The sequence below is a fragment of the Panthera onca genome, chromosome A2 (assembly GCF_046562875.1).
Source record: "Panthera onca isolate mPanOnc1 chromosome A2, mPanOnc1 haplotype 2, whole genome shotgun sequence".
Classification (NCBI taxonomy): domain Eukaryota; kingdom Metazoa; phylum Chordata; class Mammalia; order Carnivora; family Felidae; genus Panthera; species Panthera onca.
Window position 1 is genome coordinate 144,662,444 of NC_138340.1, and position 68,912 is coordinate 144,731,355.

The 68,912-nt window shown below is 54.0% G+C and overlaps 2 protein-coding genes across 6 annotated transcripts; both read right to left on the reverse strand.

Annotated features, from left to right (window-relative positions):
• Positions 1-3,853: 3,853 nt before the first annotated feature.
• On the reverse strand, positions 3,854-14,054 carry PRRT4 (proline rich transmembrane protein 4). 2 transcript variants are annotated; one of them, XM_060633041.3, is made up of 5 exons: positions 13,725-14,051; positions 11,738-12,459; positions 11,548-11,652; positions 11,081-11,200; positions 3,854-6,226 (listed from the first exon to the last, which is right to left on the reverse strand). In XM_060633041.3, exons 2-5 carry the CDS (start codon positions 12,381-12,383, stop codon positions 4,401-4,403), a joined length of 2,697 nt encoding a protein of 898 aa, XP_060489024.3. In that variant the 5' UTR covers positions 12,384-12,459; positions 13,725-14,051; the 3' UTR covers positions 3,854-4,400. The 2 variants fall into 2 exon arrangements, with proteins under 2 accessions (XP_060489024.3, XP_081651195.1); XM_081795069.1 differs by lacking the exons at positions 11,081-11,200; positions 11,548-11,652 and having other exon boundaries at positions 13,725-14,054.
• A 15,901-nt stretch (positions 14,055-29,955) lies between these two features.
• On the reverse strand, positions 29,956-46,237 carry IMPDH1 (inosine monophosphate dehydrogenase 1). Of its 4 annotated transcripts, none has more exons than XM_060633044.3 (16): positions 45,978-46,237; positions 41,751-41,852; positions 39,593-39,641; positions 37,262-37,363; positions 37,059-37,133; positions 36,577-36,783; positions 36,342-36,429; positions 35,343-35,542; positions 34,605-34,695; positions 34,261-34,356; positions 32,861-33,004; positions 32,608-32,752; positions 32,117-32,260; positions 31,903-31,986; positions 31,318-31,334; positions 29,956-30,702 (listed from the first exon to the last, which is right to left on the reverse strand). In XM_060633044.3, the coding sequence occupies exons 1-16, from the start codon at positions 46,145-46,147 to the stop codon at positions 30,602-30,604; spliced, it is 1,815 nt and encodes a 604-aa protein (XP_060489027.1). In that variant the 5' UTR covers positions 46,148-46,237; the 3' UTR covers positions 29,956-30,601. The 4 variants fall into 4 exon arrangements, with proteins under 4 accessions (XP_060489027.1, XP_060489029.1, XP_060489031.1 ...); XM_060633046.3 differs by having other exon boundaries at positions 41,751-41,849; positions 45,978-46,236; XM_060633048.3 differs by lacking the exon at positions 31,318-31,334 and having other exon boundaries at positions 41,751-41,849; positions 45,978-46,236.
• Between the last annotated feature and the right edge of the window lie 22,675 nt (positions 46,238-68,912).

Below are 68,912 nucleotides of genomic sequence, written 5' to 3' on the forward strand. Positions count from 1 at the left end.
GAAAGCCTGATGCGGGGCTGGAACCCATGAACTGGGAGATCATGACCTGAGCCAAATTCGAACGCTTAGCCTAACCCACAGAGCCACCCAGGCACCCCTCGGTAATTACTTTTAAGTGGTATAATCTGAACACACGGTAGGTAGAAAATTCAAAAAGTACAGTGAAAAGTAAGTTTCCCTTTCTCTTCAAACCCCGTTTGCTTTCAATACATTTTGGATAGATGGGATGACTGATTGATGGTAATGGCAGGGTGGGGGGAGGGGAGAACACTTAACTTTAGATTTATGAAGCTATGGGGCGCCTGGGTGGCTCAGTCGGTTGGGCGTCCGACTTCAGCTCAGGTCATGATCTCACAGTTCCTGAGTTCAAGCCCCACACTGGGCTCTGTGCTGACAGCTCAGAGCCTGGAGCCCGCTTTGGATTCTGTGTCTCTCTCTGTCTCTCTACCCCTCTCCCGCTCATGCTCTGTCTCTGTCTCAAAAATAAATAAACATTAAAAAAATTAAAAAAAAAAAAGGTTTATGAAGCCCCAGCTCCAAGTAAATAGTGTATGCTCAAAAGAAAATACCAGTTATTTTTAAACACGTAACTCAAGAGACGAAGTACTCAAATACAAAACAGATTTTTAAGGCTGTGGGGTTAATCCTATCCAGGATGAACAGAAACAAATAGACAAAAGAAGTAAGGTGGGTCATTGAAATAAAGTTGGTTTGGGATTCCACATTCCTCCCTCTTCTTTTCTCCTCCTCTTCTGCCCACTCACCACTTTAGAAATCAAAATTCTATCCCCAAAAACTAAACTGCAAGCTTCAGGGCTCTAGCTATAGGAAAGCCTTCCCAGTGCTGGCTACAGTATACACAGGGTAAAGAACCCTTAGAGGGCTGTTCCATCATCCCTTTGGGCTACCCCTACAGTGCTGTTTTATTATTTTATTATTTTTTTTAAGTTTATTTATTTTTGAGAGACAGAGAAGAGAGAAACACAGAATCCAAAGCAGGCTCCAAGCTGTCAGCACAGAGCTCAACGCGGGGCTCGAACCCACAAACCACCGCAGGATCATGACTCAAGCCGAAGCGGGCACCCAACCGACTGAGCCACCCAGAGCACCCAACCGACTGAGCCACCCAGGCGCCCCCCCTACAGTGCTGTTTTAAATGAGTGTTGTCTCACTCAGACCATCCTTAGAGAACAAAACAAAACTGTGTGCCTGTGCCCAACAGGGGGCAGCAGCCACTCACAATGCGGAGGACTTCTCTGTCCCCAAAGGAGGACATCGATTTCAGATACCCAGTTTCCGACCTGGCCCCCCACCCCCATCTCGGGCTTCCAGCCTCAACCTCAGCCCCTCCCCTCCTACCCATTCACATCTGGGAGGCCACGTGGTGCTTCAGTCAGGAATATTTGCTCATCCATCTACCCAGGACACATGCAGGGTTCTTTATTAAATAGCAGGAATTGTGGTGCCCTGCACCACATCAGCAATGTGGCTTCCAGGGGAAATAAATTGTTGGCTTCTCTCTCATCCATCACTGTGCAGGAGCCCGGAAAGGAAGGAAGAAAGGCCTGGGCTGTGCTCTCTCCCAGCCAGCCTCTCCCAGGCCCCATCCCTCTGGTTCCCTTCCCCCTTGCAAGCCAAACCTTCATATAATACCACTTACTTCTTGTTCTTAGCACCTCTCACAGCTGTAGTTAGTGCTATTGTAATTATTTGTATGGTTGGCTCTTTTATTTAATATTTTATTTTTAAGTAATCTCTACACCCAACGTGGGGCTTGAACTTAAAATCTCAAGATCAAGAGTCACATGCCCTACCGACTGAGCCACCCAGGTGCCCTTACGATTAGTTCTTCAACGTCTGCCTTCCCCCAAAGGCCTTCAGGTTCGTAAGTTCAGGGCTGGTGTCCACCTCGTTCACCTCTGTCTCTTCAGCACCTAGCACGTTGTAAGCATTCAATAAAATGTTTTAAAGACATTGAGTAAACAAGGGTGAGTCTGTCTCTCAGTCCCCTGCACTGCTAAGAACTGAAGCTGAGGGGTGTACGCATTAGGATCTACCTGGGCTCCTCTGGGAAACCTGCTTTGGGTAAGGGCTGAGGCATGGGACAAAAGGGAAGGGTTGTCTCACCAAAGTATTGGCCTCTATACAAAGTCGAAGGGCTGAGGTCATTCTTGTTGAGGAAAAGCAAAGAAGTTGGAGCTCGTGAACACTGAGCTATATCCCTCCTCCTTGTCTCACCAGCCCCATTCAGAGCCTCCAGACAGAAAAGGAGTGGGTGTATGGAGGGGGGAGAGACAGATAGACAGGCCAACAGACTGACTGGGGGTATGTGGGCTAGGACTGCTCTATCAGAGCGCGTGTGCATGAACTCCGGGGTCCCCTGGTGGGTAGAGTGAATGAGCAGGCTGGCAAGCGTTAGGGTGAGGAAGAGGTGGCCGAGAGTTGAGTGTGAGCAGAGGCAGATGGGAGCATAAGTGGGGAAGAAAGGCAGCAATTTATCCGAGCAGCAAGCACTCCTTGCATGAGACAAAGCAGCTCCGATGCTGGGTCCGCTACGGCGGCTACGGCTACGACAGCAGTGAGAAATGCCTGTAATTAGGAGGCTGGCAGTTCTCTGGGCCTCAGCCCAGAGTGACTATGCAGCAAGAATTTCTGAGCCAAGTTGAGCCAGGTGATGGAGGAGACACGGTCAACACCACTCTAGTTCCATCCCCCACGGTGCCTGCCCCACCCTCTTCTCATTGTCTTCCCTACTATGACCCTCACTCTCCCCAAACATCACTGACTCTTCCTTCCTCTGAGGTTCCAGACCCTGGACACGCCCCTCAGGCAAGACAGATCTTCATGCGCAAGGAGAGCAGTGCATTAATTCTTCCACTAGTGCGTGGACCTGGTCTGGTGAGGGCCCACCCCTCCGGACCTCCCTGTTTTCCTTCTGGGTCCCCCCCCCCCCCCCCCCGCCTTCCTTCTCGGATTCCCAAGAGTTGATGGGCAGACTTGGAAGAAAAAACACTCCCATTCCTGTTTTTCCACTTCAAGCCTGATATGTTGTGCCCCTCTAGGTTTCCGTGTGATGTGCGAGACGTCTGCCAGAGCACTGGCAGATTTTCACTTTCAAACTTAATCTTGCGACCCTGTTTTGGCGCCACTCCGAACTTCCTGCATTTTAGCCAAATGACAAATGCACTCTGCAGAGCGCAGAGCCAAATGCTCTGAACAAGGGAGGGGTTACAGAGTGCCTGGTGGCCAGGGCCTCTGCACGGTGAGTTCTGCTTTGGTGAGTAAGACGGGGCAGGGGTTTGGGAAAGGCAGGCTTTCTTCAGGGAGGATCTGCGCCTGTGGGAGATGAGTGCCAGGGAAGAGGGTTTGTGAGTCCGGCCTTGAAGAGGCCCTATTGGTAGGTGGAGCAGGTAGTTTCCTCTGTGAATCCAGCAATCGTCTGTAACATGGCAGGGGGATGGCTGGGGATCCCAGATCAAAGTGATCCAGCCCTTGACGTGTCATTTCCGTGAAGGACTTTACCACCAACTGGTCCCTAGCCAGCTGTCCACCACAACCTGCAGCCAGGCTCCTAGGAATGCAGACATTTCCACCAATGACCGTGGAGTTCCCGCCTCACCTCTCAAGGCCGGTTTCATCTCTGACAAGCCACTTCCCAGAGAGTCAGAGGGCCTTCCAGGGGTCACTCCCAGGACCCTCACTCATTCCAGCTACAGGACAATACTTGCAGTCAGGAAGGAGGGTCACTGGGGTCTGAGATGAACTCACCCCACCCCAACACCGCTTCTCTTCCCGAACTGATGGAACTGCTGCTGCTGTTGCCTCATCTAAGCTTTTCCAAGAAGATCAGACCTTTCTCTGAAAATATTTTATTGATAAATTAACTCTGAAAGCGTTCACCTCCCACCCAACTGCTGTAGAGTCTCCTAGATGAGCTATGGACCCTTCTATGGGGAAGGATCACATGGAGGACAGGGAGGCTCGCTCATACAGGAATGGGATTCCTGGGTATGGCAGAGGTGGGTTTGGGGACTGAAGCCGGTCTCGAGGTCCTCTGAGGACAGCCCCTCTCACTCAGCACCAGAGTGGGGAGTGGTGGTCAGGAGTGGAGCACCTTGGGGCTTTATTGCTGGTGAATGCCAAGGAAAGTGGGACCCCTGCCAGCCTAGAATTGCAGCAGAGGGCATCAGAGCCCAGGGCTCCAGAGGAGGTGGCACTAATTCCCAATCAACAGAGCCTGGCTGCTGACCCACCCACCCAGGGACCCCTGGATGGAGAAGGAAGCGGGGAGAGGTATCTGAGCCAGGCAGGATTGAGGAAGGGTTACAGTGTGCAGGTCTCGGGCAGAGCAGGCGCCAGGAGGGGGCGAAGGCTGGTGCACCTGGGGGGGGGGCGCCTCTTCACAGGTCTATGGTGTCGCTGCCCATGCTCAGCTCGTCGATCTGTCGGCAGGCGTCCAGGAATTGCTCCTGCAGCAAAGCTTCTGCGGCCTGCAGCTCAAGAGTAGGCTCTGGGGAGTCGCGGGAGGGTGGGGACAGGGCCTGGTAAGAGCCTGAGCCCGGGAGGCTAGGGCTGCTTCCCGAGGGCCGCGGGGGACTGAGGACGCAGACCAGCGGACAGCGTGGAGGCCTGTCGGGGCTGGAGCATAGCAGCATGGACGAGCTGTCCCTAGAAAGTCCGCACAGTGAGCCGGAAGAGGCGCTGCTGCCCGCGGGCCAGGCCCCGGGAGAGGGGAGCTCCTGCGGTGCGGGAGAGCCAAGGGCCTCCTCAGACCTCTCATTGGGTCCGGCCCCGGTCTTCGCCCCCAACGAGGCGGTGCGGTAGAGGCCCAGCCCAGGCAAGGCTTCCCCGTAGGCAGGGCCCTGGAAAAGGCCGGGAGTGAGCAGGGCCTCGCTGCAGAGGGCCTCCTCAATGCTGCGCCGCAGGTCGATTGGGGAGGGCGGGCGGAAATCCACGGTGTAATCGCTGCAGGGGGAGGAGGCCGGAGAAGGGGCTGGGTTGGCCGCCGCGCCTTCGAAGGCCCGGCAGCCGCCTCCCTGGAGTAGGAGGTCGGGGCCCGGCCCGGCCAGGGCGCACAGCTGCAGCAGCTCCGCGTCGCCACGCGCGATGGCGCCACCCAGGGGCTCCTTGTCGGGGGGCCCGGTGACCCAGCCCCCGGGCAGCAGCGGGGCCGCGTGGCCCGGGGACAGGCGGAAGAGCTTGGCCCAGCAGCGCGGCGGCACACGGGGGCTGCAGAGCGCCGGGTAGAGGCCCAGCAGCGCCAACGGGAGCGCGACGCCCACCTCGCCCAAGCGCAGGCCTAGCTGGAAGGCCCACCAGGGCCAGGGTCCCTCCAGGCCAGGTTGGCCGCCATAGCCCAGGGCGTGCAGCACTTCGTAGCCCTGCAGGGCTCCGCTCAGCAGCCCGAAGGTGCCCGCCACCGGGGCTGTGCGGGCCGCGCGCCGCCAAGACTCGCGCGGGGCGAAGGGGCTGCGAGCCTGCGGCAGAGGGGTGGCGCCCTTGAAACCAGACCCTCCCAGGGGCGCTCCGGCCCGCCGCCGCCTTCCCCCCCAGCAGGAGAGCGCCAGCAGGAGCCCAGAAAGGAGGGCGGCGAGGAAGGCGTGCAGTCCGCGGGAGGCGAGCCGCAGGGGCCGCAGCGGGCGGTGGGCCGCGCTCCCGAGGGCGGCGGCGGCCGCCAGCCCCAGCCCCAGGAGCAGGAGCACGGCCAGCCCGGCGGGACACCGCGGCGGGCGCGGCCGGGCCAGCAGCAGGCAGGCCAGGCCCAGGCCGGCGGCCAGGCAGGGCAGTGGAAGGTCCTGCAGCAGCAGCCAGGCGAGCGGGGGCAGCCGGTCGCGGTGCCCATAGGCGTCGTAGAAGAGCGGGAAGGCCCGCGTGGTCCCGGCCGACAGCAGGAGCAGGTCCAGCAGCGCCAGGCAGGGGGCGCCTGGCGGGCAGCGCCAGGGCAAAAGGGCTAGGGCCAGCAGCGCCAGCAGGGCCACTAGGCCGAAGAGCGTGCCTACCCCGTACACGTGGGCCTCCCAGGCCAGCCCCCAGCGAGCTCTGGCCTCTGCCCAGTCGGCCTCCAGGGTCAGGAAGAAGAGGGCCCTCGGGGCCACAGGAGGCTGCCCCTCGCGTTCAGGCAATTCTCCCACGATGCAGGACCCTGGCCCACACTCTGGCTGCACGGAAGGCTTCCCAAGGCTGGCAGGAGAGGGGTCATCCGGGCCAGAGGTGGGCCTGGTGGGGTCTGTGGGCAAAGAACGTTTGTCTGAAACAATTATGCAGCCCTCCTCCTCCCCTCCCCACAGCCGGTGACCTGTATACCAGTCAGAGTCTCATAGCATCTAGGACACCCTTGTCTTAAATACAATGCTCACCCTCTCAGCTGCTCGAGCCTTCCCCTCCCCATCAAACTCCTCACACAACACTTTCAGCTCTCATCCCTTCCCCCCATCCCTAACCCCCCCCCACCCCCACCCCCCCCCGCTTTGTTCGTTTCCCTTCATCACTCTGTGATTCTACTGAAAAGAGTTTTTAAGAAGCCACAGAACTTTACAACTGGAAGGACCTGGAGAAGCCCCCTCTAGTTCAATCCTCTGACGAGGAAGAAAGCTTGATGAGAACAAAGATTTTTGTTTGCTTTGCTCACATCTGAATCTCCATGCCTAAAATGGTACCTGGCCCAGAGTTGGCACTGAGCAGATATTCCCTGAATAAATGAATCCTCTTTTTGCCCCATGAAAACACCGAGGCTCTACAGAGAAGCAAAGTGACTTGTCCAAGGTCACAAATCGGCAGAGCTACCACTAGAATCCAGATTGAAGCACCAGTCTGAGCCTCTTCTCGTGATTCCAGAGCTTTTTCATGACACTGATTTGCTTATCTCTTATTCTGTGCCCCTGACTCCCAACTCCCACCTTGGTGCTAAGAGAAGCTTCCCTTGCCCCTTTCCAACTGCCCCCCCCCCTTTCTGTCTCTTCAGGAATAGCCCCTACACACATATGCATGCAGGCAGCAGGGGGAGAGGTAAGACATTCCCGTCCCCAGCACCTGAGGAAAACACAACCTTTCCCATCCACTGGCCTTCCTGTCTGCCACACCCCCATCTCTTGGCTTACTCATGGCCATGGTCCCCATCCTGACTCGATCACAAAGCCATTGGTCTAAGACTCTTAATATATAAGCCACTTCAGTTCTCCATTTTATAGGTGACATTGAGATGGACTCCCCGGGGGGTCTCAAGGCTACCCTTGAACTCCCAGGAAGGAACCACTGGGAAGATCATAGTGGCATAAGGTGCCATCTTCGTGAGTGAGCCCCTCAGGTGCCCTAGGGTTTGCTAACTTAGGCCCCTAGCCCCACTCTGTGCACCAACACCTTCCCTACCCTCCCTGGGGAAAGGGAAGTCAAGAAAAAGAGGGTGAGGAGTAAGATCCCTAATTTACTTTCCTGGAGCAAGAGAAGAGTTGGAAAGAGATCCAAGGATTCTTCCCACGGCCAAGCAGCAAAAGAAGATGCTTCAGGCTGAACCTCTCCCTACTCCACCTAGCAAGCTCAGCAGAACGGCAGCTGCAAACACTATGGAGGGAGAAACATGGTGGTGAAGGATGGAGACACCCTGGTGAGGAGGGGAAGGTGCACAGGAGGCAGATGCAGAATGAGGGAGGGCGGGTCTTCTGACAGCCAGACCCCTGCCCCAGCAGCCTGGCCGTGCTCCAGCCTTGCCCCAGCTGTACAATATAGGAAGACCCCAGGTGCACTCCCACCCCCAGGCACTGCCAGCTCAGGCTGGGAACATGCAAAACACAGCAATCCTGAGGACAAGGAAAAGGAGTGAGGGGGGCAGAAAGCAGCTCTGGAGAGAGAGGAGGGGAAGATAGAATCAGACAACTGGGGAGGGCAGAGAGGGAGCAGCCAAAAATTAAATATACACAGCTTGCTGCCTACTGCAAATGGCGGTATGTGCCCTGGTTCCTGTTCCATCACATTCCTCAAGTCTGAATTGGGGAAGAGCACCTATTGCATAAGGCTGTTAGGAGGATAAATGGACGACGTGTCCAAAGCTCCTCTGAGTGCCTGGTGCATAATAAGCATTCGAGATGTGATCGTTGTTGGTATCATCATTATCAGCTAATGTTTATCACCGATCAGTCATCGGTTTGTGTCCACGGGAGTATGACTATTTCTGGCCTCAAACTAGTTCTTGGTTTAACTAACGAAAGGCTGCTGTCTCTCAGCACGTCCTAAACTTGCTTAGGAAGACCACCGTTAGTCAAATGAGCAAACATCAACACATTGTTTCACTGTGCGAACCCTATCTAAAGAACACCATTTGGATGGACTGACCACCCCTGAGTGCCTAATGAAGACACAGACAGGAATTAAAAGGGGAACCATTCAGCTGGGATGGCTTGCTCATCAGGGGTAGGCATCAGTCCCACATGAACAGGATCAAATACTTGCACCTCCTCCTTCAACCCCCTTCCTTCGTCCTCTCGGATGCTCTTGCCCAACCACTTCTGGAAAGTGGATGAGTTCGCTTGGCGTTTCCTCGGCTTTAGCAGGCTCTGCAGAAAGGCAGTGAGACTGTGCCCGGGAGCCCCACAGCCTGAGCCAGCCTGGCACCCCTCACGGCCTCCTCTTCGCTCACTGTGCAGACAAGTACAGCTCTCAGAGGTCTGTCCTACCTCACCTTTCTCTAGGCTCCACTTCTTACCCAAGGGCCAGAAGAAACCCTATCTCTCACCTCTGTCCCCAAGCACTGTGGCAAGGAGAGCAAGTATTGAACATTACTGAGAAGCCAGGAAAAAATCAAAAGCAGAAAACAGGCAAAGTGTAGGCGTAGCTCAGGTGTCAGAGGAGGGAGTTCTGAACTAGGAGCATTGCTTCCTTGGGAGACTGGGCATACCCTGTGTACCCGGGGTTGGGCCATGTTGTAGGCAGGGACAGGCAGAGAATACCCAGCTTCTGTCTTTGGAGAGTCCATTTGAGCTCATCCCCTGTTTTCCCACTTGAGGCTTGCCCAGAAAGAGCCCTCAGTCTCCCCCAGAGGAGTCCAGAAGATAGTGACTTCCTAGATCCCTCTCTGGAGGAGCCCTCTCTTACAAGGTAGTCCCACTCTGGCCCTGTGGCCCCTCTTGACCTCAGGGGCAAGAAAGGAGATAGGATGTCAATGTGAGTAATTGGTAAGGTCACAGCTGGCTGGGATGGAGTCAGGGAGAGGGGCCTGCTCGATTTATGGAAAAGTCAGGCCTGATTATCTACCAGCTGTCCAGATCAAAGGGCTGGGGAATCTCTCTCTCCCAATAGAAGCTGTGGTCCATTCAGCGGCCTGGCCCCATTCCTCTCCCCACCCCCACCTCTCGGATCATAGAAGATTGATCCTCTTTGTAAGGGTCACTGGCATTTGAAATACTGGACAACTGTAAAGGGTACAGATGGCAGCCAATCAGAATAGATGTCGGCCAGGGTGTCCGGGGAGTGGAGGGGAGCGAGTGCTCAGGGGGCTAAGGCCAGTGGGTACTTATCAACTGGTAGGAAAGTCTTGCGATATGTTAATGACCTGCACAACTTCTTCCAGCTGCCTGCTGGTTCTGTCCAAGGTGAAGGGGACCCAATTCAAAAGAGAGGTCCTAGAGTCAAAGGTTAACCACACCTAGGTTAGAAAGATCCCAGAGGAGACAGGGACTCCCCTTGTCCCCTAATACACTGCTGGCAGGAGCAAGGCCCCTTGGCCTTCTCTTCAAGAGGCCTGTCGCCCTCCTGGGTTTATCTGAGAGAACTAGCCAGGAAGAGGCTGAGTTCCTGCAGCCGTCAGTAAGGAGGGGGGAGGGGGTGGGGCAGCGAGCTGCGCTTCCTCTGATACTGTCCAGACTCATTAAACCTGCCTGGCCAGCACTGTCACCGAGGCTGACAGACCGCCAGCCAGCATCCTTCCCCCGGGGCCACAGAGCCTGCCCCCCACCCCACAGCAGATCTCTGGATGGGGAGGGGACAGCAGCCTCCTCGCCCACATGCAGTGACTGCTCCGGAGTGAGCTACAGTCAGGTGCTGTGTTAAGTCCGGAACTGGAAGGAGCTGGGGGACCAGTGCTTTCCACTGCGGAGCTGGTTCCTACTGTGAAGGGCTGAGCGGATTCACAGCTATAGTAAACGCTTTGCAGAACAAGGCTGGGCCTAGGAGTCCCTCTTCGTGGCTCCCTTGGCCTCACCTACCAGAGCCCGAGAGTGCTCTCTGCCCTGTGGGTCATGGTGGCCATCACATCTTGGCGCCAAGGTTGCGGGGTCAGAGAGGTAGGCTCTGGAAGTGCATCTGGGATGCAGTAAAGGCAGAACCAAGGTTAACAGCTACTATTTAAGAAACTTCAACTTCATGCCCAGCCTCATGCCAGGAGCTTACATGCTCTGGAAGCTTCACAATAACAAGATAGGTACTATTATTAAGCCCTAGATACTCGAGCAAATTTAGGCTCAGGAAGAGTAAATAACTTTCCCGAGGTCACCCAGCCAGTTGGTCAGTGAACTGGGATTCTGAGCCAAGTCTCAAGATTCCAGAGCCCCTAGTCTTTCCTCTGCACCACCAGCTTGTCTGGGTGCATGTTCTGAAAGACTCCTTTAAATAAGGGTGGCGTCCGTCTGCTGAAGGTCTTCTCTTCACTGTCTTCCCAATGAGGGGCCCAGTTCTGCCCATATCTGACAACATGTCATGTCAGATCAGACGGCAAAGGAGAGAGCCCCAAGGTTGGGGGGGGGGTGGGGGGAGAGGCAGGCCAGGCAGACTGGAGTGAAGGGTGGAGTTGGTACTGAGGCTGTGGGAAATCATGAAGGAGTCCCTGTGTCTGTCTGCCTCTGATACATTTGTCTACATCCTGCGCTGCCTGTGGTTGCAAAACTCCCGGGGGACCATTACTTAACTCTGTGTGGGACCGTCCCCAGCAACACTTGTTCTCAGACCATTAATACGTATCGCCATGGTGACGATGAAGAGAATGCTGATTATGATTATGATGACAACAAAATAAAAGAGCCCCAGAACGCCAACGAGTGGCTAGCATGTAGTAACTGCTAAATAAATGTCACGTGCAAGTGAACTGGACACTTACCTAGTGATGCTGTTGCAACCGTGACAGACCTTAGGGAAGCAGCTGGGTCCAAAGGGCCTGAGCTTGGGAGCTTTCTCTCCAGGGGGGTTGGGGGTGGGGACACAGTGGTGCCAAAGAACCCTGCAAAAGGAGCACGTGGGGTTCAAGCACTATCCTGCCAGCCAGTCTTGGCAGTTGGGGCTTTGGAGAAAATCCTGTCCTTCCCCAGATCTTGCCCTAAGGGAGCCAATGTATACCGAACAGGAATTGTAGCCACACGTACGCTGGGAGCTAAGCTACAAGGACCAAATCAGACTCAGTATGGCAAAGAGGGCATTTCCCCATAGGAGCAGTGGCCCGTGTCCCAGGCCCGGGGGAAAAGCAACACAGAGTCAAAGAAGACAGGGAGGTCTGATTAGGCCCCTAGCACAATGCCTGGCACGTAGAAGTGTTCCCTAAGTGTTTGTTGCAACAAAATAAACACTCACCTGGAGAATCTGAAACTCTAGAGGCAGAGCTTGGGGATCGAGTGGGGCCTAGAGGGCTTGGGCTTGAGAAGTTCCGCAGTGGGGACAGAGTAGTGCCGAAGAACCCTGCAAAAGGAGCCCGGGCTGAAGCTTCCTCCTACCTGCCTGGCTGCCCAGCAGGGGCTCTTCTCCAGATGGGGTAGGTACTCACCAAAGGGTCCCAGGCGCCCAGCAATCTCTGCCAGGCTGGCCCGCAGGCTGGGCAGCAGGGGCAGCGTTCGATGCCCGAGCGTGGGGGCTGCGCCTGCTCTCAGTGCCATGTCAAACTTCAGCTCCAGCTCGCTCTGGCGGAGCCTGGGAGGGCTGGATGGAGGTGCCGTAGCTGTCAGAGCGGTGTCCCAGGTGACAGTGCCCATCCCGGGCTGATAGGGAGCAGTGGGCCGGTCAGTGGGCCCAGAGAGGGGGAATGTGGACTCTGGAGACTGGGAGGAGGCCCAGGGCGTAGAGCTGCCTTCAGCAGAGCCCCACTCCGGGGGGGAGTTCCCAAGGGAGCCCACCAGCAGTTCCCAAATGGGGTCGGTCCTCAGCCCCCTGGCCACCTCTTCCTCTGGCTCCCGGCTGGGCCCAGGAGAGAGCGGCTGGGTCTCTGTGACAGAGATCCCCCAGGCAGCAGCAGGTCCCCGAAGGTGGAATTTGAAGTTAAGTCCCAGGTTGAGAGACAGCATAGAGGCCTCACTCTGAGGTGGTGGGGTCAAAGTGGTGAGAGGGACACCCGAGACGGAGGAGACAGGCTGGGGCCCCACAGGAACAGCAAGCAGGACCCAGCAGAACAGCCCCAGACAGCCATGCCCTGCCATGGCCCCACCTGGCCTTGGGTGGTGGCCTCAGTGGGCAGGGGGCTCAGTTCTTCAGCACCTTTTGAGCTTGAAGATCCTGGAGAGAGGAGAGGCGCTATGAGCGCTCGCTGCCTGGGATCAGATGCCCCAGAGAGAGGTTGCTGATCACAGAGAAGCCGGTGGTGGGGACAGGACGCAAAGGGCTCTGCCCAAGGAGAGTTGCCAGCTCCTCCCTCCATTCAGGCCCAGAACAGATCTCTTCCCTGCGGTTCCCCTTCTCTTCTAGCTAAAGCCCCTCTCCCAAAACCCCTGCTCCCCAACCTGCTCAATCTGGGGGCTGGGGCCTAAAGGCAATCAGCTGCCCTCATCCTCCCTGATAGCTGAGGGGGGGGCACTCAGACTTCCCGACTCAGATCCTTTCCCTCCCTCTCTTCTGTCTCGCTTCCTGTCCTCCCTCAGATATTTATTGAGGCCTACTACGTGCCAAGCACCCTTCTGCTAGTACAACTGTGAACAAGCAACACTCATGGAGAAGCCTCACGCTGCTCCCACCCCCCACCCTGGGCTCCAACCTGAGATGTTGGCACTCTCTCTCACTCAGACCCCAAGGAACACAGGGCCCTGGGAGGGGCAAAGCGCAGAGCCCAGCGATCAGGCTGAGGTGGAGAAGGCAGCCAGGCTCCCGCCAGAGAGGCAGGGTGCCCTGGTCTGGCAGAAGCTGTCCCTTCAGCCTTTCTCCTCTTTCTTGGGGCTTGGCCTGCTCCCTTCCCCTTAACCCTAGAAGTATTTGGGGGGAGGGGCAGCTTGGCCAGCTCCGGCTTCCCGGGGAAGATGGCCAGGCAGGCAAGCCCCGCAAGGGGCTGCTGCAGCCACGTCCTACCTCCTCCCTGAATACCCCCTCCATGAACACACATCTGGTGGGGGAAGGGGAGGGTGAGCCAGGGATACACGTGCACCCGGCCCCCTTACATCACACACAGCCACACCTAGCACCCGTGACACACTCACCCTTCACACACCCCTGCACACACACGTGTGCACACACCCACATCCGAGTCTGCCAAGCCCCCTCCCTCTTACACGGGTTCAGACCCAAGCTCTGTGAGCTCCCAGCCTCCTCTCTCTCTCTCTCCCTCTCTCTCTCACACACACACACACGCACACACACGTCTCTCACAGACACGCACAGTGTATACAGTCACACAGAGAGGCACACACACCCCTACACACACATTCACACACTCCGTGCAGACACATCGCACACCTTCGTCCCCCTACACACCCACCACCCCTCGAAGGCTCGCTCGCTCTCTCGCTCACGCTGCTCTCGCCCTCTCTCTCCCCCTGCCCGGACCCGCCGACCTGTTCCTCTCGCTCCCTCCCGCAGGCGGGTCTCCTCTGCCAAGTCCCCCGAGAACCGGAGGTCGCGGCGGCCCAGGCGCCCAGCTGGACAACGCTCCGCCGAGTCTCGCCCCTTCTCTCGGTCGCGCCCGACGCCCCCTCGGCGAGTCCCGGCGACCGCGGCTACGCCGCCACACTGCCCCCGGGCCGGCTTGGCCCTGCCAGCGACCCGCAGCGCGGTCCCCCGCGGCCGGCCCGGTCCGGCCCTGCGCCCCGCGCTCCCTCCCCGCGGCGCCGCCTCCTGGCTGCGAGCCCCCCGCTCCCCGGCAGAGCCGCCCGCGCCGGGCTCCGCGGCAGCCGCGCTCTGACCGCCCTCCCTCCCTCCGCCAGCTTCCCTCGATCCCGCCCCTCCCTCCCTCTCCCCTCCCCCTCCCCCTCCCCCTCCCACCCGCGGCCCGCCCCCTACCCCGGCCGGCAGGCGGGCGCGCACCGCAGCGCCCAGCGCCGCCGCCTCTGTGCCCGACGCCCCGACGCGCGCTCATTCACCCGGCGCCGCCAATCGGCCGCGGCGAGCGCGGGAGCCTCGCTCTGGGCCCGGCGCCGGCCGCCGCACACTCCCTGGGCGGCCCAGCACACACGTCCGCACGCCCTCCTTCCCCGGGAAACACAGCCTTGGGCCGAAGCCCCGCGCGCGCACACGCGTGCACACACACACACACACACACACACGCGCGCGCGCGCGCGTACGCGGCAGCCTGCCCCAGGACGGCACCCCGGGCCGGAAGAACCACGGCGTTTGTTAAGCCGTGAGTAGAAGTGTAATATCTCATTAGTCCTCACCACAATCCTCTGGGTGTCCCCATTTCACAGATCGGTAAATGAAGGCCCAGAAAAGTACCGAATTTGCCCAAGATTACACAGCTTGTCAGGGACCTCGTACCCAGTCTCTCTGCTGCCCTCTCTACAACCTGGTGGCTTTCGACAGTTGTACCGCTACACGGGAGTGCCGGCAACACTTCACAGGTGAACTGCAGGATGTCAATCAGTGTGTACCCCTTTTTTTTTTTTTTTAAACTGATCTCCCCCCAATACTCAAGAGTTTCAGAAATGTATGCCAGCAAGAATGCTGAGCCTAAACTGCATGTGAGCCGTGGATTATAACTTTTTTCCAGTAAGAGATGAAAGGAGAACAGTGAAGTCAGAGTGTGCAGCTTCAGGAATGTGAAAGCCCAGGCCAAGGCTAACCCAGTGTTGAAGATGACAAATGAGCAGAGTGGTCACTGTGGATACTTTATGGACCCTATTATACTGTCCCAGCGACTGATTTAAGTAGTTCCAGCTCTTCTGTTTGTATTATCTTGGGTCTCTAAATCCCTCCAAGTGTTCCTCCAAAAATGCTAGTATTTAGGGGCGCCCGCTGGCTCTGCCCGTAGAGCATGCGGCTCTTGCTCTCGGGGTTGTGAGTTTGAGCCCCACGTTGGGTGTAGAGATGACTTAAAAATAAAATATTTTAAAAATGCTGAAACAAAATAAAAATAAATACTAGTATTTAAAAGTATCAAGAGAACATGAAACAGGAGGCTCCTTGCAACCCATAAAGCTGTCCTTCAAAATCCAGACACCCCGTTGTGTTCCAAGCATTTGTGCTGGATGCTTTAAGAATATCCTCACTTAGGGGCGCCTGGGTGGCTCAGTCGGTTAAGTGTCGGACTTCAGCTCAGGTCATGATCTCACAGTTCGTGAGTTCGAGCCCTGCGTCGGGCTCTGTGCTGACAGCTCAGAGCCTGGAGCCTGCTTCGGATTCTGTGTCTCCCTCTCTCTCTGCCCCTCCCCTGCTTATGCTCTGTCTCTCTCTGTCTCAAAAATAAATAAAAACATTAAAAAATTAAAAAAAAAAAGAATATCCTCACTTATTCCTTATCACAAGCCAGAGAGAGAGAAATTATTGTCACTGTGCTATGGCCTTGGATGTGACCCTGACCCCTTTTCCATCTCCCCCTCCCCTGCTGCACTGTAAGGTTGGGGAGGGGCTGCTGAAAGAGTTACCTAGGGCAGGTTCTGTCTCAGTCACAGAGATCTCACATAGAGAGCTCACATAGTCATAAAGAGCTCACATAGAGAGATGCCCGGGTTAGGTGCTCAATGAATGTTAGATGAGTAAATAACAAACAAATGAATAATTCTGGGGTCCTTTGGACCATGGGTTGTGTTTCAGAAAGGCATCTACGGCTCACCTTCTCATCACAGAATCCCTTCAATTGGTGTAAGAGAAAATCAGACAACCCACTGATCCCTTTTCCAGGGGATGCCTACGATGAAGGCTGGTATTTCTTCTGGCTCGCTAAACATAACATTGCGAAGGGCATTCCCTGGATGCATCCTCTGGGATCCCTATGGGATCCCTGTTTTAGTAGGGATCCTCCCCCCAAGCCCTTTAGGGGCTGCCTGAAGGCTGCATACTGGGATCCAGCCTCTAGTTTTCTCTCATATACTTAATAAAAGTTATCCTGCTAGAGACACTTCCCTTGAATCCTCCTCATAGAAGGGCTCATTTCCTGCTAATCGTGTTCACTTAAAGACTTCTAAATGGAAAGACAGAAATAAACACACCCCAGAACATTAAAACAGCAATCTTCCATGACCAAGTAGGGTTATTCCCAGGAATTATATTTAAAAAAATATATTGAAAAGGGAAGTTAGGGTTTTGGGTTAAGATGGTGATTAAATGCATACATCTAATTTCACTCCCTCCCAAAACCCCACTAAAATTTCAATAAAGAAATTTTTAACTCAAGAGATAAACCCTGAAGGATGGAGAGAACAGGAAAACAGACAACAGCCACAGAATTTTTGAAGCAGAATGGCAGACAGCCATGTGGTTACTGACTTATCAGCCCTGAGGAAAAAGACATCTCAACTGGCAGTGGGGAAAATGGAGCCAACTTGATTTACATTGCAAGGTTCTCAGAAGGCACGCAAACTGCCAACCAAGGTCCCTCTGGAACTGTGGATGAGGTTGCTAAAATAAAGGCCATGATGAAAAGCAGTTAAATCCCTAGATTTCTTCCCTAACTCCAGGCCAGGGGACTACAAGTCCCTCCCCATCCCAGCCATGGTCTGGAAGATTTTCCTCTGAGGACGGTAAGATAGAGAGGGTAATTGGGGGCGCCTAAGTGGCTCAGTCAGTTAAGCGTCGCCTTCAGTTCATGTCACGACCTCACAGTTCATGAGTTCGAGCCCCGCATTGGGCGCTCTGCTGTCAGCACAGAGCCTGCTTCAGATCCTCTGTCTCCCTCTCACTCTGCCCCTCTGCCGCTCTCTCTCTCTCTCCCAAAAATAAACATTAAAAAAAAAAGAGCGTATCTGGATTGGAGAAGCTTCAAATGCAGTTGTGAACAGAGATACCATACTGAAAATACTAAAAACAAGGGGATTAAGTGACCATGTCATATGGCACAGAACCCTAGCCTTCTACTGTTGGGGTCCCAAAGTGCTCAGAGTAGGACCTTTGCTGTTTAGGCAGGAAACTGGAAGATTCTACTCTGAGGTATTTCACCAGCCCTAGAGGAAAGACCTAAAGATACTAACATAGAGGTTTCCCCCAAAACAACCCAGCTGTGTCACCCTACAGTGGCAAATCCAGCCTGTGAGTTGGCTCAGAGTTTTTGACTAGCCCTCTAGCCCTCCACAACCTTAATCATGGCCAAACATTCCCAGACATGCAGGATATTTTCTAATGCAAAGAGAGAGATAAAACAAACAATAGAGAAGTAACTTGCAGGAAACAGGTTATACAGAGAGAAGAAAGGGTCCAAAAAGCCCATTTTTAATATCCCTAGAGAGATAAGACAAGGTAGTACATCTATGAAACAAGAACAATATGCTATACAAAGGAACACCCAGAATATAGCAAGAGCAACAATTGTGTCTCGAAAAATAAAATCATGACAGCAGAAACAAAACGTCAGTAGAAAGATAGGAACATAAAGTTGACTAAATCTCCCTAGAAACCAAGCAAGCATACTAAGAAAATAAAGAAGACAAGGGGCGCCTGAGTGGCTCAGTCGGTTGAGCGTCCAACTTCAGCTCAGGTCACGATCTCACAGTCTGTGAGTTCAAGCCCCTCGCCGGGCTCTGGGCTGATGGCTCAGAGCCTGGAGCCTGCTTCCGATTCTGTGTCTCCCTCTCTCTCTGACCCTCCCCCGTTCATGCTCTGTCTCTGTCTCAAAAATAAATAAACTTTAAAAAAAAAATTAAAAAAAAAATAAAATAAAGAAGACAAAAGAGTAAAACATTACAGGACAATTGCAGGAGTTCAACATCAAAATAACAGAAGCTCCAATAAGAAAAAAGAAAGGTGAGGGGGTGGTGCCTGGATGGCTCAGTCATTTAAACATCTGACTCTTGATTTTGGCTGGGGTCATGATCTCGCAGTTCTTGAGTTCAAGCCCTGCGGAGGGCTCTGCTCTGTGAAGCCTGCTTGGGATTCTCTCTCCCTCTCTCTGCCCCTCCCCCCCACTTGCACTGTCTCTGTCTCTGTCAAAAATAAATAAACTTTTTTTTTAAAAAAAGGGAAAAACAAGGGGCGCCTGGGTGGCTCGGTTGGTTAAGCGTCTGACTTCGGCTCAGGTCATGATCTCGTGGTCTGTGAGTTTGAGCCCTGCGTCAGGCTCTGTGCTGACAGCTCAGAGCCTGGAGCCTGTTTCAGATTCTGTGTCTCCCTCTCTCTCTGCCCCTCCCCTGTTCATGCTCTGTCTCTCTCTGTCTCAAAAATAAATAAACGTTAAAAAAATTTTTTTAAAAAAAAGGAAAAAACAACCCAGGAAAATGGAAGAGAAGATATTCCTCAATGAACTAATTTGAGGAAATTTTCCAGAACAGAAGGGCCTGAGTTGCCAGGTCATTAAAGGTGTGTCCACGAAGACCCAACACTTTAGATGGAAATAAACTCCCACCAAGGCAAATTAAAGAGAAGGATCTAGAAACTTCCAAAACAAAGTAACATACAAAGGATTAGATACCAGAAAGGCTTTGGATTTCTCAACAGCAATGCTAGAACTTAGGGTGACCCTGCCCACTGACATTTCCAGAAAAGGTTCTGGTAAACTCTCAGAGAAGCCAAAGCCACACCAAGAACCAGAGGCTCTGCTCGGCATCCCTCTTCCTGGAAGTCTCCACCTAGTACAAAACCATCCTTTCCTTTACCAGCTAGATCATTCTTGCTTCTCGGCATTTTTTTAGGAATACGCACAAATGTGGTGAAGGCATAAACGAAAGCTGTGTGGGGCAGCCCTCCCCTAGGAGGTCAGAGCTTCTTCCCGGGCGTCCAGAAGGCCAGTGCCTGCAGGTGACTGCCGGCTCTCTCCAGGAGACACGAAGAATGTAGAAGTGAATGGAAGGAACAGCGGTGAAGGGAAGGAGGCCTGAGGAACAGAGATGGGGATAAAGGGGTCCTACCCTGCTCTGGTCCCCATCCTTCTTTCCTCCTGCCGCCAGCTCCTAGGCTAGGGGAGCTGAGGCAGGCTGGCAGAGGGTCCCTCCAGTGAGTTCCTGCATTTCATCTCTTTGTGTCTTTAGCTCTTGGGGATTAGGGTGGATAGGGCAGGGGTCAGGGAGGTCTGCTGCACACATTATGTTGTAATTTAAAAAAAAAAAAAAAAAGAAAGAAAGAAAGAGAGGACCGGTGCTTTAATCTTTTGACAAGGACAGCTGCTCCCAGGAGTCTGCTTGGTGGGTCTCTTTCTCCTTGTTTCTGCAGCCCTTAGACTTAACTCAACCTTACTGTGCTCCAGTGTATCCGATCCCTCATTTGTAAAATGGGGATAATAGTAGTCCTTCCCTCACAGGGTCACTGAGACCACTAAGTGAGTTAGTATCTATGAAGTGCTTTGAACACAGATGTACCGTAGAAGCGTTTGCTACCGTGTTACTATGGTGTTAGGGTTCCAGGAGTGACAAATAAAGCTGCTGGGCGCGGGCTGGGGGGGGGGGGGATGGAGGCGGAGAAGTTTGGGGGCAGGGGACCGAAGAGATCGTGGGGTGATGGGGAAACAGGGGCAGCGGGGACAAGGGGGAGATGAAGGTGTCTGGGGGAGGAGGATTCCTACCAGGGGATGGGCCACAAGGGCCGCACTAGCCAGCAGGTAGAGGTAAAGAGGCTGAAGCTTGATCTGTTTAAGTTTTATAGGGCAGAGTAGGCCCCAGGGAAAAGTGTCCTGATTCTCACATCCCTGTGAAAAAGCACACGCCCTGCTTAGAGCAGAGGTCCCCTACTCTGGACCACCCAGGCGCAGGATGGGGGGTGGTGCTGAGCCGACAGGTCCATGGCCGAGCTGGGGGCTCAGCGGCAAGCCCCTCCTCCCACACAAATGTGGGGGGGGGGGCAGACTCAGCCGGGCTTTGGTGTTGGGCTTCCCACAACTGCCAGGGGGACTCAGCTGTTTCCCCGCAGCAGGGGGAGCGGCCACCCTGAGCCCCTGCTGCCCGTGACCCTCCCCCTTCCCTGGTTGTGTCCCCATCCTTCACTGGCTCGGAGGACAGAGAGGGACAGCCGGAGGACAGAGAGGGACAGCCGAGGGGCCTGTGGGGTGGGGGTGGAGGGCGCTGGAGGCCACACCAGAGCCGCTACGTTGGCACCCACGTGAGGCCTGGTGAGGGTGCCGCGGGAGGGGGGCACCCCCTTCCAGCAGAAGAGAAGCCAGCAGCCCCAGCACAGGCCCCATGCGCTAGCTCTCCTCAGCGGGCTTCCCTCACCCCTGCCGCCGAGGGCTGGGAAGGAACCTTAAAGCAATCTCTGTTCCTCATCTCAGCCCTCCTCCCTGCTTCCTGAGACGTGATGCCTTGGTTATGTAAATGGCAGGATGACCAAATGGCAAAGTTGATGCTGGGGACACTCAAAAATCTACCTCGCCTCCCAGAGGGCCTGGGCTGGGCAGGGAATGAGGGAGGGGACGTTCTCTGTGTCTAGGCTGCTGGGAGAGAAGAGAGGAACCCTTCTGGACACCTTCCGGTCCTTTCGCTCCCTCACCTGCCCCTCCTATCCTCTCTTCTGGGCAGGGAGTGGGGAGTTCACTACCAGGGTGCAGGCTGTGGGTACAGAGGCTTGTGTTCTACCTGTGTCTGCCCTCTGCGCCCTGCCCCCCCCCCCCACGGGCATAGCCCCCGATCAGCTGCCTGCGGGAACTCCTTGGTAGAACCTTTCCAGGAAGAAGGGCACAGGTGAAGGGGACAAACCAGAAACACTATTGGACTTCGGGCTATTGGAGCAGATTGCTTAAAACACACTTCTCGTTTTACAAGGTGAAAGCAGCCATTCCTCGAACTCTGTCCTCGATTCTGACATCCTAACGATGTGTCTGAATCAGTCTCACTCGGGAACCAGAAGACCCGTGTTCCAGTCCTGTCTTGGGCAGAGCTGTGAAGAATGTTCCATGGCTTCTCTCAGGACTGGGCCACTGCTGATAGGAGGGTGAGGTCATGTGTGCAAAGGGCGATGACAGGAAGGGCTTGGAGGACGGGGCCACTGGGAGGCCTGGAAGGTGATAAGGGGACCCAGAGGTGAGGAGAGCCTGCTTCATTCATCCTGGTCCCCCTGAGGAAGGTTGCACTCCTCCCCGAAGGACCAGACTGCTAAGAGTAAGGAAGCGTCCTCACAGCCATTGTGTGCGTAGGAGGCAGGGTGGGGGGTGACATGGGAGGGACAATGATATATTCTAAGGACTCAGAAGCATTGAATCATTGAAAGGATGCAGGGGAGAAGGGGATAAAGGTGGCTCCTCTAGAGCCATGCTATTCAGGGTGCTCCATTGACCAGCCCCTCTTCCCAGCACGTCCTCACAGCCTACCCACCCCCCACCCCCACCCCTCTGGCACCATGGCCCCTGGTGCTGAGTGAACTCTGGTAACGGTCTGGTTCAGAGAAGGAAGCCCAGGAAAGGGGGCTGGGGGCAGACCTTAGAGCAGGATTTCTTGATCCTTAGAAATTGAGCCCCTTCTGAGAATCTAGTGGAAATTCTGCTCCCTCTGCCCAGAAAAATGAACAGACAGACACACAATCTTGGCACACACAGCAGGGGGGTCATAGGTCCTCCGGAGGCCATCCCTGAACCCCAGTCCACAAATCCGATCTTTCCTTCTGTCTCAGCATTGCCCAGGTACTTATTCCTCGGTGTCCCACGCCAGGGCCCCAAGGGCAGAGACAACCCCTGCCTCAGGGAGCTTGCAGGCCAGATCAGGATGCAAACCCCAGGGACTTGGAGCCCAAGCAGAGGGCTTCCTGGAGGAGGCGCTTGTTTCCAGGCTGAGGAGACAGCCTTGGGATCACAGCAAACCCACAGGCTCTGGAGTTAGTCAGGCCCTTCATCTATAGAGTGGGGACCTACGCCCACCTCACAGGGATGGTGAGAGATAATATTGATGGTGTTTAGCATGGGGTAGAACGAGGCTCATCATAAACGTGCTGTAAATACTCCCTCAGCTGTGGAGGAAGTGAGCATCCTGGCTAGGTTTGGAAAGTTGAATAACAGCCCTCCAAAGATGTCCACGTCCTAATCTCTAAGATCTGTGAATATGTCACCTTACATGGCAAAAGGGACTTTGCAGGCGTGACTATGTCAAGGGTTGGAGGTGGGAGATTATCCTGGATTATTCTAGTGGCCCAATGTAATCATAAGAATCCTTATAAGAGGGAAACAGGAGGGTCAGAGTCAGTGCAGATGCGAAAATGGAAGCAAAGGTCAGACAATGAGCTGCTGCTTTGAAGCTGGAGGAAGTTGCCACGAGCCAAAGAATTCAGGCAGCCTCTAGAAGCTGGAGAAGACAAGATAAAGGGTTGTCCTCTCAAGCCCCTAGAAGGAGCACTGCCTGGAGGGTCTATTTTCAATTTCCAACCTCCACAAATATAAGATAATAAATCTGTGTTGTTTTGAGCTAAGTTTGTGGTAATTTGTTACAGCAGCAACAGTAAACTAATACGCTAAGCCTCGCCAGAAGAGGCCAGAGCCCGCTGGGGGGGAAGTTACGGGACAAAGGGAGTTCAGAGGGGAGTTTCTGTAGCTGGGCAGGGCGAGGAGTGAGCCTGTGATGGGAGGGGAGGGCCGGGCATGGAGTGCTCAGCCTGTGATCTCACCCTTGGCCAGCCACAGCTGCCCTGGCATCCGGACGCCTGTCAGCCTGGGGTTACATGCCTCACTGGGCCAGAAAGGGATCCCTGTGTAGCCAGGCCCCAGGCAAGGGTGGGGGTGTGGCAGAGAAGGCTGGTGCCAGGGGAGGGAGCCCAATCAGCCCTGGGGCTGCAGAGGCCACACGAGTGGAGGGAGGAGGCCAGCAGGGGCTGGCGAGGTGCCCTGTCACCCAGGGCCCCACCAGCTCGGTCCTGCTCTGCTTCTCTCCTGAGGGGCATGAGCGTTCCCTTCCTCTCTTCTTTTTCCTCCTTCATCCCTGGGGTCTCCTGGGCTCCCCCGGGGAGAGAGGGAGGGGTAGGGAATTTGGGGCTAGGCAGCAAATGGTTGGGTCACAACTGGCTCAGTGGCGGACTAGCTGGGCGACCTTGGGCAAATCACTTGGCCTCTCTGAGCCTCCTTTCTCCTCCAGAAATGAGGATGAAAATAATACATTAATTATTTTTGTATTAAATGACCCCATGCATGAAAACACAGTCCCCAGCATAGAGTAAACCCTATCTTTCCCTCCTCTGCTTGCTGGCCTCAGTGACGTATGTTAGGTGAGGAATGTTTTACAGTTTCATTCATTCTATTCAACAAGTATTGATGAGCAACACCGTTTTTGATGAGGAAGACATACAAGGGAAAACAGACTATCTGCACATAAACGGAGAGCGTCTGATGTGTTATGGAAAACAACGAAGCAGGAAAAGGAAGTGCCAGGGATTGAGGTAGGGGAGTGGTTTGCAGTTTTGTGCAGGGGCCAGGGAAGGTCTGTCTAACCAGGGGTTGCTGGAGCAGAGACCTGAGGGCAGTGGAGGAGTGAGCCGCGTGGGCATCTGGGGGAAGCAGAGGGAACAGGCCTGGTGGGAGCACTGGAGGACAGCAAGGAGGCCAGTGTGGTTAGGACAGAGCTGGCGAAGGGAAACAGATAGACAACAAGGTCTGACGTAGCGGGGCTAGGTGGTGAAGGGCCTTGTAGGCCACAGTAAAGACTGGATTTTACCCCAGGGAAGCCACTGGAGGGTTTGGAGCAGAAAATGATATGCTTCGGCTTACGTTTTAGTTATTTTTTAAAAAGAGTTTTGTTATTTATTTGTTTATATTTGGAGAAAGTGAGAGCAGGGGAGAGGCAGAGAGAGAGAGAGGGAAAGAGAGAATCCCAAGCAGGCTCTGCACCAGCAGCCTGGAGCCTGACGTGGGGCCCAACCCCCCGAAACCGTCAGATCGTGACCTGAGACGAAACCAAGGGGGGGACCCTCAACCGAGCCCCCCAGACGCCCCTGCTCCGGCTAACATTTTACACCCTGGTTGTGCTGTGAGAAGGTTCTAGTAGGGAAGCAACCCGGGGGCGGGGGGGTAAGAAAGCCCGAGCTCCTTGCAGTAACCGATGCAAGAGATGATCGTGGCCCAGACCAACCGTTGCTGGGGGAGAGACTAGAAGAAGCAACCAGACTGACGACATATTGATGGAGTCTCGCCGACGGGATTTGCCGATGGATTTAACACAAAATGTGAGAGAAAGGGGAGTCAAGGGTGGGTCTGGGATTTTTTTTGTTTTCGTTTTATCTGAGCAACGAGAAGGACGGAACTGATATTTTTTGACACGGGGTAGCTTTAAGGGGGACCAGGTCTGGCACGATGGTGGGGAAGTGTGATGGTTAATTTTACGGGCCAACCTCACTGGGCCACAGGGTGCCCAGAGAGTTGGTCACACACTATTCCGGGTGTGTCTGTGAGGGTGTTTCTGGGTGAGATTAACTTTTGAATCCGTGGACTGAGTAAAGCACATTTTCCTCCCCAATGTGAGTGGGCCTCATCCAATCTATTGAAGGTCTGAATAGAACAAAAAGGCTGAGTAAGAAAGAATTTGCTCTCTCTGCCTGCCTGACTGTCTTCAAGCTGGGACACTGGTCTTCTCCGGCTTTGGGATGTAGACTCGGGCTGGGTTGCTCTCCTGGATGTCAGGTAGAAGTAAATGTTTATGGTTATGTTCTGCGTGAGATCCTACTTAATATCTCGTGGAGACGTGAAGCAAGCCGGTAAGTGAGATCGTGAGGGAGTGAGAGTAGATTAGATCTTTGGACTGGATTTGAATCCTCCAAATCTGTCCCTTGACCCAGTTCAAGCCGGCCTTGTCTACACAACTGCTGAAACGGAATCCTTTCCTGCACAGTCCGGGGCCCCAGCCGCATCCTTGGAGAGCACTCCTGTCCTTGGTTTCTCTAGAAAGTTCGCATAAGCTCCAGAATTCCTAACCCCCCTCCCCTCCAACTCTGTGGTCCTCCAACAGAGGGGAGCCTCACTGCAAGGTCAGGGGTGAGCGGAGGGGGTGCCCCACCCAGGCCAGGCAAAGCGGGGTCGCACTGCAAGGGGCAGATTCATCTTTCGTTCTCTTCATCCACGCCTAGTGCTCCTGGTCCCCCAGCAGGCCTCACCCCCAAGCCCCCCCTCACACCAGCTTCCCTTAGGGGCTTGGACACCACACCCACCAGGAGGGGGGGGTGGAATGGATGGCAGGATGCCCAGGCAGGCCCAGCTTCCTAACTGAGCTCACCTCTTATTATTTGGTGACTTGGGAAGTCACTGTCTCTCTGAGCCTCATTTTCCCCGTCCACAGTAAAGGACTATGTGCTGCTCCTGCCTTATGGGATTGCTGAGAATAAGATGCACCTACCACAGTGACTGGTGCTTGGTAATAAAGCGCCGTGGAAAGCAGGTCTTTTAGACTCTGTTACCCACTCCCAGCCGGCTTCTCTCCTTTCGGAGAGATTATTTTACTCCTGTGTTCCTCCTGTCCTTCAGAAGCCAAATTTTACCGTGGACATGGGCAACCAGGGAATGGTTGCCAAGGGCAGGGCTTTGGGAAAGGCTGCCTGTTGCCTAGGAAACTGCCCCACTCCAGGGTCCCTGGGGTTCCCCAGGTCGATGGGTACTGGCGCCACCTGCTGGATTCAGTGCCACACTGCTCTTAAAGCACCCGACCGAGGGATTCCCTTCTTCCGCAAGCAGGGAAGCCGCTCTGCCCCTGCTCTCCTCCCCCCAGTATCTCCACCATGAAAAGTCCGTCCCTCCTTTGCGTCCCTGGATATTCCCAGAGACCACAGGCACAGAAAGGAGTTAGAAGCACCGTGGACCATGGGAGGGGTGGAAGCAGCATCCTTCCCCACAGAGAAGGACCGAGGGCTGATTCCCGGTAGTGTTGGATCCAAATGAAGTTCCTCCCCTTAATTGATTTCCTGGAGCCTGGAACATATTTCGCTCCCCACTAGCCTTTCCACAGGGAAAGAGCAGTAGGGAGGGAGAGGTTAAAGTTGGGGGTGGGAAAGTGACGTGCAGGGTCATGGCAAGGTCTCTACACAACAGCTTCTGGCTCCCTCTTCCTTCCCAGCCGCTCTACCCCTGGTGACCTTCATCCTGATTTCCATTTTCTTCCCTTTTCTGGAGAACCTTCCCACCCACCATGCCACCTTGTCAGAGGAGACCCCTGTGGCTTCAGACCGAGCCCAGGGGGCAGAAGAGAAGCAGAAACCTGCTCTGAGAGACCAAGTCTGCTGAGTTGGATGCAGGCAGCCCCTGATGCACATTTGCCCTGATGTGCGGGGTCAAAACACAGGAGGCTGTTGGCTGGGGTGGGGGTGGGGGGGAGTCTTCCATCACGAGCAGAGAAACTAAGGCACCCAGAGAGGGAAAGGCTGATCTCTACCTGTGCCAGGCTAGTACTGCGCCCTGTTACCATACCATTCCTCCTCCCCGACACTAGCTGGGATGCGGGGTACAGCTCACTTGGGAGCCAGACACCCTGGCTCTCAGCCCAGAGACTACTGTTGTCAATGGGCTTAAGAGGGGGTGGGGCAGGAGGTTGGGACCAAGGGTCTTGGGTCCCCAACCCTATCTTCCCTGCGTATCTGAGCTGGAAGTAAGGGAAAGGAGGCTGGTGAAGGTGACCCCGACACCCTGCAGGTGAGGGGCCCTGTCCTGAGGACAACAGGTACAGGAAGCGGGGTTTTGGGGCTGGGACCTGGTAGGTGTTGTCCGGGGTTGCATGCTTTGACCCTGGCCCTGCCTCTGACCAGACACCCTGCTCAGCTGGAGGTGGAGGGTCACTGGGGGAAGGGCATGAGGTGGAAAGAACTGGCCCCCTGGCCCCAATAAGGGAGGGGTCTATGTGAAAAGTGGGAGGGGACACAGATCCGGAGAGGTTGGGGTCAGAGTCTGGCTCTTACAAGCTAGGAGGAGTCCTGACGGAACAAAAAGCTTTAGTGTGAGGGTGGAGGGAGGAGCTGCCTCTCCCCCCATGGCTCATCCCTCTTCCTCTCTAGACCCCACTCCTGATGTGAGGAGACGGGACGGAGGGGGAATTGAGGGTAGCTGGGTCGTGCACAGCCGGGGTGCTGACCCCTCTCCAGGTTGGCTGCCTACCCACTTCCTGATTGGCACTAGAACCACAGAAGCTCAAAGAACCCTCAGAGGGCTAGCCTGGCCCCTCCCAAGCTGCCAGGTCAAGCCATCTGAGCGCCCTTGCTCTCAGCCTGCAGATGTGGGGCGGGGGGGGGGGGGTGGTGGAGGGGAAGGTGGGGCCAGAGTCGAGGGCCACTGGCCACCTCCCCATCTGTCCTCCAGGGTGGGCCAACCATGGCTGCGCTGCTACCCACCAACTCTCTGACTCCATTCCCCTCTAGTGCAAGCCGTGCCTCCCAGGGTCCCCCGGGCTTCTGCCAACTGCGTCCGCTCCTGCCCTGGCTAGACCAAGTACCTGCAGCTCTCCCTGGCCCGTGGCTTTGATGTGCTGGCCACGGAGAGTGTGCCGAGCCACCTCCTGTGGGTAGTGGGGCAGGCTGCCTGGGAGCTGGCGTTGTTGGGGGGGAGGACGCTGGCCGGCTGCCTGCCGGTGGTGCACGCCCTCTCCCTGCGTGGCTAAACCCCCGTGCAGACGCTGCGACCCGCGAGCCAGGACCTGGGGCGCCGGAGCAGCGTGGCCTGGTGCCTGCGTGACCACATCTTCCATAGCCTGGTGGCAGCCAGCCTGGACTGCATGGATAGGCGAGTGTGCCCGGGTGAGGGTGAGGGTGTGCCTGGGCCACCTGCACCAGGAAGGACCAAGTGGACACGTTCTGCTGACCCTGGGGTCTACGACCTGCATCTGTCCCAAATGTGGCTCTGGACTGCCTCTGAATGTCCATCTGATGTGGCCTTCCTACCCAGAGCGACTGTCCTTTTGTCCCAGCCGGGGCCTCCCCTACTGTGGCCGAATTATACAACCCAGAGCGAGCGTGTTGTCTGGGGCCAGCCCGGCGCGCGTTCGTCTCCAGCCTCCATTCCTTTGGGGAGCGTGAGGGCAAGTAGGACGCGGGAAGCCGGATTTACTGAGCACCGCAACCTTCCATGCACTTCTCGCATCATCCCTGCAGCGCGGGCATGAGGTAGACGCTCTGCTGTGTCATCTGAAACTCTTCTTACGGCACATGCTTTGGCAAGCCTCAGAAATCGCGTAATTGGATTCCCAGATTTCCTCAACAGTGATTCGTTAACTTGGGTCTTGTCAGAATCACCGGGGCCCAGAGGCCCAGAACGCATCCTGCTTCAGTGAGCCTGGGCTCGTTTTATTTTTAGTTCCCCGGGGGATTCTGACACACACCGAATTTAAGGACCATTGTGCTTGAACTTCCTCTAGAAGAGCCAAATTAGGGCTAACACACCTCAAGTAATGCGGAGGTCATTATTACAAGGTAACCCATTGTATTGGTCAGCTCTAATGGACCCCTTAGGTCTGGCTCAAAAGGAAAATTCTCCCTTTGAACCAGTCACACCCTTGATGCTGAGCGGCTCTGTATTTCTCTAAAAACCCTTAGATCTTATCCATCTCCGTTGCCGGTCAAGCTGATTCTTGTACGGTTTTTGTAAAGCAATGAGCGAGACAAGCTATGAAACATGGCCTCGTTGTGGTCCATCCCTTCTCGGTTTTTACCGTCCCCTGGCATCCGTGCATCCTTCTCCCACCGAGCTGTGTCACCTCGGACTCTGAGGTGCTCACTGAGGCCACAGACGCCAGGGTGCAAGGCCTCCAGGGACGCTGAATGACCCAGTCACTTTGCAACAGACTCTGGAGCAGTCACTGAACTAGCTCTGAACCTACCCAACGGTCCTGCTCTCCAGGTCTTTCCTTCTCATCCCTGAAGATGCCACAAAACTGGAAAATGCCACAGTGGAAGGCTGGCCCCAGCCCAAGGGGCTCTTTCAGGAAGGGCCTGGGAGAGGGTAGGCACTGGCATGGCATGCCAAGAGTAGCCTGAGGCAAGCCCCCCACCCCCAGCAGTCACGGGGATGTTTCTGGCTGTTCTCCACCCACAAACTAGCGCCTCCTACAGCCTTTGCTCATTCCTGCCACTAGAGCATTCAGGCCATCTTCTTTGCTCCTGCTCCTGAGTGATGTCTGCACCTTGGTGGCACAGCTGTGTGCCCAATGACCAGCCATAACAACAGAGGCAGAGGAAGGCAATGTGAATGTCCCAGGACCCCCAACCCTAGGGATATTCAGCAGCCCGTGTGTCCCTGCTGTCCCCATCAGGAGGGGTTTGAGGCTAGGACACGGGTCCTGAGCAGCAGACGAACAGTGGGAGCTAACCCACTCTACCTGGTACCCACATGTGTGTCTCAGCTGGTGACACCGCAGGCCCTGGGCTCAGCGGTCAGGGCCACGGCCGTGCTCTACTTCTGCCCATGTCCAGGCTGCACCGTCCGGCATCACCAGGCTGTAGCAGGTACTTTCGGGCAGCCACAGCGAGGCTCCTGATGCCCGTCTTCTACAACCACGACCACCCCTCTGCCACGCTGCCTGCGTGAGCTGCTGTCCACGGGTAGCAGTGAGCGTGCCGGTGTAGGCACAGGCCGGGGAGACCTCCCGTCACGCGGCCCACCTGCGCCAGTACCCCCTGGAGCACCGCCAACGCCCTCCTCACCTTCCTGGGGAGGCTGGGCCTGGTGCCCCTGCCCCCCCGGCCCAGCTCTGATGGGGGCTCGGGGCTGCAGCTCACCACCAGGATAGGGGCCAACTGCCCAGTGGACGAGGGGCAGAAACAGGATGGCAGAGGTATTGAGACCTCTTGATTTATTCAGGTTATTTAATATACAATGACGCAACTGTGACCCCAAAGTGTGCAAAGTTAAAGCCTCCGACTGCAGCTGAGAGGAGAGGGCAGGAACGGTACACCTGGGGATGGCGGGGAGCCAGGAATGACGGGCAGCCTCCTCCCCAGGGCCAGGAACAGGGGGAGTGGCCTGAGGAGCAGGGCCTGGGGAGCCTAGGGCCAGGGGAAGGGGGCAGAGACCTCCCTCTGGCCTAGGTCAGGAGCCCAGAAGTGCCACATGGCTGAGCGGGCAGCAGCCCAGGAAGGGGCCAGAGGCAGGGCCAGGAGAGCACCATTTCTGGGGTGGGGATTGGGGAGGGAGGTGCCCTACAGAAGCCAGGAGGGGCCACCTGCCCCAGGGGTGGGAGCCAGGCCGGAGCAGGCTGCAGCGAGAAAGACCTGAGGCAGGCACAGGGCCTGAGAGCCCAGGCTGGCTAGGCTCAGGGGGACTGGAGGAGGGGGGCCCGGGGGGGCTCCCAGGGCATCCGAGCCCCAGGAACAGTCCTGACTCTGCAGGGGAGGGCCAGGAGGGGCCGCAGACCCTCAGGGGCTCCCCTCCTCTCTCCCTGGAAAGGAGCTGGGGAATCCGTAGTGCAAATCTATGGACCACTCAGTTATGGAGGGAGGCTGTGCTCAAAGGGGCACCCTGGGGTGCACCCCCTCCACTGCCCCGGCTTCCACCACCGTCCTCAGTACAGCCGCTTCTCGTAACTGTGGGGACAAGGCAAGAGGGGAGCCAAGAGTGGGTGTCTGGACCCTGCCCTCTTCCCAGATTCCCTTGCCATTAGGCCTTGGGCTGCCAGGGTGGCCCCACATGGGGGGCCAGAGAGGGAAAGAGCAGGCCCTGTGCCTCTGTCTTCCCCAGGCCAAGGCTCCTCAAAGAACCATGCCAGGTTCAGAGACAGCCATGCTCCTTCTGGCCACAGCTACAGCTGAGTAGACTGTCCTCAATGCTGGGGGTGGAGACAGAGCTCAAGAAGGCACAGCCCAGTCTCCTGGAGCAAGCTCAGAGCAAGCCGAACCTCTGCTGCCCGTGTCTCTGCCCCACCCCTGCACACACCGTGGCCTAGGCCCCTTGCGGCCATTGGGTCCAATCCAAGACGGGGAAGCCTCAGGCCTGCGGTCAGGGACATCTCTCTGCACCTCCGCCGGAGGAGGGGCTACTGTCGGCTGCCCCCAGCACGGTGCTAGCCCTAGGGTCCCTGCCCCACGATTACACCCCAGTGCCCCCCTCAACCCAGTGCCCCCCACCCCCCACTGCCCAGGTCCCACCCACACTACCCCTGCTCTACTCTACACTTGGCCCCGGGCAGCGCGGTTACTTACACGGCAGAAAGGTATAGCTACGGGAGGATGGGGCAGAAAGAGACACAGGTTAGATGCCCGCCTATGCCTGGGGGGCCAGGCCCTCTCGACCAGGGCGGGGATGCATGCCTGCAACTAATGCTGCCAACTAGCACTGCTCCCGCCCACGGTGGCCCCGGCACCGGCCCTGGCATCTGTCTCTCTGCCCTTCCCGCCAGAGGGCTCGTGCCCCCAGCCTCCACCAGCCTGCTCGATGCTGCCACCAGCAAGAGCCCAGCACCACCAGCCCCTGCCACCAGCCACCAAGCTTCTGAGCAAGCAAGGGACTGGGAGCCCGGGAGGGGCTAGCAGCCGCATCTCCCATGCCCTGCTCGGGGAGATGCCCGAGGGGAGGGGAGGGGCCTTGTCTGCATAGGGGCTAAAGGACAGGGTTCAAGGGTGGGCTAGGCCCTGCAGGACAGGGTGATGGGGTCATCCTGCAGCAGCATCCATCCCTGGAGCAGATGGCCCACGGGATCCCTGAAACCTCAGCTTGGCCTCTGAACCACGGCCCCACCTGCCCGACCCAGTGCCAGCCAGACGGGGCAAGGAGGCCACCACACTTACGAGTGCAGGCCATGGACACCACCCTCGATCTGAGCCGACATGGTCCGCTTCTCAAACTTGAGCTCCCCTGAATACATCATGGACCTGAGGGCGGGTAGGTGGAGCAGGTCAGGGACACCACAGGAAGAAAGAGAGAGGAAGCAGGGAGGAGCCAGGAGCCTCCCAGGTATCCCCCCACCAGTGCCCTGTCCCGCCCACTCCAAGTCCCACTCACCGCAGGACTGACAGGCTACGGGCACCGATATCCTGGCAGCCGTGCTGGATACCTGCTATGAGGTAGGGCACGAACTTCTGAATGGAGCCTTTGTCCTGGATGGAGCCCGAGACCCCCTGTGCGATCTTCACCTTGTCCCCCTCGCTGCATGGAGGGCAAAGAGACTGAGCCAAGCCGCCCATGATTCAGGGGAGCCCACCCCCCCCCTCTCGGGGGTACCAACAGAGGGGATGCCACCCAGCAGAAGCCCCCCCCCCCCCCACCGACCCCGAAAGTAGCCACTCCCCGGCTGCCGTGGAAAAAAGCCTGCGTTCTGAGTCTGAGTCAGATGGCCCAGGGGCAACCCCACGTCCGCTGCCTGTACCCTGTGCCTCGGTTTCCAGAACTATAATAGGGGGGACTGGGCACCGTCTTGGGAAGTCAAAGGCGGTAGTGGAGGCTGAAGGGTTACGGGCCGATCTGCCTGGGGGCAGGGTTCAGAAGCAGGGCACCTGAAGTATCGTTTCTGGCTGCTGCTGCTCTTCTCCATGGCATCCAACGAGCCCATGCCCCGGTATTTCTTGAGCCTCACCCCATCCGAGAAGAAGTACTCGCCAGGGGCCTCCGTGGTGGCGGCGAGCAGGGAGCCCATCATCACTGTGGTGGTCGAGGGTTAGTGCCTCTGGCCCCATAGATCTCCTACTGCCCTCGCCCGGCTCCCAGCCCCCCCCACCAGCCCGCCCAATCCCCAGCAGACCCCCTCACCTGTGGAGGCTCCAAGGGCCAGGGCTTTGACCACATGACCCACGGTCTGGATGCCACCATCAGCGATGACCGGCACCCCAAAGCGCCGGGCATACTCGGCCACCTTGTACACAGCAGTGCCCTGGGGCCGACCGCAGGCCATCACTGCGGGAGGGTACACAAGTCAGAGGTGCCAGCGGCAACACAGGAGCCAGGGGTGGGCCCCTTTCTCCTTGTGCCTGACCTCTGGGAAAAGGGACAGGGCTGGATAGTATGCCTGAGGCACAAGACGGGTGGCAGCAAATAACACAGGGTGACTGTCACTCCAGGGACCCCTCCACCCATCACAGCACTGTGCGGGATTCTGAGGGGGGTGTGCCAGTACTGGCCTTCTGAGTATAGCGCCCCCACCCCAGACTGGTGCGTCCCCAGCATCAACCTCTCTCATTTACAAAGCCTGATACCGGGGTTGGGTGCTCACAGCCTCCTTGGGGATACTGGGTTGCATTTCTTTGAGTTTAGTTGTCCAAAGCCTTCAAGTACAAGGTTTTGCGTGGGAATTCTAAGGAACTAGGATTTATTGAGGGCTGGAGATAGAAAAGAGGCCTTCTCTCCAAGTACCCGTTGTTTGTCTTGACCCTGTTGCATCCCAAGATTTAGAACAGTGCCTGACACATAGTAGGTGCTCAATTAATATTTAAGTTACTGAGGAATGGTTCATGTTTTACCACGGCGGTCAGCTAAGGTGAAGGGTGGAAGCTTAAAAGCAGAGGCCCTAAAGACCAAATGGGTCACTCAGTGTTCTAGAGAAATGACTCTCACTACAGGGGCCGGATACATCCCCTCAGGTCAAGCCAGGACCCACAAGTCAGACACCAGGCTCCAGGGAGCACCCCTCAACCACACAGGGACACGCGTCAGGGTCTCACACTGCCCCACTTCATGTTCAGGAGCGCACCCCGCAAAAGGGCTTTGTGACTGAATGGATCCCCCTCTCCCACTGTTGCCACGTGGCCATAAGGGCGTGTATGTCTTTTCACAGGCAGGGACGTGCTGTCTCCATGCCTTAAGCATCTGCCCGTCACAAAGCTGGTCCAAACTCTGAGCTGGCTTCCAACAAGCACCTCAGAGAAGTATTCACACCAGCCTCGGACCTCCAGATTGGGCCTTCCTGACCAGAATCTGAGAAGCAGGCCGGCACACACCCGAAACTCGTGGCAACCTTATCTTCCACCAGCCTCCCCCGAGTCAGTGGGCCAGACGGGCAGAGTCCGAGCCCAGGTCAGCCCCGAACCCACCATCCTGGGAAGGGGCCTGGCACATCAGGCATTTACCACGCATCTGTGCAACGAGAGGGGGGCCCCAGCGCCTGTGGAGGGCCAGTGGGGTGTTCTGATTGGCATCACTCTCCTGACACCTACCTTCTTGGGTGATGCAGATGGAGCCACAGCCCATCCCCACACGCAGCCCGTCCACACCAGCATCGATCAAGTTCTTGGCCTGAGCTGCTGTCACCACTGGGGGTGGAGGGGACGGTTTGGAGGAGCGGGGAAAAGAGGAACAGTGTGAGGATGGGATGCCCCTGGCTTGCCCTGGGGCTGCCTGGGACCCCAGTCTAGCCCCCCAACCCAGAGTGACCAAGCCCATTCATTCAGCCCCCTATGCCCGCGCAGGAGCGATGCTGTCACCTAGGGATGCTGAAGGACAGAGAAGTTACACAGCGAGGGGGCGAGGGCTGGGGGCTGACAGGGGACCCTGCACTCACCATTCCCCCCAATCACCTGGAGCTGGGGGTACTTCTGCTTGATGTAGTGTATCATGGCGATCTGATACACAGAGTTCCCTTGGGAGGAGTCCTGTGAGAAGGGGGACGGGAAAGCTTAGGCTTCGATGGCTAATAGTCCTCGCGGGGGGAGGCGGGGATCACGAATGAAAAACTCCTGAAATTGTATGAAAAATGTCATGAGAAAGCTCTTCCCCTGCCCCCACCGGGGAAAACACTTGACGACTCTCAGCAGACTGAGTCTCAAAGAGGCCTGCTTTCCCCAAAAGGTTGAGCACCACTGGTTCATAGTCTCAGAGCAAGGCCCCATCGTACCCACTGTGTGGACTGGTCCTCACAGCAAGGAGATGTTGCCTGGGGCTACATCCCGTTCCCACCACTCACTACCAGACGAAATTACTGAATTTCTTCAACCCTGGCTTCTTCGTCTGACAACGAGACCTGGTATCGTACCTCAGGGAGCAGTTGTAAGGTTAAATGAGTTCATCTACATAAAGGTCTTGCAGGATCTGGCAAGCGGGAGGCTCTCGAAGAACGTGAGCTAGAAGTATTAGGGTCAGCTTACGAGTGCAGGGGGCCCTCAGAGGGGACTAACAGTTTGTTCTGAGCCGTCGGAGTACCAGTGACCCTCCTAATTCCGATTCCAAGCTGAGAGGCAAACCTGAGTCTTCATAAGCTTCTACTCTACGAAACCACCCTGCTCCAGGGCAGTGCCCGTACCAGCACAATGACATCGGCGCCTGCCTGGGTGAGCAGGTCCAAGCGGTACTTGTCATCCTCACGGGTGCCCACGGCCGCCCCGCACAGCAGCTGCTTGTGGGAATCCTTGGAGGCCAGAGGGTAATCCCTGTTCTTCTTCAGGTCAGTGCGGGCAATGATGGCCACGAGCTCATCACGATCATTGACAATGGGCAGCTTCCCTGGTGAGGAATGCAGAGGTTAGGTGAAGGAGCAGGCCTCTCAGGGCGGGGGGGTGGGAGTAGGGGACAGTGAGGTCAAAACAGACCAGGCTAGAGATCCCACTGAAGTATCCAAACCAGCCACTAGGGGACAGCACCCGCCCAGGAAATGCTCCTAGGGACCTGGACCTCTTCCCAAGGAACAGGAAGCAAAGAAACCTCGCGGCCAAGTAGGTGCCGGAGCTCTTCCTGCCCTGTGGCCTAACCAGGCTGGGTGGGTGGCCCCTGAGCACTGGCAGCCTTTCACCTGCTAGGCCACAGGCCACAGTGGTCGAAAACTCCTAACCAGGGCACAAATGTGAGGCTGTCCTGCAAGGAGGAACATGTGCCCTCCCCAATACCGCCCCTAAGAAACAATCCAGTATGAGCCACGGAAGCATTTCCCAGTGTCTCCCACGGGGACCTGATGAATATTATGTCAGCAGCCCCAATGTCAAATAAATTTAATTACAGGACTTCTCAGGGCCTTCAATAAGCTGACACACAATTTCTTATGGAATAAGGGGGTTAGAAAGCAGCATGTTTCAGGCTTTTTTTGTGTGCGTGATGAGCATTTCACAGGACTGGCTATTTGGGGAGACATACTGTGGAGATGCTGAATAAGGACCTCAGGATTCATGCTCCAGGCTGGGATTGTCTGAACCTTCCCAAGGCCCAGCCTGGTTGCTGGGACAACCTGCAAAGCTCTAAGGAGACAGGGGGCCTGGGGTACAGGGAGCAAGTCTGGGGGGTCTTGAGCTTTCCGCTTACTCCCAGGTACCTTTCTTGCTGCGTTGCAGGATCTCATTTGCCTCTTTCAATGTCACACCCGCCGGAGCCACCACCAGCTCATTCCGCGTAGTCATCACCTGTGGAGCCAGGAACATTTGCCTGCGGGTTGGCAGGTGAGAGAGAAGGGAGCCAGGCCTCCCTCTGGTCCCTGGTCACAGGAACCAGCGTGAGGCCCCAAGATGTCAGCCATGCCCCAGCCACACTCCTCCCTGCCCTGGAGGTACCTCGCTAAGGAGGGTGGTGTGGTCCTTCTCGGCAAGAAAGTCAATGTCTCGGGAGGTTACGATGCCCACCAGCTTGCTGCCCATGGTGCCTGTCTCAGTGATAGGGATGCCCGAAAAGCCATGCCGGATCTTGGCCTCCAACACGTCGCCCACAGTGTGTGAGGGGCTTAGCACTACGGGGTCTGTGATGAATCCCTGTTCAAATTTCTGTGGGTAAAGACAGGGGAAGGAAAAGGCTAGAAGTCGTCGAGGTGGTATACAGCCACACCACCGAGAAGCCAGGGCCCTTAATGGGGAGAGAGGGTGGTGGGAAGATGAGGGCTGGGCCCCGTGTCCCCACCGTGGAGACGAGCAGACAAGACCCCACGGCCGTCGGCCAGGGGATGCACCAGCCTGCAGGGCTGGCGTGGGAGGGTAAGAGGATCTCTATGGAGGCGGCGGCCGGGTCGCATCTTCTTTCTGGGAACAGGCCTGGTACTTGCCTTGACCTTCCGCACTTCATTGGCCTGGAACTCCGGGGTGCAGTTGTGGTGAATGAAACCAATACCGCCCATCAGCTGGGGGTGGAAGGGAAGCAAGATCAGAGCCAGGGGCCCACACTCTCACGCTGCAAACCTCCTTTCTGAATCCAGCCCACCCTGTTCGGTTCCCCAACTCTGGGTCCCCACCCAGGTGTCTGACTCACAGCCATCGCAATGGCCATGTCAGCTTCTGTCACAGTGTCCATTGGGGAGGAGATCAGCGGTGTCTTCAGGGTGATCTTCCGAGTCAGGGCTGAAGTCAGGTCCTGAGAATAGAGGCAGGGTCTAGGTGAAGAGTTTTACCATTCACTCAACAAACATTTATTGAGCCCCTATGGGCACCCAGCACCAGGACAGGCCTGCAGCTATAGAACTGAACAAGGCAGGTGAGGTCCCTGCTATCCCTCCTGGAGGTTACATTCTACTTGGAAAGAAAGGTGACAAACACGAAAAACACATAGGAGATTATTTCAGTCAGGATAAAGGCTCCAAAGAAAGACAACAAAGAAAAGTGGCCACCCGAAGAAGGATGTGGTGGTCAAAGCCTCTTTCTTGGGATGTGAAAGTGAGAACCAATCAAGTCAAAGTCTGAGGGGCTGTCGTTGCAGGCAGAGGGAGCTGTGTGTGACACCTGCCTCTGGTTCCAAGTCTTTCTGAGGCGTATTTAAGAAAGAAAAAGGCTAGTGCAGTAGGGAGAAAAGGGAGGGGCGGGAGCTAAGGGGTGAGGATGTGTCGCCTTGAAGGCCAGAGAGTGGAGCTTAGATTTGACTCTGAGATGAGAAGCCACTGGGGGGGCGGTTAGGGTCTCAGGCAGAAGAGAGACATGATCTGATTTATGTTTTAAAGAGGTCACTTAAGGCTCCAATGTGGAGAATGGACTCTACGTGACGAGGCCTGAGGCAGGGAGGCCACCGAGAAGGCCGCTGGACAGGGCCAGGTGGGGCCAGGACAGGGCCAGGAGGAGAAGGCACGGGAAGTCTATCAGGCATCCAGGAAAGTAAGTGACTAAGGGTTTGCCACTCGGAGAGAGGTCAGGGCTGCAAATACACATTTGGGAAGAATCTGCCTCTGAGATTCAGGCCAACAGCTTGTGGATCCTAGCCCCCAATGCACTCACAGACTTTGGCATATAATTTTTGGAGACCCATAGGCCCTTGAAGCCCATCCACAGATCCTGGTTCAGAACCATGGCCCTGCAGTCTAGAAAACTCCCCCATCCCCTCCTTCCCCCACTGTACCACAGGGCAAGAGCCACAGCCTTCCTGACACAGGCTGTAGGATGGGGACATCCTGAATGGCCAGTGGGGGGACTTTTCCATCCCTTTCTTCCTCGCACCCCACTCAGGTCTGGCACAAAGCCAGAGAGCTTGGTAAACTTTGTTAGACTGAACAGCTGAACCAAGACTCCCTGGATGCTGTCAAAAAAGACATATCCTCGGGGCGCCTGGGTGGCTCGGTTGGTTAAGCGTCCGACTTCGGCTCAGGTCACGATCTCACGGTCTGTGAGTTTGAGCCCCGCGTCGGGCTCTGTGCTGACAGCTCAGAGCCTGGAGCCTGTTTCAGATTCTGTGTCTCCCTCTCTCTCTGCCCCTCCCCTGTTCATGCTCTGTCTCTCTCTGTCTCAAAAATAAATAAACGTTAAAAAAAATTAAAAAAAAAAAAAAAAGACATATCCAGAATAGCCCGAATTTCCCCCTAAAAATCTGTCTGCTTCAGCCCTGGCAAGCAGGCTGGACATGAGTTTCCCCAACATAAAAGCGATCCAGGTACACTCAGGCCCTTTGGTCTTTCATGAGAATCAGACCTAAATAAATATCGATAACAGCAACAAAGGAAACTATTTTCTCAATGTGCACAAGTTCGTCATAGAATAAGCTAGCTTTTCCATGAAATGACTTCTACTCATCAGCACTTAACCCTTGGCTTCTGTGATTTTGTCACATATTAACTGTGTAAAGGACATTGTTCATTCACTTGGCTCATCACTCATCACTTGGCCCCTCCAATAAAGCGAGGCACTGTGTTTCCTTGTATTTGTCCAAAATCTAATTCTTTCAAATCCTCTCGCCAATTCCTGTGCATTATGGATCCACAAACAAGTCTGTCCGCCTCATCCAAAGTCGCCATAATTTTACTGGCTTCTGTCATGTCCTTGCTCAGCATTTCAGACAAAATCCAATCCTTTCTGTCTAAGGTAATAAGGCCGCCACACCCACACCCATCTTCTTTTGGGCCTTTTGGAACCTCACCGCAGGCGCTGTCAGGGACAGCCCTCCCGCTCTGTGCCTGGCCCACCACTCAGCATACCCCTGAATCCCCACAGCTGCCTCTGCCCCATTAGACATAACCCACTGCACTGTGCCAGTTTCTCTGGCAGAAATAAAGGCTACATTCCCAAGAAAAGTCTCCCCCACACCCCGCCCCTGAGCATGAAATCAGCCTCTTCTGCCACACACATAGTCCCTCTCCCCCAGGTCAGCAGAAGAGATACTCACCACCTCATCAGCTATGAAGTCTATGAATCCTGGGAGAATCAGGAAGTCGCTGTGAAGACAGAAGAGTGAGTGTTATTGGGTGGGGAGGGGTACCCAAAAGGGCCAGGGCCTGCCATGCCAGGGGAGGCAGCATGGAGGTGGGAAGAGGGGCAGAGACTGGAGCCCTCCGATCCCTGCTGTTCCCTGGTCAGGGCTGAAGCACCCTCATGCGCCCCCCCCCCCCCCCCCCCCCAGCATCTTGCTGACTCCGGCCCAGAGACCCAGAGCCAAAGCCAGCAGAACATCTGTGGACCTGGGATGCCACCAAGGCAGTTGGCCCCAAATGTCTATTGCCCTCAGGGCTAAGAGTTCATCGAGGGGCACAGAAGTTCCTGTAACGACACACATAGCAGATACAGGGCCTGCCCTTGAAAACTTCTCAATCTTCATAGGGGGAGACAGTAAGTAAACATAGAATGAACCCGAAAACAATTTACTGGTGCAGCATGGCATGGACACCACAGAGCACGGGACACGCTGCACAGCCCGGTGCCAGGGCTGCTGAGTCACACAGGGTTCAGAACAGTGTGGAGGGACCCCAGGGGGCTGAGCGTGAGGCAGGTTCTGACAGAGCAGGCACTCCACGCCAGTTGAACTGGAGCGACCTACAGACACGGCCCGGGATGTGGAAGGGAAGGAGGGGGCTTACAGTTGTTAGGACCAGGATGCTGGGGCCCTTGCCAAAGTATGACAGCTGCCAACCCTAGGGTGGGCCACGGTCACAGCAAACCCCAGAAGGGGAACGCAGGCCTGCACGGGTATGGTAAGGTGCCGTGCCATAGGCCCTATGGGCTCAGTCGGCCTGAAATCACAGGGCCTTCACGGACTCACCCAAAAGCAAATGCTCCACACTTTAGGAACGCTCCTAACTGGACTAAGCAAAGAAACGGCACCCCAAATGCAGGAACGAAAAGCTAGAGGGTGGACGGGAGGGGTGGGGTCTTTAACCTGCCCCAGACCTAGAGAAATTCCTAGGAATTTCTCTAGGGAGTCTTCCTAGAAGACTCCAGTGAATGATATAGCAAAGAGATAGTTTCTCCTCCTTCATCAAAGACCACCAAACGAATAAAAACCCCTAACTGCCCCTGCCCTTGGCAGCCTTTCTGTCGAGTGAAGAGGCCTCTGTGGCTCACTGAGAGGCAGGACAAGAAACGCGGGAGTCAAGGCCCCTTGACATTTTCTAAGTATTATACCCATCCCTCACCTGGCCCATGCCTTAGCCCAGGCAAGAGGAGCCACTGAGGAGTGACTGGGAATCCTGGTGTCTAGGGAAACGGCCTGTCAAGCAGGAACACTTATAGGCAAAGGCAGGGACTGGCAGGAGACAGGGCAGAGATGCTTTCGGGTCGCCAGCATCCCTCCTCCTCCTGGTCCCAGGTTCTGATGCTCTTTCCTGGCATGGACACAGTCCTGCAGCCAGGAGGAGAGCTAGTGCCAGGCCCGCAGCCCGCAGGACAACTGGCCCAGAGCCCACGGAAAAGCAAACTAAGCCAGGGGCAAACAGATAGGTCGCACCCTCCTCCAAAATCCCATATGGGGTGGGCTTAGGGTGGTAGTCACATAACACTAATGTCCCCGGGGGCACTAGTGCTAACCTGTGGGCAAGCAGGGGTACAAGTGGAAGGCTGGATGGGTCCCTGGGAACAAGGAGCCATCCCAACTGCCCAGCTGGGCCTCTCCTGGAGGCAACACCCAAGCAGCTGCCTTAACTGCACTCCAGGGTCCCTTCTGCTCTCATGTGACGCTGGGAGCCAGAGGGTGTCCTGGACCAAGGTCTGGAAAAAGTCTCTCCGTAACTCCCACATCTCCAGTTCCTACACACCCCAAGTCCCCTCCACGGGGCCAAGATGCCCAAGAGAGGAGGAAGGGGGCAAGCCGAACCCGGATCTGGCCATAAACGGGGCAAAGCACCGAGGGCCCGTGATGTCGCTGTGCCACGTCCGTCTGCTCTCAGCGCGGGCCTCCTTCCTTCCCTTGCCCAGCCCCCTCACCCCCCCCCCCCCAGTCACTCGAATCGGGCGTCACCGAGGGGGGAACCGTGCACGTGTGGCGCCAGGGCCGGGGGATCGCGGCGCGTTGGTGAGTGCACCGATGTGGGGCCGAGGCCCCCGGGGCTTACTTGTAGGTGAGGCCGTCGGCGTTGGCGAAGAGCTGCTGCGCGGTGAGTCCATCCTCGGGCACGTAGCCGGTGCCGCCGCTGATCAGGTAGTCCGCCATGCTGCTGGGAGACACCGCGACCCGACATAAACACCCGCGCGGGCCGCCCCGCTGCTGTGGCTGCTTTCGCTGCTGTCGCCGCCGCCGCCGCCGCCGCCGCCGCCGCTGCTGCTGACGCCGCGCCGCGGCCACGCTGCCGCCGCGGGCCAGGCGGGCCGGGGGCGGGGGCTGCGGCAGCGGCAAGGCGGGCCCGGGGCGCCGCCCTCTCCTCCCGCCCCTCCCCCCGGGAGACCGCCGCCTCCGCCCCGCACCGCACAAAGGCCCGGCGGAGCCCGGCCCAGACGCCGCCCGCAGTGGCACAGCGGCCCCGCGTACCGGGCGGGGGAGGGAGTGTGGATCCAGCGGGGGAGGGGACTGAACCAGGCCGGGACACGCCCCCTCCACCAGTTTTCGTCCCGCCTCCTAGGCCCCCCGCAGCGCCCCCTTTGCCCCCCCCCCCCCCATTCGCTCCCTACCTGGGTGGCCGATACCTGGCGCCCTCCCCCCCCCCCACCCCGAGCCTTCTGGCCCCCGCAGACCTGAGTCTCTCCTTGTCCTACTCCCCACCCCCAGGGTACCTCCAACACGGTTTGCCTTTACCCAATACTAAGGGCCAGGCTCTGATCAGGGCTTGGAGCCCTGAGAAACTGGTTTGGGCTCACAGCTCCCCAACACACAGGAGTTTGTGGTTGTGCCCTCCCAGCAGTGTGGGTTCCCATCTCCCCCAGCATCATTCCTAGGGGGCGGGTATTCTTAACAATGACACTCCCTGACCTTTAGGAGGCCTTGAAGCCCTCTGCCGTTTATAAGGCATTTTTCATAAATGATCACATTTACTCTACAATCCATTAACTGACAATTATTAGGTATTCCCACTTTACAGATGCAAAATCTTCAGTTCAGAAAGCAAGGAAGGATGAGTACTGCCTCTGATTCCTGATCCAATGCCTCCGTCTGCCATCCCTATCCCCAGCTCAGAAAGTGGTGTGTATATCAGGGTTTTAAGCCCATAGAAGAAAGTTTGTTTTTATTTGGGAGCGTAGTGTGATGGGATGGCGAGGGAGGATCATAGGCCTGGCTTAGGCAAGTATGCACACAAATTAGGACAGAGGCTATGGAGGTTTTGAGGATTTCCCAAAGCAGAAGTTTGGTGGCCCTGTGGGCCCAGCAAGACCCAGATTTCTACATGGGGGCACTAAGATTTGGTAGCAAATTGATTCACATGGGGAGAGGTGGGGTGGCAGGGGGGCAGACCCTTCCCTCTGTGTGACCGGAACTGCTCACACTACTCCCTGACTAAAAGCTAGAGAGCAGACCCCCAACCCAAATTCCAGGGTACCCTCCCTCCTCCTCCTGTGGTCCCCACAGCTTACTTCTAGGTAAGGGAAGAGAAAGGCAGGGTAGGGACACAGTCCTCCCCCTGGCAAGGTGGCTGTCTGTGGTGCTCCCTCCCTCTCTCCCCAGCCCTGGGAGGCTGGATTTGTTTACCTCTCCGCAGTTTGGTGGCAGCCGGGCCCAGGGGAGACTCCCTAGGATGCCCAGCCTCCCCCAGTGACACCCCGGGACCCTGCCAGGAAAATACAGACTGTTCCATCTGTATGCAGAGGGGAGGGGGACCTTCCCACAGAGCTAGGGCGATGAGGCCCATGGGGCTAGTGCTGGAGGAGACACACAGATTCCAGTGTCCTCTTTCCTCTTACTGTGAGGAATGAAAACATCACAGACCCCCCTCCCCCAAGCTTCCCTGCCCACCAGTGGAGCCCTGAGGAGGGCTCCTGATGGGGATTTCTGAAGGCGCTCCGGCACTGGAAGGGAGGGAGTGGGCCTGCCAGAGTTCTCTGCTGAGTAGGGGTTGGGGCCAGCTTGCCTCTTCTGGCTTCTCAGCACTCATGGACTCAGCCTGAGGGCCCATGCCCTATGGGGGCACCTGAGGGGCACAGCACTAGGACCTCTCATTGGCCATCTGGAGGCAGAGCAATGAGACAAGCCAGAGAAAGGACCCTAGCCATTCAAAGCTCCTCTGGGGCATTTTTCTAGCTGCAGAAAGGCCATTGCAAGCACAGAACACAGCTTCTCCTGTGGTCTCTCTAGATCTCTAAGGGACCTGCTCTGGGGCACTATGCTCTACAGCAAGGATCAGGAGTGGATACGGTACTATTCAGGATTCCACCAGAGCTGGGGCCCAGGACAGCAGGTGGATTCTGCCATCTCAGATGACCTTAATGTGACAGAACTTGGACCCAGGGGAGGAGGCTGCCAGGCTGAGTTATGGGGAGGGTCATTTTCCCAGTGATGACAGACCTTATGGTTCTACTCCCCTTCTGCTGCCTCACACCCCCTCCTGCTTTGACCTGTGTCAGGGCTCCTCATTACTCTAAGCTGCTGGGCTCAGCCCTGGGTTAGGCTGTCCTTTTCCAGAGACTGTTAATCCATCCCCGTGGCTTTCCTCCTCCCTCTTCCTGATCTTCCCCAGCTGCTTCCTCCATGGGGAGGAGACACCGAGGCAACCAGTGGGCCTTGTCAGCCTGAGGAAGGGCTTTTGGTCCCCGGAGGCTCCCCACCTAGCAGCTGTGAGGCCAGGAGGGCAGAGGAGCAGGCCTAAGCCCCTTCTTCAGGGCAGTGGGGAAACAGTGCCCAGGCCAAGAGCCTGGAGATCTCTGTCTAGGGCTGTTTGAAGGGACAAGAATTCAAAACAATTTTGAGGGAAGGGTGGAGATGAGGAGAAGAGGTAACAACAACAATGTTACAGCACTGTTGAGCTGGGACAGGGGACATGGCTTGGCCAAGTTCAAGCCAGGGAACAGTACCACTGGCCTCAAACTCAGGACCCAGGATTTCTTATCCAACCCTGTCCTCTTCCCACAGCTCTAAGCTAGTGATAGCAGATGGAGGTCTAGGCAGCAGGTTTGGAGTCTCATTACACCACCTGGCTGGGGCTCAGGTTTTACACAGGTTCTTCCGAGACTGGCGGGGGTGGGGGGTGGGGGATGGCCTCTTTGTGCACAAGTACAATCTGGAGAAGGAATGCTACTTCGTGGCCCCAGTCTGAGCTCTGAAATGATACTTTTGCAATACCTGTTCTAACCAAGGCACTGCCTCCATCAAGTGCCCAAGTGCCCCAGCCTGTTCCCTCAACCTTGTCTGGCCTCTCCCTATCTATCACCCTGGACCCTGCACCCTAGAAGCTGGATTTCCTGGATGCGAGGAAGGATAAGGCTGCCTGAACCTGAGTCAACTCTAGAGAGGCAGCCTGTGAGGGCAGGAGGGGCCAAGCTTCACCCAGCAGCCCCTTAAGCCTTTAAAAGTTCTTACATAAGCTGCCACCCCCTGTGCCGAGCTGCAGGGCTAATTCCCCCAGACCACCCCCCTCCCCCCCCCCAAACCGAGCTTCCAGGTCACCTCCCCAAGCTGCTGAGCACCAACAGATGGGGCAGAGAAAGAAGTCCAAATCCTCTGGACCGGAAGGACAGTGGGATTGCCTTTCAAGCTGTGATACAATCCAGAGATTAACCACTGTCTCCTTTTCTGCCGGTCTCCCTGGGGCCCAGCTCAACACCCCCACTCTTCCTCCGGTGACTCTTACAGACCCCAGCAGGCTAAGGGCAGGAGGGGGTCCTGAATCTTAGAAGAAACCCTGAGGTGAGCTGCACTGGCAGCCTCGTCAGACCTCAGCGAATGGTGAGGAGGGGACAGTGTCCTCACCCGGCTCTGAGGATGCATCCATCTGGACACCTACACCTGCCAGTAAGACTCGAGATAGCTCTGGGAGGAAACTAAAGGAGGAGTAAACAGTTTTGGACAGGGACTCCAACAAGCACTGTTTGAACCCCAGGAGTTGGAGCCACTTGGACCAGGTATCGTCGGGTGGTGTAGTGGAGGTCCGATACAGAGCTGAGATTTTACGGAGCGCTTTCCTGACCTGCTCCCATATGCAGCGCGGCACGGAACCCTTTGCCCTGCGCCTGCCCTCATCCCCCAACCAAAGCCAGGTGCGTGGCGTCGGAACCCGGTTTCAGGAAGTTAGGCGTTGAGGAGGTTAGAGGGCAAGGGTGCTGGGGCCTGCCCTTCCCCTCCCCGGCAGCGTCGCCCGGTTCCCGGAGCCGCCGCGCCCGCCCCGGACGCGCCCCGCGCGCTCTGCCCTGGGCGTCACCTCTCGGGCTCGTAGCCGGCCTGCAGCAGACGGGCGCTGTACCGCTGCGCCGCCGTCTCATGTCCGGGGTGTTGCCGGGCTCCGGGCTCCGGAACAGCGGCGGCTCCCCCTCCCTGCAGCGGCAGCGGGAGTAGCCCCGACCCCGCTAGAGGAGCCAGCGGCCCCTCCATGCGGAGGCCGCTGCTCCGGGCGGGCGGGAGCCTCTCCGCCTGGAGGCTCCCCGGGCCCCCGCTGGGGAGTGAGCGCCGCCCAGGCGGGTGCCGGGGAGGGAACTGGGCCTCAGGGGGTGGGGCCTGAGAGTCGGGGGCGGTGCTTGAGTGCCGGGGGTGGGGCATCTAGGGAGAGGGAGGTGCGGCCCTGGCAAGGTGTTCGGACTCAGCCTGTCTCTCCCGTCCTGGGATCAGTGAGGGGATACCGGGAGATGACCGTGGAACTGCAAAGGAACCCGCCCCCACTATCACTTTTCCCGCCGTCTGGACCGTCAAGGTTCTCCCGGCTCCTTCTAAGAGAAACCAGAAGAGGAAAGGAGCCAAGCGTCTCCAAAGACCAATGGAATGATCCTTTGGGGCGCCTCCTACCGGCCATCCGCAGACCTACCTCAGCTAGGACATGATAAATGGGGGAGATTATCTGGCTCCGTTTGCCTACTGCCCCCTTTACCTATTCAACAGACTCCCTAACACTGGAAGAAAATAGGTTTTCCTCAACTCTTAACTGCCACTGCCGGAGGAAGGAACAGATTAGGCTTCAATCTCCTTAAGGAAAAGGGCCTTGTCTGCCCTCGTTTGGGGTATCCCATAACCAGGGAGTGGGGCTGACCACACAGGTGTTCAAACTTGTTTATTTCCTGACTAGAAAACATAACTTTTCCTCTTTCACCATTGTTATTATTCTTGTCGACAGTGATCAAGCATCTAGCAAAGACGGCAAAGAGCCCTTGCCCTCAGGCAATTTCTTTGAGGAGACAGAGTAGATAGAAAATAAACACTTGACAATTCTTATACCATATACTTTTAAAAAAATCTGACAATCCGAGGGAGCAAATGGTAAATACTGAATGACTGGGGGTGTTTAAAATGTATTTCAAGAAGGCAGAGTTATGGATCAGGCTTTTCAGCAACTATTTCACAAAGGAAATTGAATTTACGCTGTGGTAGGATATTTCATTTTATCCTGCCTGGTATCTTTTCCTATACATGTACACAGATCGACTCCCCAGATTTAGGATTAAAACACAGTTTCTCTGATGCTTGGCCACACACGAAATCCTGTTACCATAAATGCCGTTACAGACAATATTTTTGCTATTGACTGTTTGTGTCCCCTCACAAGTCCTATCTTGAAACCTAATCCCCATTGTGATGGTATTTGGAGCTGGTACCTTTGGGAGGTGATTGGATCACAGGATTAATGCCTTTGTAAAAGAGACCCCCAGGGGTGCCTCGGTGGCTCAGTCCCTTAAGCGCCCAACTTCAGCCAGGTCATGATCTCCTGGTTCATGGGTTTGAGCCCCACGTAGGACTCTGTGCTGGCAGCTCAGAGCCTGGAGCCTGCTTCAGATTCCGTGTCTCCCTCGCTCTCTGCCCCTCCCCCCTCTCTCTCTGTGCTGGCAGCTCAGAGCCTGGAGCCTGCTTCAGATTCTGTGTCTCCCTCGCTCTCTGCCCCTCCCCCCTCTCTCTCATAAAATGAATAAAGGCTAAAAAAATTTTTTAAATAACATAAAATAAAATAAAAGAGACCCCAGAAAGCTCCCCCACCCCTTCTGCCCTGAGAGGACACAGCATCTATGAACCAAGAAACAAGCTCTCACCAGACATCAAATCTACCATTGCCTTGATCTTGGACTTCCCAGCTTCCAGACTGTGAGAAATAAGCATTTGTTGTTTAATAATATGCAGGAACAATAGTTAGTGTAAACTAAGCTGTGGCTAAGTTCTGAACTCTTGACTCACAGCTCAATGCAATATATTATAATTTCTATTGCATATTCATTCAACAAATGTTTACTGGGCACTTCCCCTGTACCAAATCACATGGTCATTGTCTCCGCTCTTGTGAGCCTTAGAGGCCACTGGGACAGACAGACAAACGGGCAAGGAGACTAATGTTGTGAGAGGGGCTCTGACAGGGAGGAGACCCTTCTACACAGCCAGACTTCTGGCAGCACACAGAACATAGCCAGTTGTTCTGAGAAGGAAATGAGTCAGGCTTCACTTCAAAGGCCACTGGAAGTAGGCAGTATGATAAATAAATGACACGCATATACAGAATAAGTAGCCCGGAGCAGTGATCGAGATCTGGCCTCTCACTACAGGGTAGTTCTGTCTTTTCTCCAGAGCTGCTGGCTACAATGAGATTTTCTAGCAAACTATTCATTAAAACAATCACTTTTGATAGGATAACCCGAGGGCATCAGCATTTCATATGAAGGGGTTTTACCTGCAGTAATGTCTAGACCAGTGCTTCTCACTGAGATGTTTGGCAATGTGTAGGGACATTTTGGATTGTTATGACTAAGGGAGAAAAGGGTGTATTGCTGGCATCTAGAGGGTAGAGGCCAGAGATGCCGTGAAACATCCTGCAGTGCACAGGACAGAGTTATCAAGTCCCAAGGTCAATAGTGCCGTTATTGAGAGAAACACTGGTCTAGAGGAACTGTTTGAAGAAGCCGGAACTAAAGCAAAACTACTTAATCTTCCTAAGCCAGCAGGACAATGGGTGTTTCAGTCGTTTGTCTAAGAAAGATCTATGTATCCTCATTGGGCCTGTTTCCTCATCTGAGAAATGAGAGTGTTGTCGGATTAGATCTTGTAGAAAGCCCTCTCCAGCTTGCAACAAAGTATATGAGCCAAATACTTAAAGGATTAAGAGGCAACTAACATGGGGCTGTAAGATTAAGGGGTGATGGTCAGTCCAGGTGCTAGTCTGTCTGTCTGTACTCCCTCATCTTCCAGACTTCCTGAAGTTAGGTGCACCATCTATTCGTCAAAAATGTATGGGGCGCCTGGGTGGCTCAGTCGGTTAAGCAGCTGCCTTCGGCTCAGGTCATGATCTTGCGGTCCGTGAGTTCAAGCCCGCGGTCCGTGAGTTCAAGCCCCGCGTCGGGCTCTGTGCTGACAGCTCAGAGCCTGGAGCCTGTTTTGGATTCTGTGTCTCCCTCTCTCTCTGACCCTCCCCCGTTCATGCTCTGTCTCTCTCTGTCTCCAAAATAAATAAACATTAAAAAAAAATTAAAAAAAAATGTATGGAGTACTCCTATGGGCAAGGTGCTTTGTGCTTAGGTGTTAGAGGGGTACACAGAAGAATTAGATACATCTCTTGTCCTTGAGTTACCCACACTGTAGGAAGGTGGAAAAGGCAAGGATAACTGCAATATGAGAGGGAAACTAATGGCGAGTTTATACTTAGTTTACACTAAGTATATACGCATCAGACACCAGGCTGGGCAATTTGCTTATCCTTTTCTCAGCAAACCTGCTTCTCATGACTTATGTCTATTTCTCAGGCGAGGAAACTGAGGCTCAGGAAGGTTAAGCAGTTTGTCCACCGTCAGAAAGTAGTGATTGGTGGAGCCCCACGGCTTGTTTACTCCAACACCTGAGCCCTCAAATGTCGTCCTAGTAACTCTCATCTGCTCTATCCTGTACAGAACTGGACACCTTTGGCAGAGAATCTAATACGAGGTACGGCCTCTCGCAATGAACTTCAAAGGATGGTTCAGATTCTTTTGTGATTCAGATTTTGATCTGAACAAGTTTTTCTTGAAAGAAGTGGAGTTTAGCTCGGAAATATTTTTGTTACGGGACAGCCGGGTGGTTCAGCCAGTGAAGTGTCCAACTCTTGATTTCAGCTCAGGTCATGATCTCACGGGTTCAGGTTCGTGTGATCAGGGCCTGCATGAGGCTCCGGCGCTGATAGGCTGATAGCACGGAGGCTGCTTGGGATTTTCTCTCTGCCCTTCCCACCCCACCCCCGCCAAGTCCCCACTTGCCCACCTTTCTCAAAGTAAATAAACTTAAAAAAAAAAAAGAGGGGCGCCTGGGTGGCTCAATGAAACCTCTCACTTCGCCTTCGCCTCAGGTCATAATCTCAAATGGTGAGTTTCAGCCCCGCCTAGGGCTCTGTGCTGACAGCTCAGAGCCTGGAGCCTGCTTCCGATTCTGGGTCTCCCTCTCTCTCTGCCCCTGCCCCACTTGCGCTCTGTCTGTCTCTCTCTCTCAAAAATAAACATTTAAAATTTTTCTGTAAGGAAATATTTTCTTTATGGGTCCCACTTATTGTAAAATTTCGTAGCAGACATCACAAAGCTCCTTGTTAACAATTGTTCCCCCGATTGTGGGAAGAAAGTGGACTGACTTTTTAGGGACAAACATGAACATCTCTACCCCACAAAAGTGTACCTAGGCCTAAAGGAAGTTGTAATGATCACTTCCACCTGCACTTCTTACAATTGAAAAAGCGTGTTTGATTTGTTCAACAGATAATTATGGAACACATGACATAACAGGTATATACCCATAACAGGGTATAATAGTGTGCGAGGCACGTTAGGATATATAAAGGAATCTAGCTGGGAAAATGAAATATCAAAAGCTAAATAACAATATCAGGTAATGGCTCTCAGCCGGGGGTGATTTTGCCTCCCAGGGTGCATTTGGCAATGACTGGAGGCATATTTGGTGGTCACATCTGGAGGGGCGCTGCTGGCCTACACGGGTGGGGGCCAGGGATGCTGCTGAACGTCTTAAAATGCACAGGATAATCCCTCGCAACAAACGATTATCCAATTCAAAATGTCAATAGACCTGAGGTGGGGAATCCCTGATATGAAGCACGCGCGTGCTCATTGGTAGTGCAAACTAAGCGTGTAGAAATTGTAAGAGGAGACCCAATGCTATCAGCTGGAGTAATCAGAAAAGATTTCACTGAAGGAAAAGGATGAATCTGGGTTTTGGAAGAAGTTACTTTTTTTCCTTTTTTTTAATGTGTATTTAAAAAAAAATTTTAACATTTATTTATTTTTGAGACAGAGAGAGACAGAGCATGAACAGGGGAGGGTCAGAGAGAGGGAGACACAGAATCTGAAACAGGCTCCAGGCTCTGAGCTGTCAGCACAGAGCCCGACGCGGGGCTCGAACTCACAGACCGTGAGATCGTGACCTGAGCCGAAGTCAGCCGCTTAACCGACTGAGCCACCCGCTTAACCGACTGAGCCACCCAGGCGCCCCTTAATGTGTGTTTTTGACAGAGAGAGAGAGAGAGAGAGAGAGAGAGAGAGAGAACGAGCGGGTGAGGGGCAGAGAGAGAGAGAGAGACAGCAGATCTGAAGTGGGCTCCATGCTGATAGCAATGAGCAAGATCGTACTCTCGACTGACTAAGCCACCCAGGCCCCGCCCGAAGAAGTTATGATTTAGGAAAAGAGGGGAACTGGGGGGGACATTCCAAGGGGGGAATATAGCATGGGCAAAACTGTTGAGGTGGAGTGAGGTAGGGGGTTTCTGGGACAGTGAGCAGGCTATCCTGGAGGGAGCACTCTCTCCACTCCACAGACTGAGGGTGGCATCAGGCAGGTGTTGACCTGTGAGGAAGCCGAAGCACAGAAAGCTTAAGAGAGGACCCTGTGATGGTCTCTGAGCTGGGGTGAGAAGCCAGTCCTCCTGTCCCCTAGGCCCTGGGCTTTCCCCACTGTAGTCCAGCTCACCCGAGCCACCGCCCCACCTTGTACTGATGTCTTTTACCAGGAGCCAAAAGGAATTGGGGGGGGGGGGCATCACCCAAACCAAAGCTTCCCTCTGTCCTGAATCCAGCTCGTCTACTCTGAAACATTACCATCTCTTTACCTGAAATGACATCCTATAGAAACCTCAACACACACACTCATACGCTTATCAAATAAGAAGAGGAGGCTGGTAGAAATAGAATCACGTTCTAAAGAGCACCAAACACACAATTAATAGTCAACAGACTAACTGAGGGAAGAGAAGCCAGCAGATCAATAGAAACAGAAGAGCTTCTGGCTGGCTGTGGCGCGAACGAAGAAGCCAGTAGGCACGGGACAGGGGGGAGAAGGAGGAGGCCTGGATGGGCAGGTCCTCAGGGTTGTCAGAGCTGGTGAAATGGGGGGAAAATCTCACCTGGTGGAGGGGAAGGGAGACCGGGAGTTTCCCACTTAGACAATCAGAGGAGGCACAGGGCAAAGGTGCCCGAGGGGCAGAGGCTGTCCTGACTGGTTAGTGACTCTCTCCTCTCCAGTTTACATTTAGGGGACAGTGGAGGCGAGGCATCCAGGAGCAGGGTCAGAACAGGGTGGAAAGGAGAACAAAGGGCAGGTGCTTTAGGTCAGAGGAGAGGATGCGGAGCCTGGGATTTGGGGAAAGCACCGAGTGGATTGCCAGGCGCTGTCCGCAGGCTCCTCAAAGAGTCATCCACCTGTGCCCCCAGACACTGAGGACATGGATGAGGTTAGGTGAGAAGGAGCCGCCCAGGGAGAATAGCAATTGGGGGTGCTACAGGAGGTGGAGCCCCACCCCTGCCAGCCAGCCAGCCCTAGCCAAGTGATGGGGGTAGATGGGAGGAAGCAGGACCCAGGTGCTGGCCTCAGGACTCTTCTCCCATACCCTTCCTTGTCCTAGTCCTGGCCTCCCGGGCGTAAACAGCCTGACAACTTGGCCCCATATCACTCAGGCCCCCAAAACATGATGAAAATCATGTTTTTCATCTCCAGTGGGGATGAGGTTGGAGTCCGGCAGGGTTGGTACAGGGGTGAGAGTGGAGAGGGGTGGTGGGTGGAGGTCACCAGTCCAGGAAAAGAGCTATGCCAAGACCACAGCAACTCCTTGTGCCCATTCCCACAGCACCCTCCACCTTGGGTCCCCACCGAGACGCCCTTCCCTTCACTCCCAAGGGTGCAGGTGGCACACGAGCCTGTCTTTGAAGGCAGTCTGCCCACCCTCTCTTGCTTCTGTTTCCAATCATTTCTCAGCCTTGCCTCATGAGAAAAATGTAAGCAATGTGCAAAGCACACTTTTCTCTTGCCTGGGAGGCCCTGACATTATCACAGCCACAACAAGCCGCGGCCTTCACCCCAACCCACTCCTGCCTCTTGCCCAAGGCTGGAAAGCAGAGGGATGTAGGGTGATGGTGGGGCCAGTGTGGGCCCAAGGCACCACGGCGGGCCCCCACCCTGGTCGCTGCATCCGCTGGCCTGCGGAGGGGCTACTGTGGGTGCTTTGGGTTCCCAGGGTGCCGTGAGGACAGGAAGGTCAAGATGTTCCCATCCAGGTCGGGAGGGCAATTAGGCCCTAAGTTCCGGAAGAGCCACACCCTCTTTCCTTGTCTGCCTAAGCCTCGTGCCAGGTCACAGTGGACAAGCAGGACAGAGGGCAGAGGGGAGAGTGGTGAATGGGGGCCTCTGCCTTGGGGTGAAGGCCGGGCTGTTAGGGGGAAAGAGGGCAGCCTCAGGACCACCTCATCCCCCCAAGTCTCCCTCCACCCCCAGCCATTGCCTCCCACTCCCCTAATCCGGCCAAGGGTACATCTGGGAGTGTTACCTCTCCACCCTGCTCCCTGGGGGCTCCCACACTCCTCTGTTCTCTCTCCTGCCCCATCTGCTCACTCCCCTGCCACGCTCAGAGGAATTACCTGTTTTCCTGTTTCCACCCCCTCCCCCAAGTATTCCAGCTCAGCCCCCAGCTCAGCCCTCAGGGTGGGTGTGAGGACTGCCCTGGGGGTTTCCTGATGGAGACTTGGGCCTCTTGGCGGATCCCCAGGGCCCCAAGCAGGCCTCCAGACGCACCTGGTTACCTACAGGCAGGCCCTGTATCCACAGCACCGCCTTCGCCTCCCTTAGGTGTATCTGCGCCTCGGCCCAGAGCCGCTGGGGAAGGCTAGGGCACCAAATTATCAGAAAGGGCAATCTTGGGGGCAAGACTGAGGAGGCAATACCTCTACCCCCTCGAAGGTACAGAGGTGGGCCTGATGACCCCAGGTCAGAGGGAGATCTCGTTGGGATACTGCGTACCCTTCTTTCTCCTTGTCACCCTCATTATAGTCCTATACTGTCTCACTATCCCCTACCAGAGCTGTGGAACCCTTGACACAATCCTACCCACCTTCCAGGCAGGCCTGCCAGTGAGTGTGAGTGTGTGTGTGTGTGTGTGGGGGGGGAGAGAGAGAGAGAGAGAGAGAGGAGCATGACCTGGGGCTCCTTCTCTCTACATACACTGCAGAAAGGAAAAAGGGCATCTTATCTGCCTGTAGTCCCCAAACGCTGCGAGATGCTGTCCTGTTTCTAGCCAATGAAACCAAGAACTCTCTCGAGACTGAGAACAGATTTAGGAAGCGGTTTGGAAAGTTTACATCAATGCCAGCGACCCGTCCCAGCGTGGGTTTCTGTGGCCCCTGGAAACCCGAGCCTCCGGGGGTAGGGTTCTGGTGTGGGGCATTCCTGACAAGCCCCCTTGAGTGCTCTGGCCCCAGGATGGGGGGCGGCAGCAGGAGGTGGGCAGGGGAAGAGGCGTGAGACCCTGGCACTCTGCACCCTTCCCCCCCCCCCCCCCCCGCTCCTGGCCTGTGCTCATAACAGCGTGAGTAGGTAGGGGCTTCCGCAGCCACTCTGAAGCAGGGCCCAAGTACGCGTCCACTCCTGGCCAGCACGAAGTCTCTGCTTCCTGCGGTCCACCCTTGGTTCTTCTGAGGCCTGATTGTCATTGCGAGGGAGTACGTTACATGCTAGGGGAGGTGACAAATGAGGTAAGTTCCGTGAAAGTGCCTTGAGACGTGTTGAGCACTGTACCGACACAAATTCTTGTTCTCAGTGATTTCATCAAACAAGGAGCCCGGTAGAGGGTCCTCGCCCCACAGGGGCAGGGGTGGAGTGGGGGTTGGAGGTGAGGTTCACCTCATCCAGCTCTTTTCATTTTGCAAATGGGAAATGTGAACTTGGTGAAGCGAACTGGGTCTCCCAGGGCAGGACGGAGTGGTTAAGCCAGAACTGGAGTCCTGGAAAGCAGCTGTCACGGAGCATCCAAGGTGGGACACTGCTGTGTGACCCCCAAAATGGGGCCCTTTGCGTACATCAAACCCATGCCACACAACAGCCTGTCAAGTAGGAATATTAATTTTATAGATGAGGAAACTGGTTGCGAAAAGTTCTTTTTTTTTTTTTTTAAACGTTTATTTATTTTTGAGACAGAAAGAGACAGAGCATGAACAGGGGAGGGGCAGAGAGAGAGGGAGACACAGAATCTGAAACAGGCTCCAGGCTCTGAGCTGTCAGCACAGAGCCCGACGCGGGGCTCGAACTCACGGACCGCGAGATCATGACCTGAGCCGAAGTCGGCCGCTTAACTAACCGAGCCACCCAGGCGCCCCAGAAAAAGTTCTTTTTTAAAAAAAATTTTTAAACGTTTATTTAGTTTCGAGAGACAGAGTGCAAGCGGGGGAGGGGCAGAGAGAGAGGGAGACCCAGAATCTGAAGCAGGCTCCAGGCTCTGAGCTGTCAGCACAGAGCCTGAGGCCGGACTCAAACCCATCAACCGTGAGATCGCGTGACCTGAGCCGTTGTCCGACTGAGCCATCCAGGCACTCTAGCGAGAAAGGTTCTTTTTAGTTCACTCTTCCAAACTGAGATATAATTCACATAGCATAAAACTCATTTAAAAATGTACAGTTCCGTGTTTTTAGTGTATTCGCAAGATTCTGCAACTCTTACCACACTGTCTAATTTCAGACCAGTTTTGTCACCCCAAAGAGGACACACCCCTCACCTTTTTGCGGTCACTCCCCATTCTCCCCCCATCCCTCCCCAGCCCCTGGCAACCACAAAATTACTTTCTGTCTCTATAAATGTGCCTATTCTAAACTTTTCATATAAACAGAATCAGACAATAATATGTGGCCTTTTATATCTGGCTTTTCACTCACTTGAAAATTTTCATTTACCTACGGTAAAATTCACTCTTTTTGATTCGCAGTTCTGAGTTTTGACAATGTATGGGGTCATGGAACCACCAACAGGATCCAGATGCGAAACAGTTCCCATCACTTCATGCGCCCCTTTGGAGCCAGCTGTCCCCCTCCCCACCGCCACGCCTAGTCCCTTGCATCCCCAAATCTGTCGCCTAGTCCCTTGCATCCCCAAATCTGTCGTCTGTCCCTATCCTTTTGCCTTTCCTGGAGTGCCCTGTAAGTGGAATCCTAGCTTTCCAAGTCTGACTTCTTTCACTTAGCACCATGCATTTGAGAGTCACCCACATTGTTGCCTATGTCGGTGGTCTCCTCTTTTCTATTGCTCAGTGGCCTTCCATTGTGTGGCTGTGCCACGGGTAGTCACCCACCCACAACTGAACACCATTTGGCAATTATGAACGAAGCCTCTGTAAACATTCACACACAGGCTTTTGTGTGAACGTAGGTTTCATTTCTCTTGGGTACCACGGGACTGGGAGTGGCAGGACATAGAGTAAATGTGTAGGTAACCTCATAAGAAACTGCTAAATCAACTTCCAAATGGCTGTTCCATTTTGCGTCCTCAGTTCTTGCCAGCATTTGGTAGGGTCAGGGTTTTGTTTGTCTTTTTTGCCATTTTAATGAGTATGTATGAAAAAGGTTTTAAAAAAAAAATTTTTTTTTAACGTTTATTTATTTTTGAGACAGAGAGAGACAGAGCATGAACGGGGGAGGGTCAGAGAGAGAGAGGGAGACACAGAATCTGAAACAGGCTCCAGGCTCTGAGCTGTCAGCACAGAGCCCAACGCGGGGCTTGAACTCACGAACCACGAGATCATGACCTGAGCCAAAGTCGGACGCTTAACCGACTGAGCCACCGAGGCGCCCCGAAAAAGTTTTTAAATTTGCCTCAAATTATACATACAGTGAGCGGCAGAGCTGATATTTAACTGTAATCTGTATGTCTCCTAAATCCATTCCCTTTCTTCTACGCATACACATCCTTGAACACTTCATTTACCCCACCTTGACTCAGCGTGCAGTGATGGGGGGCGGGCGAATACCCTCTACCAGCCAGAATAACCTAGGTTATGTTGCAGTAAGAACAGCAACAACGAGGGGTGGCTAGGTGGCTCAGTTGGTTAATCGTCCGACTCTTGGTTTTCAGCTCAGGTCATGGTCTCGCCATGGGTGGGTCTGAGCCCCACGTTGGGCTCCTAGCCAACAGTGCAGAGCCTGCTTTGGATTCTCTCTCTCGCTCCCTCTCTCTTCCCCACCCCCACTCACTTTCTCTGTCTCTCTCTCAAAGCAAATAAACCTAAAAATTAAAAGAAAAAAAAAAAAAAGAACAGCAACAACTCCTCATTCTAAACTCAGGCTGATGGAGTATTATCCTCTTGCTGTGGCAGAGAAGAGAGCTCTGAAGGGCTTAAAAAGGCATTTAAGGACTAGAGCCTGAAAGCAATACCATTATTTCCACTTATATCTTATTGGCCATAACCGGTCTGTGGCCACACCCGTCAGCAGGGACCAGGGACCCAGCAGTGCAATCCTACCGTGGGCCAGAAAGCCGAGAGGAGGAAACATTGGGTGAGTGGCTTTAACATATACCATATATTTTATAGATAATTGTTGATTACTTAGAAGGTGCAGGTAACACTAAATGAAAGGGGTTCTTGTAAAACATTGCATAATTTTAAAGATCAGTCCCATCCAGGATTTTCAACACCCTCTTCACAGTTGTCACAGAAAGCCTAGACAACAGACAGGCAGCCCTTTTTTCCTGGATTCAGGAAGAGCCCGCATGGCTTACAAACATATGTTCCATTAAGGTTTGGCAATGGACTGAAAATCCAACCCTCCTGTCCCTTATTCCATTCCCCAGGTTCATATTGCTGTTCTAGCCATGCCCTAATTCCCTTTGATTTGTGATTGCAGGCAAGGCTCTTTCTTCAGGGGGGGAGGTACCAGGCACCCTCTGAGCCTCAGGGTCTTAAAGCTGTAGGGCAGCTCATGCTAGATAGACCAGGGAGATGTAGGCAAAGACACCTTCTCTACACAGTCCTGCCTGAGACCTTGGACTAGACGTGGGAAAGTCTCCAGGCCAAAGCTACATCGACTAGAACAGCTGGGTTCTAGTGAGTTCATGAGCTTGGCCAATAGAGGGCCTCCCTCAGTTGTCCTCATATCAGCTGTGTGACTGTGGCCAGAAATTCTCAGTGTTGTTTCTTCATCTGGAAAATAAGGATGATCATGACCTCTGTTAAGCTATGAGAAGTAGCAGTTTATAAAGGAAGCACCTGGCACATAGCGGTTGCTTAATAAACAATAGCTATTATTATCATGACACCTGGAGCTAAATGGAAGCCCTGTGCATTTTCTTTTTCTTTTTTTTTAATGTTTATTTATTTTGAGAGAGAGAGAGAAAGAGAGAGAGGGAAAGTACACACATGTGGGCGGTGGGGGGTAGAGAGACGGAGAGAGAGAATCCCAAGCAGGCTCCACACTGCCAGCACAGAGACCCACGCGGGGTTCGATCTCACGAACCGTGAGATCATGACCTGAGCCAAAATCAAGAGTCTGACCCTTAACTGACTGAGCCACCCGGGCGCCCAGCCAGCCCTGTGTATTTTCATACACAGAGAGTAAAAAATCTGCAGAGGGTGAGTTCTGAGGTGTGATTTTTCCCTTGACCTTGGGAATGAAGGTGTTATTGTTAATTGGTTAAAACTAGTCCTTTGTCTCCTGACTATTGAAATAACTCTTCCATTGTTATTGTTTTCATTAGATTGGCACACCTATTTTGCGTGGCTGACATATATGCCCAGTGTGAGTAAGATGTAATTATTAAAACTCCAAATGGCGTTTAAAAAGAAATCTAGAGAAACTTCTTGCGAAGGTCTACTGCCAGAGAGCCTTAAGCAAGGAAAAAGTAGCTTTCTTTTCTTTTACAGTTTTTACATTTCGTTCTTGTTTTAATTCTTGAGTTTGTAATTACTTTATGTATTATTGTACAATGGCTAATAAAGAGAAATAAACTCTAGAAGTTTAAACTTTTAAACTTTTATTCACTTAAACTTTTTCAAAACAAATTGGTTTGGATGGCCATACTCAAACCCAAGTCTCGGTCTGAGACAAGGGTGCCCCCTTCTGGTACTTTTCACTACCGCAGTGACTCCATAAACTGGTTAGGCTGTTGGCCTCACGCAGCTGAGAAGGGATCCTGGTGAACCCCACCTTCTGTTTCATTCTTCTCAGCTGTGGGTCTGCGGGTCTCTGCATGGTGCACAGACCGGCAGAGGGCAGTGGCCCTCAAGTGTTGTGGGGTTTTACTCTTTGGGATCACATCTTCTAGTTCCCAATAATGCCCCTCCATCAGTATAGCACCAGCCACACAGTCTAAAGAGCAGCTCATGAAAACCCTATGATTTAAGACTGAACACAGTTATTATTCTCACTTTAACGGAAGAATAGAGGTTAAAGAAACAGCAAGTGATTGCCCAAGACCACACAGCCCCTGAATGGGAAGAAAGTTCTCGAACCCAGGCCTTCACATACCTAGCTATGTATTTTCTCTGCCTGACAACATTACTTTTATTTTTAAAATAGCCTACTCACTGTGTACTAGGTCAATGAATCTCAGCCCTGGCCACACATGAAAATCTCTTGGGGTACCTTAAAAAAGTAATTCCTATGCCTGTGCCTCACCCCAGCCAATTACATCAGAATCTGTGGGTAGGGTTCCTAGCATCCATGAGTTTTATTAACCTTCCCAGGTGATTCTAACATAAAGCATCAAGGGCCATCGTATAGGTGCTTTACAAACACTTCGGTTCAACCTTATCACAAACCCCTCAGCTACGTATTATTATCCACATGTTACAGGTGAGGAAAACAAAGCACAGAAAAAAAAAAAAAAAGCAAATTGCCCAACTGATCCTGGATAGTCCCTAATGCCCTAAGGTTCTCCACATTGCCGTAGGGGGGTTTTCAGGAGGGGGTAACAACACCTATGTCTGTCAACACCCATGTGAACTAATTAGCTCAAGGCAGTGCACCATTTCTACAATAGGCGGCGCTAAATTCCTTTCAATGACCTATTTTGGCAAAACTGAAAATTTCTCCCGGTAGTCAGCGGGTGGTGTTCAATCTGATTCTAAGGTTTGGGAAGTAACACAACACCCAACAGTCACAATATCCCATTAGTAACTGTCGTCATTTAAGAATTAATCAAAATATTTTTTCTTTGAATTTATGTGTACTATGTTTTCAAATGATTATGTTGTTAGGATATATATATTTGCTAAGTGGTTTGGTCTTGACTAGTTAATAAAGGGAAATTTATGGCATTAAAAAAAAAAAAAAAGGCACTGATGCACTAAGGTCTCCACCCTAATGCCAAGGCCACCCAGTAAACGTGCAGAGGGAGGATTTCAATGCGTTCAATCTGACCCCAGAGCCTGAAAACCTACCCTTCCTTCTTAATTGGCCTCAAGAAGTACTTCACTTCTCTGTCCTGTCCTAGATGCCAAACCATTGGGTTAGGAGTCAACCCAGAAAAGATGGAGCAGACATAAATTGAACATTACTATTAAGGCCACAAATCATTTCGATGTCCTCTGGCAAGCTACCTAACGTCCATGAGTCTCAGTTTCCTCATCTGCAAAATGGGGATGGTGAAATCTACGCTAGAGAGTTACAGGCTGAAACAATGTTCAAATCATGAGGTGCCTGGGTGGCTCAGTAGGCTGAGCGTTCAGCTCAGGTCATGATCTCACCGTGTGTGGGTTTCAGTGGGCTCACTACTGTCAGTGCAAAGCCCACTTCAGATCCCCTGCCCCTCCCCTGCTCGTGCACACTCTCAAAAATAAACATTAAAAAAATTTTAAAGGTAAAAATCGTAAAGTATCTGGTATAGGACAGGTACTCAATGTACTCAATAAATGGGGTTTTTTTGTTGTTGTTTTTTTTTTTACCTCTCTTCCCTCCTCACTTCCATGACTGAACTGAAGGCATAGGGATACACCGTGTCCACAGAGGTATGAAACACACACACGCACACACACACACACACACACACACACACACACACTCTAAACCATCTGTTTATGCCCAATCCTCAACCTCAAGCACATTATTTATACATACATACATACATACATGTAATCACAGCATCTCAGCTGATGAAATCAACACACAAAAAAACCCCTGAGAGAATGATGAAGCAGAGAAGTTTTTTGAACTAACTCTCCTTTTCCCACACAACCTTCATGGATGGCCACTGCTATATAGAGACCCTCTGCCAGCCCCGCAGTATTGTGCAGACTCTAGAGATCCAAACCCTCTCCCTTTCCAGTTGCCCACCACATCACTGTACATGACCCCACTGGCCCAAGGGGATGCTCAGGACCCAAAAGTGTCTTCCACTTCGTCTCCACACACAAAAACACTCCCACCATTGGTTCTTAGCAGCATCTGTCGCAGATTGGATGACCACCTCTCCCAGGTGTTATTTGCAGGAGGAACCCTCTACACAAGAGGGTACCTGAGCTTTCAACTTTAGATATCGTTTCTCTGGGCTTAAAGTCTTTTATAGGTAGACCTCTGTGAGAGGCAAATCTTATGTCTCACCTGGCAGGTGGTTCAACTTCGGGTCAGCTTCTAGGGAGGAAGTGGATGAAGAAACAGTATGCTTAATACATTCATCTCATAAATATCTAGTGAGTATTTACTATGTGCTAGGCACAGGGGCACGGACATGAATAAGATGTAATCACCGACCTCAAGGCTTATGGTCTAATAAAGGGCACAGGCTGGGAAACAGGCGATTACAAATCGCATGTGACATATGCTAACACAGGAAGGAGGCATAGGCATATGGGGCACAGAAGAAGGGCACAGAATCCACACTCAGAGGGTCAGCAAAGACTTCCTGGAAGAAGGGACATGTAGACTGACACTTAAAGGTTGAGAAGGAGGCGTGCCTGGGTGGCTCAGTCAGTTGGGCGGCCACAGCTCAGGTCATGATCTCATGGCCTGTGAGTTCGAGCCCAGCATCGGGCTCTGCGCTGACAGCTCAGAACCTGGAGCCTGCTTCAGATTCTGTGTCTCCCTCTCTCTTTGCCCCTTCCCTGCCTGTTCTCTTTCTCTCTCTGTCTCTCAAAAATAATAAACATTAAAAGAAAAAAATTTTTTTAATGTTGAGAAGGAGTGAGGCACGCGGAGAAGGTCAGGAGCATTCCGGGAGAGAAAACAGAGCAGCACGGGTAAGGTCCAGGGATGGAAAAACAGAGTGGATGAGAACTAGGTGCACCTCACAATTGTGCAAAGGATTGGGACATGGTTACGACCACTTTTGAGTCTTTTTTGAGTCTAAAGCTTTGCCCAAAGTTTTCATTTAACAACTATTTACTGAGCTCCTACCACGAGTAAGGACTGTTTGCTGCGTGGGGTCCGTGTGTGTGAGGAAACCCACACACCACACCAGTGTGAGCCCCACATTAACCTTTCCTCTCTTGCTGTGCCCACTCACTACCTTCTTTAAGACTCTCATGATCACGGGCCAGTGTCCTACCTGGATGGCAGGCCTCATTTGAGTCTTGGTTCTCATAAGTCCTTGCTAAGGTCTTGCTTTGGATTCCAGCAGCCCTAATGAGAACTGTTCCAGAGTTAGGCAGGGCTTGTATTCACCCTTCAGCCTCCAGGAGCAGGGGCTCAGAAGTGAGGTGACAGCAAGGTGACACTGCATCCATTCTGAGTTTGAGGGGCCTGGAGCCACCCCGTTGCTGCGTCAGAAACTTAAGCATAGGGAAAGGCAAAGATGATATTTACTTTTTAGCTGAGGGTTACGCACCAGAATTCTGGAGATAACTAAGGGAGAGGATTTGGCCTATTCCATTTAAACCATTGGAGCTCCCGGGGTTGTGCAAGACAGGGGGTTGGGATGGGTGGGTGCCAGGACAGCCAGTTCAACATGCTTGCTATCTAATGTCCACGGAGTGGCTTCTGGGCATGATGTCCCCAGGGCCAGTCCTGATGCCCATCCCCCATCCCCACCCTGGGACCCTCACCATCTTTGAAAATCAATAAATTAAATTAAAAGGTTGTAAGTGAAATCAGTCAGGACAGAAGTCGCCCCTAAGGAGACACTGCTGCTGAGAAGCCATCAGCTTCCAGAGGGCTGCTCAGCTCTTGACCTACCTGCTTGTGACTGGGGCAGGACCTGCCCACCTCGGGGGAAAGACTCAGTCACTCTGGCCCTGCCCGCCTAGCCCAGGTGTGCTGACTTCGTGAGTGCTGATGGAGGCTTAGCTCAACTGGCACCTTTCACCTCCTTCCTGCCCACTCACTTCCCTGCCACAGCAACCTCCCTACAGAGTGCAGGCGGACACCTGTCACACTGATTCCTCTCGTTGGGGGAAGGGGACTAGACTCTGCCACGCTGCGGGGCGCGGCGGGGCGGGGCGTTTACATCTGGCCCAGGCTTTGGGGGCTCCCCAGGGCTTCTCCTCCGGGTCGCTGTGTGGCCATCCTCAGGAAGGTAGAGCGGCTGCCTCACTGAGTTCGGGGACCACCGCCTTCTGGAGGCCCCTCCACACAGGACAGTCTAGGACAGGCACTGGCAGTCCCCCCCCCCCCCCCCCCAAGAAGAGGTGGCTCCCGAGGTGAAGGTGACCGGGAGTCCTTGGTATCTCAAAGCACCTCCAAGACCGCCTGCTCAGTCTCCCCCCCCCCCCCCGGGGGAGCAGGAATTCTGCCCCCCCCCTCGGGTCCCCCCCCCCCCCCCCCCCCGGGTTTGCTGCCTCTCCCAGCCTGGATGTCAGTCTGTTCCAGGGGAGAGGTGAGCAGGGACTCCTTCCCGTTAAGAGCGGCCCAGGGCAGTTTCCGATTGAGTCAGCCTCCCGGGGAGAGCACCGCTCGGCCAGCTCAGAGCTGGGTGGCCGCAGGGACTTGCCCGCTCCCTTCCTCCCAGCACGCGGGGCAGCTGGGCAGCCCCCGCGGCAGCGCAGACCGGCAGACGCGCAGACAGACCGACGGAGGGGCGGCCGTGAGTGAGTTAGAGCGAGCTCCAGCAGGGAGCAGAGCCGGGAGCAGAGGGAGGCGCGGGGGGGGGGGTCCTGGGCCCCTCGGGTCGTCGGACGCCAGTGCTGTCCAGCCAGAGAAAGCACTTGACCGCAGCAAGTCGGGGGCGGGGGTGTGGGGGGGTGGGGGTGGGGCTTGCTTAGATTTCCCTACCCTCCTGGGACAAACTTAGTACCATCCAGGACCTTGCATCAGAGACTGGTACTTTCCGCACCCAGGACTTCCCCGGGGAAGTAACTTCTGCCGCTGGGAGGAAGGAAGGGTCTCCCCACCGCCCCTTCCACTCTCAGGAAACACACATGAGGCGTACAAGAGAGGCGATGTGGAGAATTAGTTAAGAGCATGGATTCCAACTTGGGTGAATCCTGATCTTGACATTAAAAAAAAAATTTTTTTTTAATGTTTATTTTTGAGAGACAGAGTGCAAGCAGGGGAGGGGCAGAGAGAGGGGGAGACAACAGAATCTGAAGCAGGCTCCAGGCTCTGAGCTGTCAGCACAGAGCCCAATGCAGGGCTCGAACCCACAACTGTGGGATCATGACCTGAGTTGAACACTGATGCTTAACCAACTGAGCCACCCAGGCACCGCTAAAAATTTTTTTTTCATGTTTATTTATTTTTGAGGGAGGGGGAAGGAGCAGAGAGAGAGGGAGATTCAGAATCCGAAGCAGGCTCCAGGCTCTGAGCTGTCAGCACAGAGCCCCAAGTGGGGCACCGTGAGATCATGACCTGAGCTGAAGCCCAACGCTTAACAGACTGAGCCCCCTGGGTGCCCAGTGATCTTGTCATTTTTGAGCTGTGTTACCCTAGGTGAGTTCCTGTGGTTCCTCAGACACCAGCTTCCTCACATGTAAAGTGTGTAATAATTACTATTGCACCTGTTTCTGAGGATTGCTGAGAAGATTAAATGAGACAGAATTCAGATCGCTTAGCTCCCTGCCTGGCGCAAAGTTTGAACTCAGCACATGGTTTTCAAGTGTGCCTTTCACAGGAAAACACCGTACCCCAAAAGGTGGTGATTTCACACAAAAAGGAAAATACGTTTGGGTAGACGGGTTTTGGATCACCACCCAAATCGTATGGAACAGATGACAGCTTGTTTCTCACCAAGCACTTCAGTTTCCTTCTGGATAAAGCAGTCCTAAAGAAAGGCGAGCTGGATGCAAAAAGTGCTTCCTAAAACCCTTCAAACATGACTTCATCAATTCTCCCATCTGTACCCACCTCCCCCCTACACCCACACACACAAGATTTCAGCCCAGCCCCCCAGAGCCGCAGGCCAGGAGGCAAACACGGATGTCTCCCTGTTGGCCTCACATAATCAATATCTATTGATTTTTATTTTTTTTAATTATATAGATTCTTCCCTTTCCCTTTGTCCCTGTTGCCCTTGTCCGAAGTAGAGTCAGTTTCTGGAGGCACCAGAAATCTCAGCTGAGTCTGAGACGGTGAATACAAGTTCCCCAGAGAAAGACAGAACAGGTCAAGTATTGAGAAGAGCAGAGGCAAGGCTCAGCGGCTTCGCCAGACGTGTTCTATGGAACAGCACGAAGCTCTGTGCAGAGGAAGCGAGGTCCCAGCTGAGGCACCGTGGCCTAATGGCTTCGCACACCAACTCGTGGGCTGCCCTGTCTGGGTTGGAATTCCAGCTCCCACCTTCATCAGCAAATTACTTAATTTCTCTGTGCCTCAGTTCCTCATCCATAAAATAGGATTTGCTATAACAATACCCAGCTCCGAAGGCTGTTGGGAGGGTTAAACAAATTGATACGTGGAAGAGAACTGAGAACAATGATTACACATAACAAGCGTTCCCTGCATGTTAGATATTACCCTTTGCAATTCATATGTAAGCTTTGGAGTGGCCCATTTTTTTTTTTTTTTTCTTCATTCAAAACCCCAAGTACACCCTGTATTTTTATTTATTTATTTTTGATGTTTATTTATTTTTGAGAGAGAGAGTGAAGCAGAAAGTGAGTGGGGAAGGGGCAAAGAGAGAGGGAGACAGAATCCAAAGCAGGCTCCAGGCTCTGAGCTGTCGGCACAGAGCCCAACGATGGGGGGGGCCTCGAACACACGAACCTCAAGATCACGACCTGAGCTGAAGTCAGACGCTTGAGTTTAACTGGCTGAGCCACCCAGGCGCCCCCACCCTGTATTTTGATTAATCCGAAATGCAAACCACCCAAATGCACTTTATTTCTCTGTATTAATGTCTTCACCAACGTATCCTTCAACGCTGGCCTGGGGGTTGGGCAGATGAGTAGAGGAATTTACAGGAGCCCCTGGGTGGCTCATTTGGTTAAGTGTCCAACTCCAGCTCAGGCCAGGATCTCACCGTGTGTGAGTTCGAGCCCTGCATTGGGCTCTCTGCTGTCAGCACAGAGCCCACTTTGGATCCTCTGTCTCCCTCTCTCTCTGTCCTCCTTCCACCACTCCCATGCCTGCACACTCATTCTCTCTCTCTCTCTCTCAAAAATAAACATTAAAAAAAATCGAGGAGTTTGTTGCAGAAAATCAAGGAGCTGTCTTGTGACACAATGAGCCAGTTATACAATCAACATTAGTCGGCAAGGATTTATTGAGCACTCACTAGGTGCCAGGTATTATGTTTCACACACCTTCCTCTAGAGCCCCAAATAGGAGAGTTAGGTGGAGAGGGGTTGATTTAAGGGTCTCAGAAAGACCAGCCTTTGTCTCTAATATCTCTCTTCGTGACTACTTGAAATATTCAGGACTGATTTCACTTTTTCAAACCCCTCTTAAGGGTGCTGCATTCTGGTTGGGTCACTGTTCTACGGTACTCAGTGAGGTCACACATCTAATACCTAGCACCGGTAGGAACTCCATTGTCTGATTAACTCATCTTCTGGAGCATGCAGATCCCTAAAGGCTTCAGTGGGGCTGCGAGGACTAGAAATCAGGTGTTTATTTGCGCATTTTTCCCCCTGGGGAGTCCTATTACAGGCAATATAGGAACTAGATAATAGGACAGCCTTCCAAATACAAAACACCAAAAACATGACAAACGTTCTTTTAAATGCATAGCAGAGCTTGAAGAAAAAAAAGAAAGGGAAATCTACAGAGTCAGAAGACGAATACACGAAGCAAAGCAAGCGGACCTGAAGCCAGCCAGGGCTGTCCTGTGGGTGTTGGCTCATCTCAATAACCAGAACCTGGCAAAGAGCTGGAGCCCTCAGGGCTGTGCTCTCAAGGAAGGGTGGGCCAGGAGAAATCTAACCATCAGCAAAGGGAGGGGTCAGAAATATGTGCCTGTCTCTGTGTGCATTCCAGACCTGAAAAAAAATTTCCCATGAGCATTTGCTATCATGCCCTTCAGGTGCATTTGAGACTACAATGTATACTATACCTGGTCTGGTAAAACACTAGAGGAAACATTAACAAAAATTCACAATGACTGGTGGCTCTTTAAAGAACTTTGCACCTGGGGCACCTGGGTGGCTCAGTCAGTTAAGCGTCTAAGTCTTGATTTTAGCTCAGGTCATGATCTCACAGCTTGTGGGTTTGAGCCCCACATCGGGCTCCATGCTGACAGGGCAGAGCCTGCTTGGAATTCTCTTTCTCTCTCTCTCTGCCCCTCCTCTGCTCACTCTCGGATCTCCCTTTCTCTCTCAAAATAAATGAATAAACATAAAAAAAAAAAAGAACTTTGCACAAAGCTTCTCTGGAGGAGCTACCCCTCCCCCAGATTCCATAGGATTCCCTCAAAAACAAGTTTGGACAAGTAACGCTCAAATACAAAACAAAACAGAGGAAAAAAGCCTCCGTGAGCAAATATCAGCATACCTAGCAAACTGCTGTGTAAGACCCCTTCCATCTCCTGCTAATGGAATTATTAGGTACAGCATTAAAAAAAAAAAATAAGACTTTTTAAAAATGTTGAAGGAAAACAAGAAGAAACTGAAAACATGAGAAAAGCACTACATGCTATCAAAAAAGGCAAAAGAGTTTTGATAAACAAGTCAAATTAGTCATGGAGAAATGAAAGCCATATTGATCCAAATTTAGAACTATTTAGGCAAGTTAAACAGCAGATTAGATAGAATGGAAGACAAAATTAGTAAACTAGCAATAAATCTAAGAAATTACACAGCATGCAGCAGAGATGGACAGAAAGGAGGATATGAAGGAAAAACTAAGAGACACAATGACCAGAATGACTAACATCAGGACTGACATTCATGGAACTGGCATTCTGTAAGGGAAAATAGAATAAAGAGAGGAACTATTCTAAGAAATAGTGGCTGATAATTGTCCGGAAACAACGAATGACAAGAGTGCTCCCCTTCCATCATTAATGGAAGCTAGATGACAAAGGAATAATATTTTAAATGTCTGAGAGCAAATAACTAGCAAACTACAATTTATACTTAGCCAAACTAGCACTTAAAAGTGACACCACCAGGGTGCCTGGGCAGCTCAGTCAGTTAAGCGTCCGACTCTTGGTTTGGGCTCAGGTCATGATCTCAGGGTTCATGAGATCATGGGGCTCTGCACAGACAGCACAGAGCCTACTTAGGATCTCTCTCTCTCTGCCCTTTCCCATCCCACACATGCATAGGCACTCTCTTTCAAAATAAATAAACTTAAAAAAATAAAAGTGACAGGGTCGCCTGGGGGCTCGGTCGGTTGAGCGTCAGACCGATTCGGTTCAGTTCATGATCTCACGGGTCCGTCAGTTCGAGCCCCTGTGGAGCCCCATGCTCTGTGCTGACAGCTGGAGCCTGGAGCTTCCTTCGGATTCTGTGACTCCCTTTCTCTCTGCCCCTCCCTCACTCGCGCTCTGTCTCTCTCACTCAAAAAATAAACAAACATTAAAAATAAATCAATAAAAATAAAAGTGAGAGCACCCGTGGAATGGGAGAAAATATTTGCAAATCATG

Bases quoted from the DNA above. Each gene is read 5' to 3' on its own strand.
- IMPDH1 (XM_060633044.3), bottom strand. From the start codon at position 46,147: ATGGAGGGGCCGCTGGCTCCTCTAGCGGGGTCGGGGCTACTCCCGCTG. The intron at 36,430-36,576 runs GTACCTCCAGGG...CTGGCTCCACAG, and splicing joins ACACCACCCTCCTTAGCGAG to GTGATGACTACGCGGAATGA. The intron at 34,357-34,604 runs GTGAGTGCAGGG...CTCCACCCCCAG, and splicing joins CCAGGTGATTGGGGGGAATG to TGGTGACAGCAGCTCAGGCC.
- PRRT4 (XM_060633041.3), bottom strand. From the start codon at position 12,383: ATGGCAGGGCATGGCTGTCTGGGGCTGTTCTGCTGGGTCCTGCTTGCT. The intron at 11,201-11,547 runs GTGAGTGTTTAT...CTCCTTTTGCAG, and splicing joins TAGAGTTTCAGATTCTCCAG to GGTTCTTTGGCACCACTGTG. The intron at 6,227-11,080 runs GTAAGTGTCCAG...CTTTGCCCACAG, and splicing joins GGTTGCAACAGCATCACTAG to ACCCCACCAGGCCCACCTCT.